Below are 57,748 nucleotides of genomic sequence, written 5' to 3' on the forward strand. Positions count from 1 at the left end.
ACCTAAGTTCATTTAATCCTCACGGGAGGTGTGGGCAGTGGTGTCTTCCAGTGATGGTCACAACAGTAATCAGAACGCAGCTTCCTAACGAAATGGTGGAGTTGATTCCAGCACCCCTGGAATGCTGGGAAGGCCCCGCAAAATGCAGGGGAAGCGGTGATGTTCCAGCTGCAGGCACAGCTCTGAGCTCTCCCGGCAGCTTTCTCTTGCAAACTCCCTGGAGCATTCCCCCTGCAGGGCTCCCTCTCCAAGCCCAGCCACCGCACTCTGAGAGCCCAACCCACATAGAGAAGCACGTTCCGGCCCTCGGGTTGACAGCCGTCTGGGAGCTCTAACCCAAATGAGCCTTGGAGGAGTCTCGCCCAGCTCCTATCTGACTGCCACAGCAGGAGAGGTGCCGAGAGAAAACCGCCCAGCTGAGCACAGCCACATCAGAGCCATGAGAGAGGATACATTATTTTATTTATTTGAAAGGCAGAGTTAAGAGAGAGACAGAATGCTTCCATCTGCTGGTTCACTCCCCAAACAACCAGGGTTGCACTAGGCCAAAGCCAGGAGCCAGGAGCTTCTTCCAGGTCTCCCATGTGGGTGCAGGGGCCCAAGGACTTGAGCCATCTTCTACTGCTTTCCCAGCTGCATTAGCAGAGAGCTGGTTTGGAAGTGGAGCAGCCAGGACTCAAACTGGTGCTCATATGGGATGCTGGAGACACAGGCCATGGCTTAACCCACTGTACCGCAGTGTCAGCCACAGGATACATTATCTGTATTTTTGTAAAAAAGATTTATTTATTTGAAAGAGTTATGGGGGTTAGGGAGAGATACAGATACAGAGAGAGATCTTCCATTCACTAATTCACTCCCTAGATGATCACAATGGCTGGGCTGGGCCAGGGCAAGCCAGGAACCAGGAGCTTCTTCCAGATCTCCCAAGTGGGTGGCCGGAGCCCAAGCACTTGGGCCATCCTCCGCTGCTTTTCTCAGGCCATCAGCAGGGAGCTGGATCGGAAGTGGAGCAGCTGGGACTCAAACTGGGATGCCAGCGATGCGGTCAGTGGCTTTACCCACTATGCCACAGCGCCAGCCCCCGGATACAGTATTTGAAGCCACAAGCCTTTGCAGTGGTCTCATAGCAGCTCAGGGTAACTGGGTCAGGAGGTGGACGTATTAGTTTTCATCCTCACTTGCTGATGGGAAACGGCGTCTCAGAGCAGGTTAGAAAGTTCCCAGCTTCATCACGCTGGTGGGTGCTGGGGTCGGGATGTGAACCCAAGGCTGACTGCAGAGTTGCCAGCTGTACTTTCTTCCCTGGGTGCATTCCCAGTCTGGAAGACACACGGCTGAGGCTGACGTGGGGTGTGCCGTTCACTTCCAGGAGCGCACTCGGGAGGGAGGGAGCCCACCCACGTCCGGCAGGTGGTCTTGCCCCCTCTGCAGCCTCAGCCAGCACCGGCCTCTGCTGTGCCTCACACTCAAATCTGCATGAACTTCGTGCCCTCTGCTGTGTCAGCCTCTCAACTCTCATCTGGAACTCTGACCTGCACCCACCAAAGGCTGGGTAACTTCTTCCTTCAGTGTGTGGGCAAGATGGCACCTCCTCCAGGAAACCCGCCCGGACTTCCCTGCCACACACCCGACAGGGTGACCTGTCCCAGTCTGCTTCCTCCCCCCCGACAGGTCTGGCACCCAGTAAATTCGTGGGTGCTTAATGAATGATGGTTGGGGGCTGGTGTTGTGGTGTAGAGGGGTAAGCTGCTCCTTGGGGTGCCCACATCTTGGATCAGAGTGCCTGGTTCAACTCACGGCTCCTCCACTTCTGATCTGGCTCCCTGCTAATGCAGCCTGGGAGGCAGCAGGGGATGGTCAAGTCGCTGGGCCCTTGCCACCCATGTGGGAGATCCAGATGGCGTTCTAGGCTTTGGCCTGGCCCAGCTTTGGCTGTTGTAGGCCAGAGGAGTGACGAGGCAGATGGACGATCTCTGTCTCTTTGTCACTCGGCCTTTCAAGTAGACGGAAATAAACAAACTTAGAAACAAAAAAAGGGGCCGCGCTGGCCTGAAGCCCCAGCATCCCATATGGGCACTGGTTCTAGTCCCAGCTGCTCCTCTTCCAATCCAGCTCTCTGCTTATGGTCTGGGAAAGCAGCAGAATTTGACCCAAGTGCTTGGGCTTCTGCACCCGCCTGGGAGACCTGGACCAAGAAACTCCTGGCTCCTGGCTTCGGATCAGCGCAGCTCTGGCCATTGTGGCCATCTGGGGAGTGAACCAGCAGATGGAAGACCTCTCTCTCTCTCTCTCTCTCTCTCTCTCTCTCTCAGCCTCTCTGTAAGTCTGTCCTTCAAATAAATAAAATAAATCTTTAAAAAAAAATTCTGGTGCCATAGGGGGTTGATCGTTGCGCCAAGAAGGCTCCCCAGAGGCACTGACGCTGCAGCTGGACTTCATGGAATTGGTGGGAGTTTCCTAGCTCTTGGCCAGGGTCAGAAACGCATCAGAATCACCTGTGCCGGCCCCACCAGGCACCCTGAGTCAGGCCTTGCAGGGCAGGGCTCAGCCACCTACAGGTGCCAGGGGTTCACAGGTGATTCTCATTTGCAAATCACAGCATGGAACAGAGAAAAACAAGAAAAATATTCAGTGCCGGCGACATCAGGGCCCAAGAAAAGAATGTGTTGGGGAAGGAGCCCTAGGCAGGATGACATTGTCATGATAACAGCCCACTGCCACCACCACCATCATCATCGTCATGGGGGCATCACCACCAGTGTCAGCCCCAGTTCTCAGTTCTCTGTGTGAAGCAAGAAGCCTAAAACTGCAGTGGGCTTGTGTCTGCAGCCGAGCCCCCAGCCTCTCTCCTTGTGTCCCCCCATACACCAGCTTCACCATACCACTAATTCCCAAAACCCGTGCGCTGTGGCTTACTTACTTATTTAAGAGGCAGAGAGAGAGGTACAATGCCAGCACCACACCAGAGCCAGCAACACCACGGCGCACCCACATGTCAGTCCCCTTGGGCATTATTCCTGCTGTGCACAGAGAGGCACAGAGCTGCCAGGGGGCTGTGTCTAAAGACAAGGCAGATGTTGCAGGCAGGTCTAGTGGGTGCCTTGGAAACTGTCAAGTGCACACAAGAGTAGGAAAAACCAGCATGACCAGCACCCCACTGTCTCAGCTGTGGGACACTCCACAGAGACACTGCTCCCCAAATCCGAGGGTGCATCAGAATCGCCAGGAGACACGGAAGACTGCATGGATGTCATCCACATTCTGGAATTACTCAGGTTTTGCCACAAAGAAAAATCTGGTGGCAGGACAGCGCTGGCATCAACAGGCTCACAAGGCAGATTTGTGATGTCTGGCCACGGGGACACGCTGTCCCGGGCAGGGGCGGGGGGGGGGGCACCTTGCCTCATTGGTAGTCCTCTGTGAGCGTGTTAAGATGCCCGCATCCCAGGGGTAGTGCGTGGGCTCTAGTCCCGGCTGCTCTCTCTCGTCCAGCTTCCTGCTAGTGCGGATTCCGGGAGGCAGCAGGCAATTGGGCTCACATGAGAGATCGCAACTGGGTTCCTGGCTGGCTCCCAGTCTGGGCCTGGCCCACCCCCTGCTGCAGGCATCTGGGGGGTGAAGCGGCCTTTGGGAACACGGTCTGTCTGTCTGCCTCTCTCTCTGTGTCTCTTATAAATAGAAGTGGTAATTTTTAAAAACCCAGATGGGTGACCACACAGTACATCACCGGTAGGTTCCAAGAGAAATAAACATTCGCTCACCCTAATAGGCAGAAGAGAAGAGAGAAGGACAAAGACACACACACACACACACAGGTGTCCATCAGCAGGTAAATGAAACTTCGCGTTTTCATGCAGTGGAATATTACTTAGCAATACAAAGGACACGACTACCCAGAGGCACCCCTTCACCTTCCCACCAGCCTGAATCTCAAAGAACTTACGCTGCCAGACACACATGGGAAATTCTACCCTGAGCACAGGAAATTCTCAGGGGCTGCAGGGCGCAGGGGTCTCCGGGTGGGGGGGCCGACGGGGCACGGCGTGGGGGATGGGGGGCGGGCAGGCGGACCCCGACTGGACACTCGAGCAGGGATCCGGGCGTGCCGCGTCGGGCCGTGAGCTGCGCGGGTCAGCGACCCGGGGCGAGGTCCTGGAGCACGCAGCCGCTTCCACACTGAGCTCGGGGGCGCACAGCCCGCCTGGGCCCGGGAGCCCCCTCCCTGCCCGAGGTCCAGCCCGCGCCGCCTCCCGGAGGGGGCGGAGGAGCCGGGCGCCCCGCCCTCCCCGGCCTCGGCCCGAGCCCGCCCCGCCCAGACCCGCCCCTGCTTATCGGGCCCGGGGGCCGCGGCCGGGGAGGCGGCCGGCGCGCTGGGGCCGCGGGATGTCGCACGGAGCCGGGCTCGTCCGCACCACGTGCAGCAGCGGCAGCGCGCTCGGACCCCGGGCCGGCGCGGGCCATCTGGGCGCCGGGCCCTCGGACCGGCTGCTGGACGAGGGCTACCCGCGCACGCACACGGCCCTGCTCAAAGTGGCGCAGATGGTGAGCGAGGCGGGGGTCCCCGGAGGGGCCGGGGAGGGCGCGGCCGGGACCCCCCACACCCCACCCTCCCCAGCGTCTCCCTCCCGCCGGCTTCGACGGAGACCCCCTTCCCAGGGGGCGGCCGCGGGGCCCGACGCGCCTGCTGGCCCGAACCGCCGGCCAAAGTTCCCTTTCGTCGTCTTCCTCTTCTCGCGGCCGCCTCGAACCCGAGCCGGGGGCGGAGGAGTCGCTCCGCGGCGGCGCTGAGACGGCGAAACCGGCCGCCCCCGGTCCCCGGTGCGCGGAGCTTCCCGTCCCGGGCGCGGGGACTCCCCCGGGAGGTTTGCGTCCCGCCCCGCCGCGGGCCGGCGGTCGCGGTCACCTGTGCTGTCGGACCCCAGGAGCGGGCCCGGGGCTGGAGGTGCCCCTGGAGGCTGGGGACAGCCAGCCGGCAGGATTGGGGGCGCCCGTGCCCTGGTTCGGGGAGGGGGTTCCCCTGGAGCAGGGCAGGATGTGAATGTGACCCACAGCGGCGCGCAGGGCCCCCCCCCCCCCCCCCCGCCAGCCTGGACGGATGGTGCCCGGCCTGGCCTCTTGCTGCCCCCTCCCATTTTACTCTCCTTAAGCAGTTTTTCGTCTTCGACACCTTTTCCATTTGCACAGTGTGTTTTGAAACTGGGCTGGGCCAGGCTGTTAGTTTCCATCCACTGTAATGTTTGCCACAAGGACGGAGGAAGAAGGAGTGGTCTTTCTGCAGAGGGGCGAGGGCTGAGCCGTGTGGGGAGGGCGCAGGGTCGCAGGCAGGCCCGCGAGCGGCCCAGGGGGACTGGCCCCAGGGGCCGCCTGGTGTCCACAGTGTGAGTCCAGACGCAGAGTGGAGGCAGGAGGGGCTCTCGTGTTGTGCTTGGGTCAGAGCAGAAGGGCAGGGGGGCTGCATGGACCACCAGCTAGGACCGTCTGGGGAGGAGCTGAGCCTTGGTTGGCCCTGGCTTAGGAGACCAGGGAGGGGAGCAGCAGGGATGGGCGGGTGAGACAGGCGGCACCAGGGCACAGGAAGTGCTGAGTTGCGTGCGCAGAGGCCGGGATCCGGGGCCTCCGTCTGCTTTCCATGAGTCTGGTGGCCCAAGGTACTGCTGCACATCCATTTCTGACCTGAAACCCTCCACCAGCCGCCCCCCACCCCCCCACCCCCCAAGCTGTGACCGGTCGGTGGCCCTGGTGCCAGGTTGCAGGACACAATGGCAGGGCCTCAGAAGGCAGAGAACAAAGGCCCCAAGAATCCCTTTATCTGACTGCTGCCTCCCTGCGTGTGCCAGGGGAACCGGCCACCTGCCCTGGAGGGTGCCAGGCTGGTTGGCGGGGACCCCCTGGGGTGGAGCGGCCCTCACCGGGGTGGGGGGACACTTTCTTGGCTGGGCACCTGCCTGGGCATTTGCTGTTCCCTGGTCTTTGCCGAGAAGTGCCGTGGGGGAAGGCAGAAGCAGCTGGAAGAGCGCCATCCTCTGGACGCCCCCAGCATCTCTCACCTTGACCATGCCGATCCTTGTGTCCTTGGCTCCCCAGGGAGTGTTTAGCCAACAGACCTGTCCAAAGAAATTCTGAGGCTCTTCCTCCCTCCACCTAGGTCTGTTCTGCTGCGTCTTCCGCTACTAGAAAAAAAATAGGAAGAAAGTCGTGTCTCAGGGGCACTGGCTTGTGACTTGTCCTTTTTCCAGGTGTAATTCTTTTTAAGTTAAAATTTTTTTTTTGTTTGTATTTATCTGCAAGGCGCTGGTTCACTCTCCAGAAGCCCTCAACAGCCAGGACTGGGCCTGGAACTCAGCCTGGGTCTCCCACGTGGGTGGGTGCAGGGGCCCAGCTACCTGAGCCGCCCCCTGCTACTTCCCAGAGCAGGCATTAGCAGGAAGCTGGGAGTGGGAGCAGAGCCGGGGCTGGAACCAGGGCGCTCCGATATGGGATGCGGGCATCATAGGTGGTGTAAAACGCCGACGCTCCCCTGCCCCCACCAATGGAGCGTTGATTCTCACAGTCCTGTGGCAAAGATGGCTTCGTTTCTTTGGTCTTTTTTAAGATTTTTTTTTTTTTTTATTTGAGAGGTAGAGATACAGACAATGAGAAGGAGAGACAGAGAGAAAGGTCCTCCTGGTTCACTCCCCAGACAGCCATGATGGCCAGAGCTGAGCTGATCCGAAGCCAGGAGCTTCTTCCGGGTTTCCCACATGGGTGCAGGGGCCCAAGGACTTGGGCCATCTTCTGCTGCTTTCCCAGGCCACAGCAGAGAGCTGGATTGGAAGTGGAGCAGCCAGGACTCACATCAGTGTTCCTGTGTTGGAAGCTGGCGTCACAGGTGGCCCTTAACCCACTGCGCCATGGCGTCAGCCCCAGGAACCTTTTTATTATAGCTGTATTTTTGGAGCCTGTCAGTTGTTCTTGATAATGACTTAGGAATTGCATACCATGTCACCTGTGGGTCGTTAAGAGCCCCGTGGAGCAGCATGGTGGACAGAGAGGAAGCTGGCTGGAAGGGGGTGAGGTCACCCATCTCCCTGAAGGCCTTGTTTCCCCTTAACTCTGAACTCTGGGCCCGTTGTGTTTTGTTAATAGATCCAGGGGCGTCAAAGCCGCAGTGAGCGACGCCTCACACCCACGAAGACAGCCATAGTAGAAAAGACAGAAACTAGCGAGAAGCTGGGAGGAGGAGACTCTGGGGCCGGGGTGCCCTGCCGATGGCCGTGTAAAACAGGTCGGCCACTTGGGGGATGTGCAGGTCCCCTGAGGTTCCTAGCTCTGCCCGAGACGGGTGACAGCGTTCAAGTACGTTCACGTGAAGGCTCACGCGGCTGCCCGGCCCCACTGGTCTGACACGTCCGGGACAGGCAGCATTGCAGGCGTGGTGGCCGGCTGCTGGTGCATGGTCCGGGAGGAGCCACTTCAAGTAGGCAGTTGGTGTGGCCTGCGAATTATGTATTGGCCATTACAAGGAAAGAGATGTAAGGAAGGGCAGGATGGGCCCATGCAGCCACCGGGGTGGGGCGCCAAGGCTACCCCGCAGGCATTCATGCCCCTCTTGCCCCTGCCGCGGCCACTGGCGGGGGAAGGAGTGTCCACACAGCCTCCCAGAGGCCGGGCTGAAGGGCCAGGGTCCTGGTGTTGTCACCTGGCGTGCGGGGGCCGGAAGGGGCAGCTGTGGCAGGAGGGGGACCCCAGGACGGGGCGTGTGGCCTCCCCGGTGCTTGTCGTCCGTCCGTGCCATCCATCCATCAGTGAGTGCGCGGACCCCGAGGGCCGTGCCAAGGCTCTTGCTCTCCCAAAGCCATGGCTCAGCCAAAGGGCAGACAGGCAGCAGCGCTGGCTGCCAGGAGGGCCGGGGTTCTGCAGCCTCACCACGAGGACACAGGTCAGAGGGGAAGCAGAGGCCGCTGCTGAGTTGCAGCGTGACAGATGAGTGTGTGTGGTGCTGTGGACAAGGCAGCCCCTGCCCTCGTCATAGGGGAGACACCCGCTCATCGGATGGCTGTGAACCTGTGATCAGAAGCCAGACGGGTGTGGCCTTGCTGGGAGGCCAGGAAGGGCCCTTCTGAGGATGGCCACTTGATGTCCCCGGACGCAGCCTGCTGAGTCTGGAGGAGGGGGCAGAGTGGGTGAGTCTGGGTGAGTGTGCAGGGTGAGGACATGACCCCTGTCGTAGGGGAACCAAGGAAGCATGGTGGAGTGTCAACCCAGCAGCGCGGTATTGACAACCAGAGGCTATACTGCCCCCTAGGGGTCATCTGGGAACTTGGTGGAAACCGTGGGTGGTGTTGGGGATGAGGGTCGGGCTGTAGGTGCGCTTGGTTCGTTTCAGGACAAGGCTTCATCTGCTGGTAGGAAGCCTTGTCTGAAATGAGACTGAAGGCACCCATGCAGGCTGGAGGCACTGGGTGTCGGGGGGGGGGGGGGCGGTACACTGTGCTTCCTGGCAGCAAGGTGGTCCTACAGACCATGCAGGCCTCCGGGGGCCATTCTGGACTTCCCTTTGGGAATTCACAGCCCAGGCACCAAATGGATTAGACTGTGGAGCAGCCAGGACTTGAACCGGTGCTCTGGCAGGAGATGCCAGCATCGCAGGCAGTGGCTTAAGCCTCTGCATCACAAGGATGGCCCACTGGGTTTTCTTTCTGGTAGCAAAAGAAATACTTCTTCCACGTTGAAACTTTGGGGGACACAAACGAGAAAATAAACTCCACTATTTCTTCTCCCCAGGGGCAATGCTTAGAGTAACACGTTATATAGTATTTTAGAGGAGACTTCTAATTTAGGTGTTTTAAAAACAAAATGATGCTGCACGCATTCCGTGGGTGTTCTCCTGCACAAGTACTTTCTCACGCCAGTGTTCCTCTGTGGCGTGGCCTCTAGTGGCGTGGCCGTGGCTGGTGGAGGCGCCGTGGGTTCTGTGGCCGGCTGCCCTCATTGTGGCTCTGGGAGTTATCAGTTCTGCCCGTGTGCACACAAGGCTGGAATGAGCCTCCTGGCAGAGCTGTCCCTGATCCGTCCACGGGAGAAATGGCCTTGGCCCTGCAGAGAGAGGAACGGAAGCCTTGCCCTTCCCTAGGGGGCAGGCGCCTAGTGGCCGTCCAGCAACGAGTGGATGTCCCCTGATGGTCCAGGGATTGCAAGGCACCGACTTCTGCGTTGTCATGGTGTTTTTGGCATCCGATGGTTGGGAGAAGGAATGACGGCAAAGATGGGCTGGAAGATCAGTCGTGCACTCAGATGTGGGCACAGCATCTGCGGGCGCTGGACGGTTGGTGGCACCACGCACGGGGAGGCCCTCATCCAGCCAGGCTGCCCAGCAGAAAGACTTTGTGGCACTTGGAAGAGTCGCCCCCAGAGCACCCCAGATCACCACCTGCTGCCGTATGGCCAGCACTGGCCAGAAGTACCCCAGCTGGCAGGGTCCCTGGGCTGCACGGTCAGGGCGGAGGGTGTGGGGTGCAGAGTGACTCTGGGGAATGGGCCCGGGCCCCCCTGCGAGACACCCCTGGGCCTCTCTGGGGACGCACCCTCGATGGGGCTGCACATTTACCGAAACGCTTGTCTCCCATGGCCTCCTCCCTTCTCCCCTCCTCCCTGCCCTGGTGCTTCCTGTACGGCTCAGGACATCCATCTGTTTCCTCCCTGCGCCTGCCCCATCACCCAGCTGCCGCCTGGGCGTCCCCTCCCACCCACTGCCTGCCGTCTGCCTGGCCCTCTTTGGGCCTGCTGGTTTGCTGTCTCGCTGCTCCCTCCCTGGCCTCCCAGCCTGGTTCAGCAGGCACCTGGGTCAGCCCAGCACCTCATAGCACCGCCTCCCGCCCCAACACCCTGCCTCCCGCAGCAGACAGGCACCTGGCATAGGTTTAAATCTACGAGGCAGCGTCATGGCTCTCCCACAGCCCGGGGACTTCTCCCTCCTGCGGCTTCCGTGGGCGCCTGGAGAAGTTCATGGAAAATGGAATTAAAAGATAAGTTTATTTTGGTGTAAAAATTAAAAATTTTTTTTTATCTTTTTGTACTTATTTACGAGGCTGATGTTGTATACAGTGGGTGAAGCCATGCTTGTCAGTCCAGCATCCCACGTGGGAGTCGTCCCTGGAGCTGGTGCTGTGGCGGAGCGGGGAGAGCCGTCCCACATCAGCGAGGCTGTTGGAGTCCAGGCTGCTCCAGGCTCATAACCCATCATCTAGACAAGGATTCCAATCCAGCTCCCTGCTGATGGGCCTGGGAAAGCAGCGCACGATGGCCTGAGAGCTGGAGCCCCTACCATCCATGTGGGAGACTTGGATGGAGCTCCAGGCTCCTGGCTTCTGCCTGGCCCAGCCCCAGTCATTGTGGCCATTTGGGGACTGGACCAGCAGATGGACGATCTGTGTCTCTTCGCCTTTCCCTGTCTCTCTGTAACTGTAAGCCTCAGGGAGCAGCTGTGCTCTGTGTACCGCCTCCCCTCCGTCCCCAGACGGGAGCATCCGTACTCTGCCCGTCTGGACCTCTGTTGCTCGACTCCGCGTCCTGGAGGTGACTCCGCATTCTCTCCGAAAGCGTCCTCACTCTGCTGCCAGCCGCGTTGTGCTGTGCAGGGTTTCCCTGTCTTCTGTTCTCTGCGGTGGTGGGGCCACAGTCCTCTTCTAGATGATGGGTTATGAGCCTGGCAGAAGGAGAGAGTCCTCAAAGTAGGGATCCTGGACCAGGGGTGGCACACTCTCCGGCATTTTGCATCCAGCCTGACACAGGTTCTCGAACACCACCCTGTGGTCCTCTCCCAGGGGGTCCCAGGGGTCTTTGTGTGCATTGTCATTGAGGAGGACTCTAGCTAGTGTTCGGAGTTCTGCAGCCGTAGGACCACAGGAACTTTGAGAGTGGGAATCATAGAGCCTGCTTTATGGTGCTGTCAGTTAGGCCACCTGCCATGCCAGCATCCCACACTGAAGCGCTGGTTAGAGCCCCAGCTGCTCTGCTTCCAGTCTAGCTCCCTGCTCGTGCACCTGGGAAAGCAGCGGAGGCTGGCTCAAAGGCTTGGGCCCCTGCACCCACATGGGAGACCTAGATGGAGGTCTAGGTTCCTGGCTTTGGCCTGGCCCAGCACTGGCCATTGTGGCCATCTGGGGAGTAAGCCAGCAGATGGAAGACCTCTCTCTCTCTCTCTCTCTCTCTCTCTCTCTCTCTCTCTCTCTGACTCTGTCTTTCAAATAAATAAATCTTTGGAGGAAAAAAAAACAGGATCGGGAAAACCTAGAGAACAAGAAGCCCTGTTCGTCCAGCATTTTCTTAGCCCCTTCCTGGGGAGTGAAGGCAGCTTCGCAAGGTACAGAGCTGGCAGGGAGCCTGGAGCAGCCGGGGCACGCGGTGAGCAGAGCCAGCCAGGCAGGGCTGCTCCCTGTGAACAAGCTGCCCCAGGAGGTGTCCCGGAAGAGGACTGAGGCGAGCCCGGCACTCCGAGGGCGCCCTGAGGTCTGATGCTTTGTCTCTCAGTTCCATGTGCTTTTGCTGTCCGTATTTATAGGTAAGGCTACCTGGGACGGAGCTCTGTGTCCCCCTACCCCGGGCCCTGTGGTGGTCGGCCTCCCACCACGTCCGTCACACCGTTTTCTACTTACGTGTGTGTGGTACTTTCCCGGAAGCGTGTGAGAGGGGGCTGCAGGCCCACGCCCCTTTATTCTCGGATACTTCAGTGTGTGTTTCCTAAGCTGCAGGGCCTCGGGGCTTCTCCTACGTGGCTGCAGTACGGGGACCAGCGTCAGGAAGTGACACACATCGCTGACAACCCCACCCAGCCCCTTTCTGTGGCCTGGGGCCTACCCTCCATCTCGTGGTGCTTCTGTTGTCTGGTCACCAGGATCCTTGGGGCCAGAAGAGCTGCTCCTGCTCCATCCTTCGCGACTTTGACCTTGGTGCTCGTGGAGGGCCCAGGACAGAGCACTGGACATTAGAGTCAGCATGAGGGCCCCACTGATTCTCAGCTTTGTGGTAGCGAGAGTGATTTGTTTCACTTAATTGAAAGGCAGAGCAAGGGAGTGGGGAAGAGGCACCTCCCGTCTGCTGGGTCACTCTCCGAATGCCTGTGGTGGCTGAGCCGAAGCCTGGAGCCGAGACTGCAGTCCAGGTCTCCCATGTGAGTGGCAGAGCTAAGTAACTGAGACATCACGGGTGCCTCTTGGGGTCTGCGTTAGCGGGAAGCTGGAGTCAGGAGCCGGGGCCAGGTTTTAAACCCAGGCACTTGATATGGGATGCAGGTACCTTAACTTGTTTGTTGTTGTTGTTGTTTGTGTGTGTGTATGTTTTAAGGATTTTATTTGTCTATTTTTTTTTTTTTTTTTTTTTTATTTTTTTTTAAACTTTTATTTAATGAATATAAATTTCCAAAGTACAGCTTATGGATTACAATGGCTTGCCCCCCATAACGTCCCTCCCACCCGCAACCCTTCCCTTTCCCACTCCCTTTCCCCTTCCATTCACATCAAGATTCATTTTCGATTCTCTTTATGTACAGAAGATCAGTTTAGCATACATTAAGTAAAGATTTCAACAGTTTACTCCCACACAGAAACATAAAGTGAAAAATACTATTTGAGTACTAGTTATAGCATTAAATCTCAATGTACAACCCACTAAGGACAAAGATCCTACATGAGGAGTAAGTACACAGTGACTCCTGTTGTTGACTTAACAAATTAACACTCTTGTTTATGGCATCAGTAATCACCCTAGGCTCTTGTCATGAGTTTCCAAGGCTATGGAAGCCCCCTGAGTTCACTGACTCTGATCATATTTAGACAAGGCCATGGTCAAAGTGGAAGTTCTCTCCTCCCTTCAGAGAAAGGTACCTCCTTCTTTGATGACCCGTTCTTTCCACTGGGATCTCACTCGTGGAGATCTTTCATTTTTTTTCCCCAGAGTGTCTTGGCTTTCCATGCCTGAAATACTCTCATGGGCTTTTCAGCTTGATCCGCATGCCTTAAGGGCTGATTCTGAGGCCAGAGTGCTGTTTAGGACATCTGCCATTCTATGGGTCTGCTGTGTATCTCACTTCCCATGTTGGATCATTCTCTCCATTTTTGATTCTATCAGCTAGTATTTGCAGACACTATTCTTGTTTATGTGATCCCTTTGGTTCTTAGTCCTATCATTATGATCAATTGTGCACAGAAATTGATCACTGGGACTAGTGAGATGGCATTGGTACATGCCACCTTGATGGGATTGAATTGGAATCTCCTGGTATGTTTCTAACTCTACCGTTTGAGGTAAGTCAGCTTGAGCATGTCCCGAATTGCACATCTCTTCTAATGAAGAACTGGATTAAGGATTCCTCTGGTTGCCTTTAGAAATCTCTTTTTTTTTTAATAATAGGTAAAATCCAACAATTTTATGTAGTACAAGCAAGTGGTATTTATCCCACGTAAGCAAGGCTGTCAGCATTTTAAAAAATCAATAAATTGGACATACTACACAAACTGCAAAAATGTTAAATGATTACATCAACTTTTGTAGAAGATATTTGGCATAAAAAAACTGAGCAAACAAGAAACAGAAGAGAAATTCCTCATCTAGATAAAGAATATCTACCAAAACCAGCTTTAATAGTGAAATTGGACAGTTTTCCCTTAAGTTGGGGAAAGGGGGAAGTGTCTTTTTCTCACCACTACTTTTCAATATTATGGTGGAATTACTAGACAGTGCAGTAACACAAAGAAAGGATACAAAATGCATACATATTGGGAAGGAAGACATAAAACTGCTAGCAAATGTCATTATTGCATGTATAGAAAATTCAAAAGTACATCATAAGTACCCCTGGAACAATGTTAGTGTAGCAAAGTGGCGAATTACATGTACAATTTGATTGTTGTTCCATGTATGGGTAAGAGCTAGGATTTGAAATTTGAAAACAAAATTAAGCATCATTTAAAATTGCATCAGGTTAAATAGCAAATCCCAATCGGTGTTTTTTAACTGGACAGTTCAGGCCATTAACGTTCAATGTGACTAATGAAAAGTGGTAACTTTGCCCTGCCATTTGCCAAAGATAAGTTCTAATATATGCTTTGAATTCCCTGTGATCTTTTGCTGTGAGGTTTCCTTCCTTTATCTTCTTTCATACTGATGACCGTGTTTCTGTGTTTCTGTGTGTAACACATCTTTAAGCATCTGTTGCAGGGCTGGACGAGTGGCGACAAATTCTTTCAATTTCTGTTTGTTATGAAACGTCTTTATTTCACCTTCATTCACAAATGATAGCTTTGCAGGATATAATATTCTGGGCTGGCAGTTTTTCTCTCTTAGTACCTGGGCTATATCTCGCCATTCCCTTCTAGCTTGTAGAGTTTCTGATGAGAAGTCAGCAGTGAGTCTGATTGGCGATCCTCTGAAAGTAATCTGACGTTTCTCTCTTGCACATTTTAGGATCTTTTCTTTATGTTTCACTGTGGAGAGTTTAATTACAACGTGTCGTGGTGAGGATCTCTTTTGGTCGTGTTTATTAGGGGTTCTGTGAGCTTCCTGTACTAGGATTTCTCTGTCCTTCTCCAAACCTGGGAAATTTTCTGCTAATATCTCACTAAAAAGGCCTTCTAATCCGTTCTCCCTCTCCATGCCTTCAGGAACTCCTAGAACCCGAATGTTGGGTTTTTTAATAGTATCCTGAAGATTCCTGACAATATGTTTTAGATTTCTAATTTCCTCCTCTTTTCTTTGATCTGACTGTATCCTTTCCTGTTCTCTCTCTTCTAAGTCCGATATTCTCTCTTCTGCTTCACCCATTCTGTTTGTAAGGCTCTCTATTGTGTTTTTCATTTGATCTATTGAATTCTTCACTTCAGTCACTATCACAGTTTCCTGTTGTACTAATTGTTTCGTTTCATTTTGATTCCTCCTTAATATTTCATTTTCATGAGAGAGATTTTCTATCTTGTCCATTAAGGCTTTATGTAGTTCAAGAATTTGTTTTTGAGAACTTCTTAATGTTCTTATCAATTTTTTGAGATCTGCTTCTTGCATTTCTTCTATGTCATCATCTTCATAATCTTGAATTGGGGTGTCTTTTTCATTTGAGGGCGTCATGGTGACTTCCTTGTTTTTATTACCTTGGTTTTTGCGTTTGTTATTTGGCATATTGGAGATATTTGGTTTCTTCACTGTGGTGCTTTTTCTTGTTATACTATGACTCTAGATTAAGTGGACTATCTGTTTTTGATGGAGCCTTAGGGCTTGAGATGGGTGTGGCCTGAGAGCTCTGTTTGGTGTCCCAAAGGTGACACTCCCAGGTTAGGAATGGTAAATCTCTCTCTCTCTCTCTTTCTTTTTTTGATTCAAAAGGGAAGTAATTCCGCACAGCTGAACGAAGTTGGAGGTAGTTAGCAGGCAAATGATATACCCACAGGAGCCAGAGATTGGAAGCTCTTTCCCAAGGACCACACAGGGAATCTGTTTGGCCCTCAGAGTGGGTTCAAATTCTCCTTCAGTCTCCCACTGGGTTGCCAAAGTTACGGAATTGTAGCGTCTCTGGAGAGTACTCAGGTGAATTCCGTGAGTTCTCTCCCCCACCGTCTCTTTTTTCACAGTCTCAGTTCAGTAGCACCACAAATTTACTAGGTCCTAATCTCCTGTTAATTAGCCCCGCCCAGAGTCAGGGTTTTCTGCTAGGCTCAGGGCCAGTGCAGACCTGAGGTCGCTCTGCTTATGACGTATGTCCAAGATGGCGCCTGCTCTTTGTCTTGCTCGCCCTTGAGAGGTGAGCAGAGAGAGAGAAACCCGTGTCCGTATCAGTCACTTTTTTTTTTTTTTTCTCTCTCTCTCTAGCCTGGTGAACTTTTCCCCCACTGGGGTCGTTCCCTCCAGTCTCTCTCCGCTTGCCTGCCGGTGTCTCGGGCTATTGAGGTTCGGCTCACCTTGCGTTCCAGCGCTGGTGTGTTGAGTCTGCCGCTGGTGTCCCGAACTGTGGGCTCCCACGCTCTCCACACAGGTCCGCTGTGAATCACGCGTTCTGGAAGAGTTTCTTCTGCTGTTTCCTCCCCTACTCTTCCTTGAACCTGCAGTATCTCCACTTTTATTAAACTATCTCTCCCTGGACTATCAGTGTGCTCCCTTCCTATTCCGCCATCTTGCCTCTGATACCGGATTTTATTTGTCTATTTAAATGGTAGAGTTACAGAGAGAGAGAAAGGTCTTCCACCCACTGGTTCACTCCCTAAATGGTCTCAATGGCCAGATCTGTGCCAATCCGAAGCCAGGAGCCAGGAGCTTCTTCCAGGTCTTCCACATGGGTGCAGGGGCCCAAGGACTTGGGCCATCTTCTACTGCTTTCCCAGGTCATAGCAGAGAGCTGGATTGGAAGCGGAACAGCCAGGACTCGAACTGGTGCCTGTATGCAATGCTGGCCTGCAGACGGAGGCTTAGCCCACTGTGCCACGGCGCCAGTCAGTAACTGGTGTTTTGACCACAAGGCCAAGTGCTCTCGCCAGAGCGACTTTTTTAAGCTGCACGTGTGAGAGGGAACGTGCAGTACTGTTTTTCTGTGCCTGGCTCATCTCCCTTAGTGTAATGGCTTCAATTCCAGCAGTGTTGCTGTGAAGGTCGGGATTTCATTGTCTCGTGGCTGAGGCGGATTCGCACTGCAGTGAACCCCGTCTCACATTCCCCTCTCGTGCGCTGAGTTCATTTCCTTTGGACGTGCGTCCAGACGTGGGCCAGCTGGGTCACACGGTGATCCGCTTCCAGGGTTCTGAGACCCTCCACACCCTTCTCCCTGACAGCTGTACCGGGTAACCTCCCACCGCCCGTGGGTCAGGTTCCCTTTTCTGCACAACCTCACCAGCAATTTAACTTTGCCGTCTTTTTGGAGCAAGATAATAATCTCAGTGTGGTTTTGATTTGCGTTCCCCCAATGGCTAATGGCACTGAGCAATTTTCCATATATCTGATGGCCACTTGTGTCCTTGTGAGAAACGTCTGTTCATATTTTGCTTGTCTCTCTCTCTCTTTTTTTATTTGACAGGCAGAGTGAGAGAGAGAGACAGAGAGAAAGGTCTTCCTTCCTTTGGTTCACCCCCCAAATGGCCACTGTGGCCAGCGCACCGCGCTGATCTGAAGCCAGGAGCCAGGTGCTTCCTCCTGGTCTCCCATGCGGGTGCAGGGCCCAAGCACTTGGGCCACTGCCTTCCCGGGCCACAGCAGAGAGCTGGACTGGAAGACGAGCAGCCGGGACTAGAACCCGGTGCCCATATGGGATGCGGCGCCGCTGGTGGAGGATTAACCAAGTGAGCCACGGCGCCGGCCTTGCTTGTCTCTTATCAGGATCGTTAGGCTTTTTCGTTGCTGAGTTCTTGGCTCTGCTCATATTCCGAATGTTCATCCTGTGTCCTGTGGGGAACCCCCAGACAGAGCGACCCCTAGAGCTTTGCTAAACCTGCAAGTTCTGTCCGGGCTGCTGCCGCCTCTGCTTCCCCTTTAATTGAGTTGACAGCTCAATTAAACAGAGTCCTCACAGCGGGCAGACAGACAGGCGGCGGGAGGGATGAGAGCCGTGTCTGGGCTCAGCAGGGCTCGGGGCAGGGCAGCTCCTTTACGGCTAATGTAGGGCAGCCCCGGGAGCCCCTGAGCAGTGGCGTTTCTGTCTGGGGTGGGAGGCCACAGGAGCACCGTGCCAGAAGCGCTCAACGCTTGGATTTCCATTTGCGGCTCAAGTGCTCACCTTTGGTGTGGCCCCAGGCTGGGCCCTGGGCCGGCCCCAGGCTCCATTTCAAGTCGCTTGGCCAGCGGGTTCCCCATGCCTGTCCTGCCCCGGCCCTGTGCCAGCTGCGGCCCGTCCCGGGGCTGGAGGGGTGGGCACTGAGTCTTCCTCTCCGAAATCTGCTCTTTCGAAGCGTGTTTCGCACACGCTGCTGTCCTCTGTGCCGTCCGGGGGGTGAGCCACGCAGCCCGTCTGAGGATCCGTGAGAAAACCAAAAGCCACTGCGGCCGGCTCCCGAGCTGGCGTCTGGCTCCTGCTCTGAAAATTGTCCTAGACACTCCTGGTCCTGGTTCACCGGCCCCAGCGGCTCGGTCGATTTTTCTCCCTGGTGCTGGCACCTGTTCTGGAAGTTAGAGAGAGAGAGAGAGAGAGAGAGAGAGAGAGAGAGAGAGATGGAACTCTCGGCCATGGTTCAGGCCGAATCCAGGAGCTTAGAATTCAGTCTGGGTCTCCCATGTGAGTGGCAGGGACCCAACCACGTGAGCCATCGTTTGCTGCTGCCCAGGTGTCCATTAGCAGGAAGGTGGAACTTTGGGAGCTGGGCTGGGATTTGAACCCGGCCCTGCAGCGTGGGATGCGGGCATCTTAACTGGTGTCTCCACTGCTAGGCCAACTGCCTGCCGCTTGCCTCAGGCTGCAGTGCTGTGTGATACAGGCTCGCGTGAGGACGGCAGAGGCTACTCTGAAGGCTGCCGCTCGTCAGCAGCAAGGGGCAAAATGTGAGTCGTGGCACCGGCGCCGTGGCACAGCAGGTGAAGCTGGCACCTGCAACATCGGCATCCCGTATGGGCACCAGTTTGAACCCCGGCTGCTCCACTTCCCATCCTGCTCCCTTCTGTTGTACCTGGGAAAGCAGTGGAGGATGGCCCAAGTGCCTGGGCCCTGCACCCATGTGGAGACCTGGAAGAAGCTCCTGGCTTCAGATTGGCTCAACTCCAGCCGTTGTGGCCATTTGGGGAGTGAACCAGAGGATGGAAGACCTTGCTCTCTGTCTCTGTAACCCTGCCTTTCAAATAAACGGTCTAAATCTTTAAGTAAATTAAAGCAGCATTTATTAAAAAAAAAAAAAAAAAAGGCAGTGCAGTGAGGGTAGAGTGGGGGTGCTGAGCGTGAAGACGGTGGACAGATAACGGGGTCCTCTGGTTTGGGGCCAGACCACCCGGGGCAGGGAGCTGCAGGCAGAGGCCTGGTGCAGAGGAAGGGGAGGCCCAGGCAGAGGTGGGCAGGGTGTTCCGGAGCGGGGGACAGCCTGTGCGGGGGCCCAGAGGCCAGAGAGAGCGTCTGGGATCTCAGGCAGCTGCCACGTGTGCGTCAGGCAGTGATGGAGTTCGGAAGGGCTGTTAGCCACGCCAGGAAGTGGGCAGCAGCTCTGGTGGGCTTTGCCAACTTCCCCACCGTTGTGAATTTCAGTTCCTCACCACTGTCAGTTTCTGTTTCACCGAGACTCCTGGAGGGAGTCGTGCTGCAGCGAGGGTGTTTATTTGCCTGATTCTTCTGGCGTCTTCTGTGGCAGGATTTTATAGAGCTACCTTTTTTTTTTTTTTTTTTTTTGGACATCTTATGTTATTATGCAAGTATGCTGAGAGCAACATTAATACAATTAAGCCTATAAGTTATGGACAACCAGAGTTCACCCACGGGCCCACCATTCCGTATGTTCTACCAGGGTAGTGATTGGTTCTTGCTTGGGTGTACATGAAGCTAATAGAGCTATAATCCTACTGTTTACAGTCATGGATTCTGCTTCATTGCTGTGACGTGGCTGTATGCAACTGTATATAATGGAGAAATCATCTAAGTGCATATTCTTTAACTCACATCACCATTCCCTTAAACATTCTTTAAAATATTAATTTATTTGAGAGGCAGAGTTACAGTCAGGGACAGAGGATTTGCATGCTTTGGTTTACTTCCTAAATGGCTGCAGGGACCAGAGCTGAGCCGATCCGAAGGCAGGAGCTTCAAGTTTTAGTGCTGCATCTTCCAGGTCTCCCACGTGGGTGCAGGGGCCCAAACACTTAGGCCACCTTCCACTGCTTTCCCAGGCCACTAGCAGGGAGATGGATTGGGGTGGAGCAGCCGGAACTGGAACCAGCACCCATATGGGATGCTGGTGCCGCAGGCAGAGGCTTAACCTACCACGCCACAATGCCAGCCCCTTAAACATTTTTTTAATTTATTTTCATTTTCATTCTTTTAAAAGGTTTATTTATTTGAAGTCAGAGTTAGAGATCTTCCATCTGCTGGTTCACTCCCCAAATCGCTGCAAGGCTAGGCTGGAGCCAGGAGCTTCTTCTGGGTCTCCCATGTGGGTGCAGGGGCCCAAGCACTCCAGCTAGCTTCTGCTGCTTTCCCAGGTGCATTAGCAGAGAGCTGGATCAGAAGCAGAGCAGCCAGGACTCGAACCAGCGCCTGTTTGGGATGCTGGCATCTCAGGTACTGGCACTGGCCCCACCACTCATGTTTTCACCTCATACCATTGCCGCTGACAAATAGCAGCCAAGGAATAGCTTCTGCCCTCCTCACAGGTACCTACATCAAATACACCAGCAGTAAAACTTGAAGAACGTGGGTGGGTGTTTGGAATAGCAGTTAAGATACCAAGTGAGATGCCTGCATTTTTGCCACAAGGCTGGCCCCTTATCTTAGTTTTGAAAGGCATGGGGCCAGCGCCGTGGCATAGCGAGTAAAACCGCTGCCTGCAGTGCCAGCATCCCATATGGGCACCAGTTCAAGTCCCGGCTGCTCCACTTCCGATCCAGCTCTCTGCTATGGCCTGGGATAGCAGTAGAAGATGGCTCAAGTCCTTGGACTCTCTCTCTCTCTCTCTCTCTGCCTCTCCTTCTCTTGCTGTGTAACTCTGACTTTCAAGTAAATAAATAAATCTTAAAAGAAAAAAAAGAAAGAATCAGACATAGAGACAAAGAGGTCTTCCATCTGCTGGTTCACTCCTAAAATGGCTACATCATCCGGGGCTGGGCTGGACCAAAGCCAGGAGCTTCTTCTGGGTCTCCCACATAGGTGCAGGGGCCCAAGGACTTGGGCCATCTTCTACTGCTTTCCCAGGTGCATTAGGAGGGAGCTGGATCAGAAGTGGAACAGTCGGGACTCGAACCACCGCCCATACGGGAAGCTGGTGCCGCAGATGGCAGCTTAACCCGCTGTGCCACAGCACCGGCCCCAGCCATTCACTTGTTAACACGGCTTTTAGCTGCTGATAGTGATGTGACACTGAGCAAATGCGGGGGCTAGGAAACGCAGGGCAGCCTGGATCCGGTTCTAAAGGCCTGGCCTCCGTGGGGACAAGTCTGAATTAACCACGCGGAGCGCATCTCCTGCGGTAAACCTCTTGCACATCTCTGCGTGTTTCCAGGGGGCTCCCCCAAGCGAGCAGCCTCAGGTTTCTGGGTTCAGAACGCAGTCGCAGCCTGCTCTTGGCTGTGACAGCTTGCACCTCTCTGTTGCTCTTGGGAACATCTGGGCACTGCAGATCCCCCTTTGGGGCAAGTCTCTGGTCTTGCCTTGCTCTTTGATTTTTCTTGTGAAGCCGCTCCTGCTTTTAGGAAAAGGTGAATTACAGATGACTGAAGTCATAAATACAGAATTGCGAAGACCATCTGCCCCCACCGATGTCCGCTGTGCGTCGGAATCCACCTGCGCCTCGGAGAGAGGTGAAGACGCCTGAAGCCAGCCGCGGGAGGACAGGGAGGCTGGTGACCGGGGCTTCTGTTGACTCCTCCCAGAAACCTCAGCTAAGGAAGAGGAAGTGGTAACCCGAGCATGTCGGGCCGCGGGCTGCCCACTGTGGCCCATGGTGCAGGTGCTCTCTGGGCCCCCAGAGTTGTGCTGTGCATTTAGCTGCCTCGGACAGGGCTGGTACCACGTGCCAGGGGCTGCCCCCGGCGCGGGTCGGTTATCTCGGAGGGGACTCCGTCACTCCCGCCATCCAGGTGGAGGGAGGTCACACAGCTAGGGAGAGGCCGTGGGAATCCCACCCATACGTGTGTGTGATGCCCAAAACCAAGCCCTTAACTTGCTGTCTTCTGCCTCCTTTGTGCAGAGACCAAGCTTCATCACGGTCCAGCCTGGGGGGCCCGGGGCACGCACAGCCCTGTGGCCGGGGGCTCGGGGCTGGTTCAGAATGTGGATTCTACTGGAATCAGAAACTACTGGATCCGAAACCAGCCAAGGGGTCCAGGGATGTGCATTTGACATGACCTCTGGCCAGAGCAAGCATGGCAGGTGCAGATGTTCCCACGGCCACCCAGAGCACATGCCAGCCCCGGGCTTCCCTCCCTCGCCTGGGGCATTGCGCAGGCCGGCAGGGAGCAGTGTCGCTTCCCACTGTCCGTGTTCTCTCAGAATTCACTCATCACTCCTTTTTGCCATGGGAGGCATTTCCCAGCACAGACCTGTGTTGTTTCGTCCGTCTGTCCGCGGAGGACAGCTGGGGCCAGCTCCGTGCCACACACACCTGCGTGTGCACACATGATGTCTCGTCTCAGGAGTGCATCCCTGAGCGTTGGAGAGGCTTTGTGGGGTTTTGTTGACGTGGAAAAGCAGCTGCGGGACTCTCTTGCACAGTGGTGAGCACAGCTTTGTGTTTGCTTGGTCTTAGCCGTTCCAGCAGGAGAGGACGTGAGAAGATGGGCGGGAAAATGGAACGCAGAGATAGCACACACTTTCCATGTGTGTGTGTGTGTGTGTGTGCGCGTGTGCGCGTGCTGTGGATTTTTCCTGTCGTCGCCCTGCAGGCCGCGGCGTGGATTGTCTCACGCCTCTGCTTGCATCCATGCAGCCTTCTTGGTGGAAAGCTATGCAGTATTTTTTGCCCATTTGCAGAACAGGCCTGTGTGGCTTCGTGTCGGATTGTGCGTGTCCTGTAGACCTGGATGGAAGCATTTGTCAGAAATGTGATTTGCAAGTTTTTCTGCTGCTCGGAAACCTGTCTTTTTCTTCGCCATCTCTTGCAGGATACAAGTTACAGATTTTGATGAAATCAGTTATCCTTTTTTGTTTGTTTGTTTGTTTTTTGCTTTTGTAAATTATGTTTGGGGTTCTTATCGTAAAGATGTTATACCAAGTTTTCTAAACGTTTCATAGCTTAAATTTGTATTTATTGATTCTCATTTTCTTTGAAGGCAGAGAGACAGCTAAAAACAGAAATACAGAGGTTTTTCCATCCACTGGTTCTCTCCCCAAACGCTCAGAACAGCCAGGGCTGGGCCAGGCTGAAGCCGGGAACCAGGACCCTCCAGGTCTCCCATAGAGGTGGCAGGGACCCAGGTACTTGAGCCGTCATCCGCTGCCTCCCAGGGCATTAGCAGGGAGCTGCATGAGAAGTGGAGGTGGGACTGTACCCAGCACTCTGATACGCGCTGTGCTTAGCCTGTTGTAATGCTGTAGCCTCCCTGAAAATTGATTTTTATCTAAGGAGTGAAGCGTATCCGGTTCTTGTTCGTACATGTGAATGTCAGCATGGTTGGTTGATGAGGATATATAATTTTTTAAAGATTTATTTATTTGAGAGGCAGAGAGAGATCTTCCATCTGCTGGTTTACTCCCTAGATGGCCGCAACAGTCAGAGCTGTGCTGATCTGAAGCCAGAAGCTTTCTCAGGGTCTCCCTCGCGAGTGCGGGGCCTCAAGGACTTGGGCCATCTTCTACAGCTTTCCCAGGCCACAGCAGAGAGTTGGATTAGAAGTAGAGCAGCCGGGTCTCAAACTGGCGCCGATATGGGATGCTGGTGCTTTAGGCCAGGGCCTTAACCCGCTGCGCCACAGTGCCAGCCCCATCTATATACTTTTAAATATATAGATCTGCTGGGATTTGACTGAGATTGCATTGAGTCTGTTTGCCACTTTGGGGAGAACAGGCTTGTTAATAAATTTGCAACTTCCAGTGGATGAGTGTGCACAACCTCTCCGACCTCTTGGTTTATCCAGGCCACCGTCCATTGCACCAGTGTTTTGTAGTTTTCAGCATACTGCAGACTTTTTTTTTTAAAGACTTATTTATTTATTTATTTATTTGAAAGGCAGAGGTACAGAGAGAGAGGGAGAGAGAGAGAGAGAGAGAGAGAGGTCTTCCATCCACTGGTTCACTCCCCAGATGGCTGCAAAGGCAGGAGCTGTGCCGATCCAAAGCCAGGAGCCGATACTCGGTATAGTACTTCCGGGTATAGTACTTCTGGGTCCCCCATGCAGGTACAGGGGCCCAAGGACTTGGGTCACCTACTGCTTTCCCAGGCCAGAGCAGAGAGCTGGGTCGGAAGTGGAGCAGCCAGGACTCCAACCGGCACCCATATGGGATGCCGGCACTGAAGGCAGTGGCTTTACCCACTATGCCACAGCGCCAGCCCCCTATACTACAAACTTAGATCTTACAGTCAATGAATGTTTCCTCTTTGTTTTTACTGCTATTATAAATCCTCCTATTTTGCTTTTCCTTTAATTTCGGTTGTGCATTGCTGGTATTTACAAATACAGCTGGTTTTTGTAAACTGGTCTTGGATCCTGTGACGTTGCTAGACTCAGTTATTCCAGTAGCTTTTCTGAAGACTCTTTGGGCTCCTCGACGTGGACGGTGGACGGTCATGGGTCTGCATGTAAGGTTTTGTTTCCCATCCGTATGCCTTGCCGTTATTTTTCTTGCCTAGGGTTGCAGCTTCCAACAGTATGCTGGGTAAAAGGCACGAGAGGGCCGTCTGTGTGTCTGGGAGGGGAGCACACAGCCTCCCCCTCCGCTGCCGGGTCAGCTGCGGTTGTTCCTGGGTGTGCTTCATCGGGCTAGAGGAGTTCCTTTCTCTCCATACTTGCTCAGAGTGTGTATCATGGGTAGATACTGCATTGTGTCCAAAGCTCGCCCTGTGGCAGCGGACAGGAGTTTGTGGTTTCTCTTCCCTGGCCTGGTGATAGGGTGCATACATTTGAAACAAACACTGACCCAGCCATGCGTTCCTGGAGGAAACCGGAGTTGTGCATTGCACTTCTTATCTGTCATAGCCTGCAACGTGCTGACGTCTGTTGTTTTTGATGGGCTGGAAGGAGCGTCTGGAATCTTGTTAATGACTCAACTCATATTCAGTTCTGCCTTTTTGTGTCTTTAAAGATTGTATTTATTTATTTGAGAAGTAGAATTACAGACAGAGAGAGGGAGAGACAGAGAGAGAGAGAGGTCTTCGTCCACTGGTTCACTCCCCAAATGGCCGCAACAGCCGGAGCTGGGCCGATCTGAAGCCAGGTGCTTCTTCCGGGTCTCCCACGTGGGTACAGGGGCCCAAGGACTTGGGCCGTCTTCCACTGCTTTCCCGGGCCACAGCAGAGAGCTGGATTGGAAATGGAGCAGCCGGGGCTTGAACCGGCGCCCGCGTGGGACGCTCACCTGTTGTGGAAAGCATGACGTCACCCAGCTTGGTTCAGAAGCAGGTTTGGGAGGAAGCTGCTGAGACTGAGCTCGGTGGAGGCTGCCTTGCCCGACTCTGGCGATGCCACTAGGTGCCGAGCCCCTGGGTGCCCAGGAGGGCTGCGTATTTGTGTTTGGTTACCTGACCCCAGCTTCCGGGTTAGCAGGTGCATTGTGGAGTAAGAACCTTTTGTTCACATCCCCAGGTGGCTCCCTGCTTCCCCCAAGGGCAGCCTGGCCAGGGCAGAGGCGGGACCTGCTGTGCGGGGACTGAAAGGCCTCTTTGTCTGGGCCCCAGACACAGGGAGCCCTCAGAGCGCCCCGCCCCGGGCAGGCTGGGTGCAGTGCGGGGAGTGGCAGGGCTCTGGCCTTACCGGGTTATTTTTAATAAGGGAAGGCCAAGGGGTGGGGAACCTTCTGCAGGGCAGCCTTTGTTTCCACCTGGTGGAGGAGGGGGCGGGCTGACCGTCTTCTGAGACGTCCTAGTGAGGCCTCTGGAGTCCGGAAGACCGAGGCAGAGGGGGCACGGGTGCCTCTGTGAGAGAGGGTGCTTCCCCAGGGCAGATGGGGGGGGTGGTTAGAAGGGGGCGGGCCTGGCACTTCCTGCACTCAGAGCCTTATGAAGCTTTGCAGACAGAGCTGCCCGGCACCGAGGAGTCGGAGGTGGCTGAGCTGGCCCAGTGCACTTCCTGGTGGTCCCCACCAGCTGTCCGAGTGCCCTCCCCGCTGGGTCACCACCAACCCCGGGTCCCTGCCGGGGTTCTGGGACCCGATGGTACCCAGGCCTCCGAGCAGTACTCCTGGCACGTTGCTGGCGCCTAAGCAGTCTCCTCCTCCCCCTCCCTCCACTCCAGTCCACCTTCTTCTATGTCAGTTCTGAAGCTGGGCTCTGCCTGGTGCCCTGCTCCGCCCGGTTGCCGTCACTGGCACCCCTCTGCCCACTGGTGCACCTGCTTCCTCAGCCCGGTGGCTGACGCCCTCTCCTGCCGCCAGCCCGGCTTCCCCTCGTGCCCGTTCCCGGATGCCCCATGCATTCCCGGGTCGTGTTGCCCTGCGGGAAGCCTCTGTCTGCCTCGCTTGTGGGCTTGGATCCCTCTCTGTGTCGTCGTCACTGTCCTGGCTGCTGTGTCTGCATCTCTCCCTCCAGGGCAGGGCCCGGCTGATCTGCTGGGCTTAGCAGAATCCCCAGGGCTGCGAAGCTGTCTGCCCAGGGATTTGCAAACTCCGGTCTTTTTGTTCCTCCGGGCGAGCCTCTGACAGGAGTTTGAATACCTGGCGTTCGCTGGGTGTCGACTGGAGCGCTGCCAGGCTGCGCTGAGTGACTCGTGGTGGCTTTTAGCATTATCCCCGATCGAAAGGGGAGGTCTGCGAAGAGGCCCCGTGCCCTGTGGGGAGCTTTGCAGCTGCCCCTCCTCCTGGCGGAGGGCCAGCCTGTGGGCCACGCCCAGGCTTCCTTCCGCACGCTCGGCGTGCCACGACCACTCATTCTGAGCAAGGTGGCTTTTCACCCCGACACACGCCTGGTGTACTTGCTTTGTCACTTTTTATCCCGGACTAATTTTCTTCTGCCCTGCGCTGGCATCGCACACCGGGGGACACTGCAGGCCCTGGCCACTGGCAGGTGCCCAGGGCTTCGTGCCAGGCCTCTTGCCACAGCCTCTCCAAATATTTATCTCCCCAGGATGGTGGCCAGCACTTGGAGCAGCGTGACAGTCTCTTCTGTGTCCTGGTTACCTTAGGTTCTCTTGGGCAAGACGGGAAGCAGTGTAGTGTGGCGTTCCTGGCACCAAGCACAGGGCTGGCATGCGGCGGGTACTCCGTGAACAGTCAGTGCATAAATAACCCTCTCCATCTTTTCTGTTTAAAAGCCAGGGTTGCCTGACTGGGGAAAAGGGGAACCGTGGACGCAGATGGTCACAAAGGCTGGGACACGTGTGCCTCGTCTGTTTGGGGCCAGCAGCCAGTGGCAGAGTGGTTTGTCACACAGCCCACCTTGGGTCCAAGCGCACCACGCCCCCAGGAGCCTGCCGGTGCTGTGGCACTCTATAGAGGTCCATGTTTAATTTAAGGAAAATCGGGGCGAGCGTTTGGTACAGTGGCTTCAGTTGCCACCTGGAACACCCACGTCCCCTGTCGGAGTGCCTGATTCGAGTCCTCGTTCCACTTCCAATCCAGAGTCCTGCTAATGTGCTGGACTCCGTCTTGTAGGAGACCCGGATGGAGCTCCAGGCTCCTGCTTCAGCCTGGCCCAGCCCTGGCTGTTGTGGGCATCCGGGAAGTGAACCAGCAGATGGATGGGAAGAAGAGCAGCTGGGAAACGAACTGGCGGGGCCTGTATTGGAGCAGGCGCCACAGGCGGAGGCTTAGCCCACTACGCCACAGTGCTGGTCCCTGGCCTTTTTCATTTGCCAAAGTGAACCCCCAGGCCCAGCAGTGTCCACCCCGCCATGCCTCTGGCCTGCACGTGGTTCAGAATGGGCATCCAGGGGCCGGCATTGTGGTATAGCGGGTAAAGCCACCACCTGTGATGCCAGCATCCCAGCTGAGCACCAGTTCTTGTCCCAGCTGCTCCACGTCTGATCCAGCTCCCTGCTAATGCACCTGGGAAAGCAGTGGAGGATGGCCCAAGTGCGTGGGCCCCTGCACCCATGTGGGAGACCCGGCTGAAGCTCCTGGCTGCTAGCTTCAGCCTGGCCCAGCCCTGGCCGTTGTGGGCATCTGGGAAGTGAACCAGCAGATGGAAGATCTCTGTCTCTGTCTCTGTCTCTCCCTTTCTCTCTGATTTTCATACATAATAAAATCTTAAAAAAAAAAATGAGCATCCACTCGGTGATGGAGCTCATGGGTAGGGAGGCCTGCTCTCCTTCCTTCCTTTTTTTTTTTTTTTTTTTTTTTTTCTTGACAGGCAGAGTTAGACAGTGAAAGAGAGAGACAGAGAGAAAGGTCTTCCTTCCGTTGGTTCACCACCTCCCCCCAAATGGTTGCTATGGCCGGCACGCTGTGCTGATGCGAAGCCAGGAGCCAGGTGCTTCCTCCTGGTCTCCCACATGGGTGCAGGGCCCAAGGACTGGAAGAGGAGCAACCGGGACAGAACCTGGCACCCCAACCGGGACTAGAACCCAGGGTGCTGGTGCCACAGGTGGAGAATTAGCCAAATGAGCCGCGGCGCCAACCTCCTTCCTTCCTTTTTTTAAAAAATTTTTGCATCTGTCCAAAAGGCAGAGAGACAGAGAGAGACATCTCCCATCTGATAACTAACTTCTTAAATGCCCACAATGGCCAGGACTGGGCCACAGCCAGGAACCCAATCCAGGTTTCCCATGTGGGTGGCAGGGATCCAACTACTTGAGCCATCATCACCAGCTGCCTCCCAGGAGGCCGGAATCAGGAGTCAGAGCCGGAATCGAACCCAGGCACCCCAGTGTGGGACGCGGGCCAGGCTCCACCCCCTGGAGGTGGCTTCTCCACGTCGGCTGCCACAGGGGTTCCCTGGCGCCGTGTTTGGTGAGTTCTCAGAGGCAGGGCCCGCCTTCCCCCCCGAGCGCGATCCAAGAACATCTCTACCGAGGGGCCGTTTGCACCCAGAGTCCCGGGTGCAGGCCACAGAGGTGTGTCTCACCTGTGCCTGTCACTCTCCTGGACAGAGCTCAGCTTCCCGGTGCAGAGACTCCAGAGGTGAAAGCCACAGCCGTGCACGTGTGGCTTTCGAACAGGCCAGCAAGGCCGTGCTGTTGTGTGCACATCACGCCAGCACCGAGTGGTGTGGAACAGCCGCTCGCTCGGCGGTTCTGCAGGTCTGGAGTTTGCGCAGGGTGCAGTGGGGCTGGCTGGTCTCTCTGCACGGTCCCGGGGCTTCAGGGGCAACTCTCTCGTGTTGTTGGGGAAGCTGGCTGGGGCCTTGGCTGGGGCTATGGGTCAGAGCACGTGACCTCTTGCAAGGGTTTAAGCCCTGTCATGACAAGGTGGCAGGACCCCAGGGCAAGCGGAAGGCATCGGGGTCTCGGTCTGTGACCCGGCCGTGCAGTCCTGCTGTGTCACTTCCGCCGACCCTGGGGGGCCTCCACGGCTGCCCAGGCTTGGGGGAGAGGAAGCAGGTCCTGCCTCTTCCTGGGCAGAGACGAGGGCTGCGAGAGCATGCAAAGCGTCACAGCGGCTTCGTTTAGAAAACAGACCCGGCCACGGGGCGTCCTCCGGGGTGGGGCGTCCTTCTTGGACCCCACACCGCTGCGTTCCCAGGGAAGGCTTTGCGGTCAGAGCTTGACCGTTCTGCCCAAAGCCTCAAGCTTAGCAAACGACACGAACGAGGCAGGAAGCAGCTACGCAGGGTCAGGCAGACTCTGCAGCCGGAGGCATAGAGCTCTGTGCCTCAGTTTCCCTATCTGTGCAACGGGGAGACAGACGCACCCACCTCCTGGCACGTGGGGAGCCCCTGATGAGCATGAGCCATGCATGGGAAGGATTATCTGCCGGGATAATCCTTGTGGAAAAAGTGCACATCCCAGCCAGCCGGTCACTCGCTTTCGCAGCGAGCCTCTGGGAAGCCGTAGGCCCTGATCCCAGGAAGACCCTGGCTGCACGGGTCCCAGCTGTCTGGTTTTATCCGGTTCTCTGGCTCTTAGAATCTTAACTTAAAAGAGAGAGAGCACGCCAGCATTTAATTATTTTCTGTATTTCCCCCACGTCTAAGTGCACATGCGGCGCTTCCTCAATGTGGAGATCCCACCCTGTGTGACTGCCCACTCTGTCACTTCTGGGGAGGCGGGGAGAGCCCCGCTCGGTCTCGCCTGCATTCAGATGTGGGGGCAGGAGCACAGAGGAGAACTGAGGAAGCACACGGTGCTGCCATGAATCTAGGTGCAGAAACACAAATGGGAAAATGAGAACCTCTTTCATTTTTTCTAAAGATTTATTTATTTGAAAGGGTGACAGACAGAGAGGGAGAGACAGAGCGAGGCCTTCCATCTACTCATTCGTTCCCCAGATGGCCACCGTGGCCAGGGCTTGGCTACGCCGGAGCCAGGAGCTTCATCTGGGTCTCTCCCACGTGGGTGGCAGGGGCCCAAACACTTGGGCCATCTTTGGCTGCTTTTCCAGGTCATCAGCCCAGAACTGGTTGGGAAGTGGAGCAGCCAGGACGTGAACCGGTGCGCATATGGGATACTGGCACTGCAGGTGCAGCTTTACCCATTAGACCACAACGCTGTCCCCTCTTTATTTTTTTTAAAGATTGATTTATTTATTCGAAAGGCAGTTAGAGACCGGCGCTGTAGCTCACTAGGCTAATCCTCCACCTGTGGCGCCGGCACCCCAAGTTCTAGTCCCGGTTGGGATGCCGGTTCTAGTCCCGGTTGCTTCTCTTCCAGTCCAGCTCTCTGCTGTGGCCCGGAAGTGCAGTGGAGGATGGCCCTAGTGCTTAGGCCCTGCACCCACATGGGAGACCAGGAGGAGGAAGCACCTGGCTCCTGGCTTCAGATCGGCATAGCTCTGACCGTAGTGGCCATTTGGGGGGTGAATCAACAGAAGGAAGACCTTTCTCTCTGTCTCTCTCACTGTCTCACTTTGCCTGTCCAAAAAACAAAAAAGAAAGAAAGATAGAAAGGCAGGCAGTTAGAGAGAGGGAGAGACACATAACCTTCCATCCATCCACTGGTTCACTCCTCATATGGCTGCAGCGGCGAGGCTGGGCCAGGCTGAAGCCGGGAGCCAGGAGCTTCATCCAAGTATCCCATGTGGGTGCAGGGGCCCAAACCTGGGCCATCTTCTGTTGCTTCCAAAGGCCACATTAGCAGGGGCCTGGACTGGACGTAGAGCAGCCCAGACTTTAACCGGCACCATTATGGGCTGGCACTGTCACAGGCGGCAGGGCTTAACCCGATGTGCCACAATGCCAGCTCCTAGAACCACTCTTAATTAAGTTGGGTATATAGGCTTTTAGAGATTTACTTATAGGGGCCGGCGCTGTGGCGCAGTGGGTTAAAGCCCCAGCCTGCAGCGCCGGCATCCCTTATGGGCGCCAGTTCGAGTCCTGGCTGCTCCTCTTCTGATCCAGCTCTCAGCTATGGCCTGGGAAAGCAATAGAAGATGGCCCAGGTCCTTGGGCCCCTGTACCTGTGTGGGAAACCTGGAAGAAGCTCCTGGCTCCTGCCTTCGGATCAGCTCAGCTCTGGCCATTGCGGCCAACTGGGGAGTGAACCAGCGGGTGGAAGACCCCTCTCTCTCTCTCTCTCTCTCTCTCTCTCTCTCTCTGCCTCTGCTTTTCTCTGTGTAACTCTTTCAAACAAATAAATCTTAAAAAAAAAAACTTACATACTGAAAATATGATCACTTTCAAAATGACAGAAAACATTGTTCTAAAAAATCTTAATAACTCTGGAGGATATTCACAACGGAGTAATGAATATTTGAAAAGTTTCAAGAAAGAGTCATAATGTGAAAACACCCACGTGTGTGCAGAGAGGAAAAAGGGAAGCAAGCCCAGCATGGTGACAGGTTACCTCTGGCAGGGGCAGGCGTTCTGCTCTGTTCCGGATAATCCCGGGGCATGCGCACGGTCTCCGCAGAGCACCCAGAGCCCGGTCAGAGCCCCGTGTGGGGCACAGGAGTGCCCCGACTCAGCCCCTGCTTCCGCCCCAGCTCCAGCTTCCTGCCATTGCAGAGACGGGGAGGCCCAGGTGACGGTCAGATAACTGAGCCACATGGGAGCCCTGGGTCGAGTGCTCAGCTCCCAGCTGTGGCACTGGCCTGGTCCAGGCCACTGGGGACATTTGGGGAATGAACCAGTGGACGGGAGCCTCTCTGTCTTTCAAAACAAACAGGGGCCCAGTGAGGTAGTGCAGTGGGTTAAGCCACCATCGGCAGTGCCGGCATCCCATATGAGCGATCCGAAGCCAGGAGCTTCTTCTGGGTCTCCCACGTGGGTGCAGGGGCCCTTGGGCCATCTTCCACTGCTTTCTCAGGCCATAGCAGAGAGCTGGATGGGAAGTGGAGCAGCCGGGACCCAAACCGGCACCCATACAGGATGCCGGCACTGGAGGCGGCGACTTTACCCACTACACCACAGTGCCAGCCCCCAGTATGTAAGTTTTTAAAATACCCCGAAAAGCACGGAAGGAAAAAACCCACCACGATGCCATCATTCCACAGTAGTCCTAGTGAACACTTGACCGGGGTGTTTTCCCTTGAATATGTTGTCCGATGCCTTACCTGGGTGATGCAGTTACAACTTCCGCCTGGTTCGTTTTCCTTCCCCGGATGAACAGTTTCATTAATGGCTTCGTAGTATTTTGCCATAAAGATGAACTATAACTATTTAATCAACTTCTATGCATGCTTAGAGTTTTTATAATTTCTTCACTTTCATAACATTTGGCTATGACATTTTTTTTAAAGATTTATTTATGTGAAAAGCAGAGTTAGAGAAATCAATATGCATTGAAATGAGTGCGCGTATTATTCTGCTGTTTATCACATCCTTACTTGGTGTCATGCCCTGCGCGCCCTCGGCTCTGCCCGCAGAACCTCTGTCGTCTGCATTCTGTGAACCAGGAACCTCAGCCATGGGCGACCGCAGGCTGCACCAGGCTGGGGAGCTGGCGGGCAGAGAGCGCTTTGTGGGAGTCTGGAAGGGTCGCACCTGTGGCTATTTAAACCCACCTGTGGCTATTTAAACTTTAATTAAAATTAAGAGTTCAGCTTTTTAAAATGCACTCAGTAACCACCGGTGAGCCAGGTGCGTTGGAATGCCAGGCGGAAGGGGTGTGGCCAGTGGGAAAGTAGGAGCCAATGGGAAAGTTGGAGAGGAAGCCTGTGGTCACTCCAGGTGCACGCCCTCCCCGCCTCTCGCATCTGCTTAGACCTGGATGGGACCGGTGGCTCGTGGCTGGGGCAGGAGAGACTTTGGGCTGCACCTTGCATGCTAAGGGGAGCTGTGCCTGTGTCCTGCACCACAGAGCCCTGTCAGCGGAGGTGGCCCAGGTGGGTGCCAGCTCCCCCGAGCACCTGCCAGGCCTTGAGCTCTCCCCGTGCTGCCTCACCTTGGTGAGCCAGGTAGGGGTGCCTCCCAGGAGTTCTGCATCACTGGGGTTCCAGCAAGCAGGAGTGGGGCACCTGTGAGACTCTGGTAGGAGAGGTAGTGTAGCTGTGGCATGGGGCATGGGGCAAGCTTCCCACCTGGCAGGGCCCTGGTGGCCTGGGGCTGCGCGGTGCGGAGCCAGTCGGGTAGGGGGAGACTTCCCCTTTCCTACTCCCCGGGGGCCCCTGTGAGGCTTCAGGCCCTGGGGTGTCTCTGCCCCCTGCCCAGGTGATCCGCCCACCTGGGTGCTTTCCTGGCCGCGCCCCGTCTGCCCCATCTCAGCTGCCCCTTCTGTTGGTTGCCGAGACAGAGACAGGCTGTGTGGAGCCCACCTTGCCCCTGAGGGCTGGGGGAAGCTGCAGAGCGCAGCTGCCCGCCTGTGGGCCCCCAGTCAGGGTTGACTTGGCCATACCGGCACTGGCGCTTTCGGTGAGCACAGGGCCCCCATGGCCTTGTCTGGCTGCGGTCAGGGTGTGGACTGTTGGTTGCACTTTCCATGCCTTTAGCAGAGGAAACCAAAACTCCATGTGCTGGGGTGTGGAGCCCCGCACACCCGCTGCCCAGATTGCTTATTGCGTGGAATTACTGCTTTATGGCTTTACAAGCAAAGCTATAATAATTGCCTAACTTCCCCTCGTGCCGTTATGACTACAAATCTCAATCCTTCTCCCTCTCCCTCATCCTGGTGGTCATTAAGGATCTCTCCCTATCTGCTGATTTCCTCCCCAAATGCCCACCACCCCCAGCCAAAGCCAGAAGCTGGAACTCAATCCGGGACCCCCGTGTGGGTGGCTGGAACCCAGTTATTCCCAGGGTCTCTGTTAGCGGGAAGCTAGACTCGAGTACAGAGCTGAGACTCGCACCCAGCACCCTGATTCGGGATATGGGTGTCTTAACGGCTGCACCAAATGCCCATCCCTTGAAATTTTTTGCTGCGACGTCTCACAGACCAAAGTGCAGAGAACAGCACAGCGAGCCTGTACTCATCGCCCGTGTGCACGTCACCCATGTGCATGTCACCCGTGTGCACGTCACCCGTGTGCACATCGCCAGCTCAGGCACGCACCTTGCTGAGCTGTGCCGTAGTACTAGCACGTTCAATCTGAGAAGCAGTGATACACAGAGAGCGAGCAAGCGCACGCTCCTATCTGCTGGTTCACTCTCCAGATGCCCCCAACATCCGGGAGTGGGCCAGGCCAGTGCTGGGAGTGGGGAACTCAGTCCAGTTCTGCCACGTGGGGTGGCAAGAACCTAAGTGCTTGAAGCGTCTGCACTACCTCCCGGGGTCTGCGTGCGGTCGCAGGAAGCTGGAGTCTGGACATCAGCCAGGAAGAGAACCAGTCACTGCAGCACAGGACACAGGTGTGTTAACCTCCAGGTCTTTGCAGGACTATTTGTATTAGTGAAAACCGGGGTGTTCTAAATGCCCATGGGTAGAAGACTGTCTCAGTAGTGGCAGCCAGGGGCAGTCTTGTCGCCCACAGGAGACGTTTTGGTCAGAGCAGGTGGAGGCTGGCGTCTAGTGGGTGGAGGACAGCACCCCACCGTAAGGGATTATCCAAGCCCAAACCATCTGTGGGGAGGGAGCCGAGAAACCCTGGGTTAGGGAAAGTCTCAGCCGTACTGCGGGGCACGAGGCAGCCAATTAGGAGAGGATTGGTCTTTCAATGCAGCATTAAAGATCGGTGAAAGTGTGTCACTTACAATTTGCCTTTTGAAAACTTAGTATGTGATCCGGGTAACATAAGTGACTTTTTAAAAACCACCGAATCTCACTTCCCCTCGGCGAAGGTGGCCTGTTGCCAGCTTCTGGTGCGCTTTTTCAGACCTGCTCCCGCAGGGACACTGGGCGCTCTGCTGGCCTCATGGGGACCCCGGCTTATCTCCTGCAGGGTCCTCCCTCCCTTGTGCTGCCGTGGGGTTAACTGATGGAAGCAAAGCTGTGTACTGGGAGAGGGGAGGTGGGCGGGCGAGCAGGAGGCTCGGGAAGTCAGCCCCAGGGGCGTTAATGCCATGACAGGAAGACGTGGTGGTGGTGGTGGTGACAGCGATGCAGCGGGGGCTCTAACAGGGGTTCAGCCCAGCCAGAAACCTCGCTTGTCCCTCCTGCCCTTGGGCACTCGTGGGTCCTGCGTGGACATCAGCGGCCACCGACTCTCCACTGCTCTGCCGTCTCCAGGGCTGCTCCTGCACAGCCTCTTAGGGTTGGGTGAGAGGCCTTGGCCATCGGCTTCCGGCAGTCACTTCTCCAGCGCCCCCTGTCTCTCTCACCCGGCGTCATTCCAGGGTCCCCACCGGAAGGCGGGCAGTACCCAGCGCCCCCAAAACAAAAGGCATATGCTGCCATCTTGAGCCAGAGCCAGGCTGCTCTGGGGGCCAGGCATGGCAGGGCCGAGGGACCGTCCCCTGGGCCCAGGCTGCAGGTGGCGGGCACCCAGGTCCCCTCAACCATCAGGCGTCCCCTCTGCCCAGCTCAGGACCGGGCAGCCTCCGGAAACTGCCTCTCGAGTCATCTCCAGAAATGTTTCCTCTCCCGACTTCTTATGCTTCCTGAGGGCCTGGGCCAGCTGTGGGCACCTGGCTGGCGCCCCTCCCGTGGGGGCCACGCTGGTTTTGTTGCCTGGTTTGCTTTTTCTTGCCATCGAGGGAGAAGTATAAAAGTTACTTTAAGTTAGGTGCAAAATTGCTTCTCCACCAGGGATCATGTTATCAACTATTTGCATTTTAAGATAGACCTTGAATAAAAATGCCCCACTGCACGAGGGCGCCAGCGTAACATGGGAGACCCACTCCGTGCCCCTGGAAATGGGACTGACGGGCCGCTGAGGCCTGGCCACCGTGAGGGAAGGCCTCCTCGACGCTTTAGAACAACCTCAGCACTTTGTCACCGTAGCTGGCTGGCCGAGAGGAACTGAGAAATGAAAACGCTCCAGTCGCCCTTTCGCAAAGGGAAGCAGGCAGACGTGGGGGTGGCCTCGCGTCCGATCCACGCCTCGCTCACCCCCGAGCAGCGGAGTGCTCCTCGTGCCCGGCTGACCCCGAGTTCATTTCCAGCCGTTGCACCTGTCACTAAGGTCTCGGTCGGGTGCGGGCGTGAGGGTTTACGCAGAGTTTCCCAGCCTTGCCTGCTGTCCCCGGAGCTCGGTCCATTTGTGGTTTAATTCTCCTGTCCTACAGCAGGGCTTTGCAACAGCGGCACAATCGTTTGGGCTCCGGTGATTCTTTACCACGGCAGCCGTCCTGTGCCTTGCGGTGTGTCCCGCGGCGTCCTTAGCCTCAGCCCACGGATACCCGGCTCTAAATCCCCAGTTGCTGTGCCCCAAAATGAATCTAGACGTTGCCAAAGGTCCCACAGGACACAGAACCACACACACGTGCACACCCTCAGGGTTACTGTTCCAGCTGCAGGAAAATGCATATTGTGGAAAACCTGTGTGTAGACTGAAAGGAGTTTTTGCAACAAAGCAAACAACAAATTGTGTGTCCGTGTGGGTGTGTGGGTGTGTGTGTATACATAGATACATATGTATATACAAATGACATTGTATACATTGTATACACATACGTATTTATATACAAATGTGTGTGTATACTTCTTGAGAGACAGAACTCCATCTACTGGTTCACTCCCCGGATAGCCCCAGCAATCAGGGCCGAAGCCAGGAACTGGGAGTGCGATCCAGGTCTCCTACCGGGTAGCAAGGACACGACTACTTGAGCTATGACTGCTGCCTCCCACGGTCTACACTGGCAGGAAGTGGGCTCAGGAGCCAGAGCCAAGTATCAAACCCAGCTTCTCTGATGTGGGCTGCACTAGGGCCACACGCCCACCCCCATGCTCGTTTGTAAATGCTGTCTGTCCGGGAGCTTTCGGGAGTATCCTCGTGGAGAAAGACGCAGTGGACAGTTAAGTCTGCCCTAGGTTACTTGTGCTTCGTGTGACTGAACACCTGTGTGTCACCGGCTCAGTCCCTGTGGGGGGTGGAAAGGTTTGCTCCCCGCGTGGCCTTCCTTCTGCTCTCCGCTGTGTTTATGTGCTGCTGGGAACGTTTGCCTGGCCTGTTGTTTCTTTTTTTTGACAGGCAGAGTTAGACAGTGAGAGAGAGACAGAGAGAAAGGTCTTCCTTCCGTTGGTTCACCCCTCCAAGTGGCCGCTGCTGCTGGTGCATTGCGGCCGGTGCGCTGTGCTGATCCGAAGGCAGGTGCTTCTCCTGGTCTCCCATGGGGTGCAGGGCCCAAGCACTTGGGCCATCCTCCACTGCACTCCCGGGCCATAGCAGAGAGCTGGACTGAAGAGGAGCAACAGGGACAGAATCTGGCACCCCGACCGGGACTAGAACCTGGAGTGCTGGCGCTGCAGGCAGAGGATTAGCCTAGTGAAACGCGGCGCCGGCCCTGGCCTGTTATTTCAACAGTAAGGCCTTAATCCTGCACATTAACTCATCTGTTTTTTTTTTTTTTTTTTTTTTTTTTTTTTAAGATTTATTCTTTGCTTATTTGAAAGACAGAGTTACAAAGAGAGGTAGAGACAGAGAAGTCTTCCATCCGCTGGTTCACTCCCCGGATGGCTGCAGCAGTTGGAGCTGCACTGATCCGAAGCCAGGAGCTTCTTCCAGGTCTCCCACGTGGGAGCAGGGGCCCAAGGACTTGGGCCATCTTCTACTGCTTTCCCAGGCCATAGCAGAGAGCTGGATGGGAAGAGGAGCAGCCAGGACTAGAACCAGTGCCCATATGGGATGCCGGTGCTTCAGGCATTAACCCGCTGCGTCACAGCGCCGGCCCCAACTCATCTATTCTTGTGGCAGCTTTGTTTGCTAAAGGCTCTCTCCGCAAGCCCACCAGTAGGCAAGCACCACCTCTTCATTTTCATTTTATTTGAAAGGCAAATAAACAGATGGAGATCTCCCCTCTGCTTGTTCACTCCCCAAACTCCTGCAGCAGCCAGTGCTGGGCTGGCCGCAAGCCAGGAGCCTGGAACTCCATCTGGGTCTCCCACATTGGTGGCAGAAACCCCAGGACTTGCACCATTATCTGCTGCCTCCCAGGGTGCACATTAGCTGGGAGCTGAATCGGAGATGGAGCCAGGACTCGAACCAGGCTCTCCAGTGTGGAATGAATGTGGTTCAACCCACTGTGGGCCGCGAGACCCAGCATCCCTTGGGCTCCAGCCTTCGCTCCGTGGAGGGCCGGCAGATAAAGGGACCGGCTCCGTGGCTCCGCGTTGTCGCTTTCCTGCACTCCTGCCTCCCACCCCAAGGAGACGGTGCCGCGGAACCGACCTCACGGGACGCGGTTGGCGGCTGTAGCCACGTGGATTGTAAAGGCTCTTGTTCCACACGGAATCGCCCTCTTCCGCCTTCCAGCCGGTGTGTGCAGAAGTAACCCGAATCGCAGCCGTCTGTCCATTCCAGCCGGCCGGGGCCACTCTGCTGGTTTCCCGTCGCTCGTTCCCGGGGTGCCCGTCCGGAGCGAGCCTGGCGCTGATGTCCGCGTGTTTGTGTCTCAGGTCACGCTGCTGATCGCCTTCCTGTGCGTGTGGAGCTCCCCGGGGACCCACTACAGCGCCTACAGCTTCTTTGAAGTGGTCACCATCTGCGACTTGATCATGATCCTCGCCTTTTACCTGGTCCACCTCTTCCGTTTCTACCGCGTGCTCACCTGTATCAGCTGGCCCCTGTCGGTAAGAGAGCAACCTGGCCCCGGCACGCAGGAGCGGGATGGCAGCTGGGGCGTGGAGACCCCACCCCCCACCCCGGGGTCCTTTGTGGCTGCGCATTCTGCTCCTGTAACCCTCCGCAGCTGCCCCAGCCTTGCGTCTCTGCCTGATGCCCCTCCTGGCTTCTGAAATGCACTTTGTAGCTGCGCGAAGAATGTGATGATTTTTCACTAGTGACAGGATGAGCTGCGTGTGCATGTGTGTGTGTGTGTGCGTGCGTGTGCGCGTGTATGTGTGCACACTTCTCGGGAGGAGCTGATGGGGCTGATGGGAATATTCACTGGGGGACTCGAGGAATGAGATTTTTCCGCCGAAACTGCCTGGCAGGTGCTAAGGAGGCAAGATGCAAGTGGCCAGCTCTTTTCTTGATTACCTATTTTTTTAAAAAATTAAACTTTTTTTTTTTTTTTGAAAGGCAGAGTGATTGAAAGAGAGAGAGAGAGAGAGGCCCCAGCCTTGAAGCCAAGAGCCCAGAACTCCATCCAGGTCCCCCACGTGGGCGGGAGGGACCCAAGCACTTGAGCCATCATCCGCTGCCTCCCAGGATGTGTGCATGAGCAGGGAGCTGGATTAGGAGTGCAGGAGCAGGGCCGGCGCTGTGGCGTAGCCGGTAAAGCCACTGCCTGCAGCGCCGGCATCCCATATGGGCGCCAGTTTAAGTCCCAGCTGCTCCTCTTCCAATCCAGCTCTCTGCTATGGCCTGGGAAAGCAGCAGAAGATGGCCCAAGTGCTTGGGCCCCTGCACCTGCATGGGAGACTGGAAGAAGCTCCTGGCTTCTGGCTTCAGATCAGCCCAGCCCCGGCTATTGCAGCCATTTGGGGAGTGAACCAGCGGATGGAAGGCTTCTCTCTCTGTGTCTGCCTTTCTCCGTCTATAACTCCGCCTTTCAAATAACAAGTGAAGGAGCTGGGACTTGAACCAAGCAGCGATGTAGGTTGTGCCTGGGGCGCACCTGCCCTGTGAGACATGATTCTCCCCTTAAAGCTCTCACTGCTGCTTCGGCATGCCTTGCCAAGCACCCGTTTAAACTGTCCGTCGGGTCAGTGTTAGTGTATTTGTAGAATCATGCAGCCATCCCCACAGTCATCTCAGAAAGAAACCCCATCATCCCGCTCTCCCCTCCAGCCCCCCGCAGCCGCTCGTCTCCTGTCTCAAAGGTTTCCTCCTGTGGGCGGACTCGGGTGTGGTCGTCTGCAGCCAGCTTCTCGCTGGGGCAGTGTCCTCGTGCAGCGCGCACCAGTACTTCCTGTGCGCCGTCTGGATGTACTGCCCTGTTTCTCATCTGGTGTCGACGGGTGTTCAGGTTTTTCTCACCTTTGGATGCTACGAACAGTGCATCCCTCCCCTCCCCCTCCCCTCCCCCTCCCCCTCCCCCGCTATGAATATTCACGTACGGTGTTTTGAACATGTTTTCATTTTTTCGGAGTGGAATTGCTGAGTCATTTTTGTGTGTTTGAGGAAGCTCTGGACCACGTGCCAAGGCAGCCGCACCATTTTAACTCTGACCTGTGTATGGGGATCCCAGGTTCTTCATGTCCTTGCTGATAGTTGATATTATCTGACCTTTTGTCTTAAGTCTGCTGGATTTATATGAAAGGCAGAGTGGCAGAGAGGGAGGGAGAGACAGAGAGGTCTTCCATCCGCTGGTTCACTCCCCAGATGGCCCCACAGCCAGGCTGAAGCCAGGAGCTCAGAACACAGTCCGAGTGTCCCACGTGGGTGGCAGGGGCCCAGGTACCGGGGCCGTCACCTGCTGCCTCCTAGGAAACTGGATGAGAAGCACAGGGGAGCTCAACCCAGGCTCTTGAACGTGGGACGTCGGCAGCGCCCGCCCCTCCTGACTTGATCCTAGGTTGTGTGTGTGAAGCTGTAGCTCATGTGGGCTGGACTTGCTTTTCTTTGATGACTAAGAATATTAATCGTCTTTTCATGCTTTTTTTTTTTTTAAATCAAATTATTTGAGAGACAGAGGGAGCTGCTGTTTGCTGGCCCCCTCCCCATGTTTCTTCAGGGCCGAGTCTCCGCCCAACCTGGAGCCAGCAGCTGGGGATGGAACCCAGGTGACTGGTGCCTCCCGAGAGCTGCATGGCTGCATTGGTGGGCCCCTGCAGCTGGGACTGAAACCCGGGCACGGCGATAAGTGTCTCCACCGCTGTGCCAAATGCTTGCTCTGCCCACTTTCTAATTAGGCTGTTTTTCAAAAGTTTTTTTGAATTGTAAAAGATTTTTTTAATATATCCTGGCACGAGTCCCTTGTCAGATACATGGGACTGTTGTTGGTTTTTCACTCTCTTAATGGTGTCCTTCAAGTTCTTAATTTTGATAAATCCAGTGGATGTGTTTTTTCTCTTGCTGCTCATGCTGCTAGTAGCATGTGTAAGAAACCATTGCGGCCGGCGCCGCGGCTCACTAGGCTAATCCTCCACCTTGCAGCGCCGGCACACCGGGTTCTAGTCCCGGTCGGGCCACCGGATTCTGTCCCGGTTGCCCCTCTTCCAGGCCAGCTCTCTGCTGTGGCCAGGGAGTGCAGTGGAGGATGGCCCAAGTGCTTGGGCCCTGCACCCCATGGGAGACCAGGAGAAGTACCTGGCTCCTGCCATCGGATCAGCGCAGTGTGCCAGTCGTAGCGCGCCGGCCACGGCGGCCATTGGAGGGTGAACCAACGGCAAAGGAAGACCTTTCTGTCTCTCTCTCTCTCACACTGTCCACTTTGCCTGTAAAAAAAAAAAAAAAGAAACCATTGCTAGGGTGGGCTTTTGGACAGCAGTTAAGACACCACTTGTGGGGGCCAGCACTGTGGCACAGCCAGTCAAGGTGCTGCCTTTGATGCCGCCATCCTATGAGGCGCTGGTTCGAGTCCCAGCTACTCCACTGCTGATCCAGCTCCCTGCTAATGAGCCAAGGAAAGCAGTGGAAGACGGGCCAAGGGGTTGGGCCGCTGCACCCATGTGGGAGACCCGGAATGAAGCTGCTAGCTCCTGCCTTTGTCCGGGCCTCACTCACTTTTTTAAAAAAATTCATATTCTTTCTTTCTTTATTTGAGAGGCAGAGTTACAGAGAGAGAGGGAAAGATCTTCCAGCTGGTTCACTCCCCAAAGGGCTGCAATGGCTGGGACTGGGCCAGGCCGAAGCCAGGAGTCAGGAGCTTCTTCCGGGTCTCCCACGTGGGTGCAGGGGCCAAGTACTTGGGCCATCTTCCACTGCTTTCCCAGGCACATCAGCAGGGAGCTGGGTCGGAAGTGGAGCAGCCGGGACCCAAACTGGCGCCCACAGGGGATGCTGGTGTCGCAGGCAGCAGCTTTACCCACCGTGCCGCAGCCCCGGCCCCACACACTATGTTATTTTGAGAGAAATTTCTTGTTTTATGTGCCTGTGTCCTGAGGCCTCTTTCAAGGTGATGGCACGTGCCCACTTCCTCTGGACGGCCCGGTGCTGACACTGAGCAAGCCACGTGAAGGATAGAGCTCCGGGGCGAGCAGAGAGGTGGTCTGATGGTGGCGGCTGGAGGCCAGGCTCCGCCGCACTGCCTGCTGCCTGCTCCCCGGTGCCATCTAGCTGGGAGTCTCTCGCGTCGATGTCCTCTGTCCGGTGCTGCCCTTCCTCCATGGGTGAGACTCCTGGGTGGGGAACCTGCAGTCACTAACCCACTCCTTGGTCGGAATCTGTCCCCACAGATTCTCCCACGCGGGTGCAGGGGCCCAAGCACCTGGGCCATCTTCTACTGCTTTCCCAGGCCATAGGTAGAGAGCTGGACTGGAAGAGGAGCAGCCAGGACTGGACCCAGCACCCATATGGGATGCCAGCAGCTTAGCCAGCCCCTGGAGGAGTGCTTACTAAGTTTTCACTGAAGACACCTGAGAAATGGATACTCTGTGTTAGGTGTGGAGTAGCTCTGGTTTCTGGCCTTTCGTACCCCCAGAAAAGAGAGACTGAAAAAGAGACGGAGACCGACCTCGACAGAGACAGGTTGCTTTACTGAAGCGAAGAGGGGCTGTGCCAGTCTCTTCTTGCAGAGAGACTGCTCACCTGCGCACAGAGGGCTGGGTTTCTCTGGCTGAAGAGGGAATCGGCCACTGCCGGGGGGAGGTAGAGGGCTCGGGGGTGGCGGGAAGTAGGGAGTAGGGGGCTTTTATGAAGAAGCCGCTGGATCTTCACTCTTCTCTGTTTCACAAGCTGCCCTGTGCGGCTCATCTGTTTTGCCAGCAGCTTTGCAAGGAGTCTGAGGGGGAGGTCGAACTTGGCTCCTGCACCTGAGGGTCTCACCAGAGAGGGAGGAAATGGGGGGGGGGGCATCTTGTGCGCTTTATCGCCCTTTACTCGATGCAGGTGTGTGCTGATTGGCTGTAAGCCCGTGCTCTCTGACCTGGTGTTTAAGAGGGGAGGAGGATGCGGCTGGAGCCTTCCTGCTGCCGTGTTGCTGTCTGACTCCTGGGCAGTGGCTGGAGCAGACCTGGGCGGCCCATCGGCCAAGGTGGGAAGGAGAGGTGGCGTCAGTCCTGCCAGGAGATGTGTTGGCAGAGACCGGCCAGGGCCATGTTCCTGGAGAGGAGGCACACACCAGGAGGAGTGGCCCTGGGCCCGTCACAGAGGCACACTGCACCCCATGTGGGCTCTGGCCGGAGCAGACTTGCGGAGCTCCCCCGTGAGGCCGTCCGCAGAGTGGGCAGCCGCACAGACCCAGCACCCCGGGAGCCCGGGACCTGCTCTTAAGCAGGGGAGAAAGCCACGCCTCTCTCAGGGGCTGCGTGTCTCAGAGCAGGAGCTGCACTGACCCTGCAGCCTGGGGTGGCAAGAAGCATGTTGGCTTGGTGGTGGCTTTAGCCACGGGTCACCGGTCTACCAAAGGCTCTCAGGACTGGAACTTGCTGCTGGCACGAGAAGCTTCCTTTTCCCTGTCCACTGCCCGGCCTCGTGTCTCCCCCGCTTGGCCACACTGGTTGCTGAAGGCTGTGCTGGGTCTCCTGCAGAAACGTAGAGCAGAGGAGGAGGGGTCCCTCCGTCCCCTTGCCCGCGTCTCTCCTGGTGCCCGGTGGCTGAGATGCAGGAGCACAGCCCCCGCCCACTTGGCTCTGTTCCGTCCCCTTGCCTGCGTCTCTCCTGGTGCCCGGTGGCTGAGACGCAGGGGCGGAGGCCCCGCCCACCTCGCCCTGTTCTCTCCCCAGGAGCTCCTGCACTATGTGATCGGCACCCTGCTCCTCCTCATCGCCTCCATCGTGGCCGCCTCGCAGAAGAACAACCAGGGCCGGCTGGTGGCCGGAGCGGTAAGGATGTTCCTGGGACCTCAGGGGCCGCCTCTCCCACGGGCGCCTTGGCTCCCCGCTGAGCGCACAGCAGGGGCTGCTTTCTGGGGTCTTTGCAGACTTGCCACCTACCCTGCTGTAGCAGGCACCCGCCTGCAGGGAGCCCTCAACCTGGGCTTGCCCGCAGGGCCCCGGAAGGTGGACCGTCCGGGCTGTGGCTCCCGCGGCCCTGGCCTCTCTGCCCTAGGGGGAAGTGGGCTGTTGGTCCTGGAGCCAGGCTGAGCATTCGCTCCTAGCTGCTCAGGATGCAACAGAAAAAAAAATGCAGGGGCCCCTTTTGGGCCCGGGGGGAAGGAGCTGTGAACAAGTAGTGTTCTGATTGTTCTGGTCCGACCTTCACTGTTATTAATGATATGCAGGCCATAAGGTAACGCGCCGGCACATTTCAGAGGTACGAATTGGTCCGTGTGCTAGCCATGAACCCGGCTAGACTGACATAACCAGAATGCATGCATGCGTCTGTGTACATGCGTGCTAATGCGTGTTATGTGCTAGGCTTTAGAGATGCGGAGAGCCCCGCCCTGATTTCTTTCCTCTTTGAGAGGCGGAGAGATCTTCCATCCTTCCATCCACGGGTTCGTTCCCCAAACGCCTGCAGCAGCGGGGACTGAGCTGGGAACCACATGTGGCTCTCCCACGTGGGCGGCAGGGGGTCTGCACCAGCAGGGACCTGGAGTGGGGGCTGGCGTGGGGCCTGACAGCTCGGGAGTCTGATGTGGGGCGCAGGTGTCCTGACCAGTGGCTCAGCCGCTAGGCCGGGCCCCCACATCTGGTTTCTGGTTTCACTCGCTGTTTACGGGTCAGCGCCTGCGGGCCAGTACTGATTTGCTTCACTGGCGAGCGGGCAAGATTTTTAAACTTGAGTTTTGGTAGCACACTGGCTACATTCTGCAGACTCTGTCCCGGAGTGGATCAGCTCCCGAAATCCCCCCAAGGGCCAAGTCAGTCCTGCCCAAGCCAGCACAGGCCAGAACGCACCCCGTGTGGCTGCAGGGGGCGGCCGAGCCCCTGCACACCACAGCCGGCTCTCCCATCCCCCACCCCGGGGCTGTCACCAGGAGGGTGGGGTGCCACCCGCACGTTGGCAGCTGCCCAGCCACAGTGCGGGCGGGGCGGGAGACACAGGGGAAGGTCCCACCCCCTGTGTTTCAGGGGGAGAATCCCACTGGGGCTGGTAGCTCGGGCTGCTCAGAGCCACGTTCACCCTGGGATCCCAGTAGCTACCATTGATCCCGCACTGTCCTCGTACCCACACCAAACCTGGGCCTTGGGGAACTCCAGAGGAATGAAGAGACAGGCCCTGCTCAGGGAGTGTGAGGACGGGGCCCCTGCAACAGTTAGCGGCGCCACCTTGTCGCCCGGCGTAGCGTTCCGTGGTGACACGGCCACGAACGGTTCAGTGCCGCAGTGCACACAGCTGGAGGGCGGGATGGCGCACAACGTGCCAGTCCTGCAGAGCGGGCACCGCGAGGCAGGCGGGGCTCCGACGGGCTGCTCCTGTGTCGCCAGAACTGGTACCAAAGGCGGCGAGTAGCAGGGCGTGGGGGAAGGGTGGGTGTGGACTGCAGAGGCCCCGGCGATGGCCTGAGCCGAGCAGGCTTGCTGCCGCTCTCCCCTCCTCTGGCCGCCAGCTGGTTGTGAGCCACCCACTGGTGCTGGCCCTGGTGAGCCCACACTGCCAGGAAAGCGACTGCTGGCCACAGCGTGCCCAGGCCCCCTCTTCCTCCTCGACACCTGAGCTCGGCCGGCCGTCGTTCCTTGTACCCGAGCTCTGAGACGGGAAGAGAACCCTGCTCAGCTGAGTTCTGCCCCGTGCCAGTTGCACACGGGCAGGCATGAGGTCGGCGTGAAGGCGCAGCTTCTGGCTCTCGTGTGCCGCCCAAGGCAGGCCAGAGCAGAGCGCCTTGCTACCACACCACTGAAACCTATTTAACATGAAGAAAAAAGTCGAACTATTACTTATTTTGACTTTATTTGAAAGGCAAATAGGAGGGAGAGAAAGAGAGAAGGGACCCATCTGCTGGGTCACGCCCCGAATGTCCACAACAGCCTGGGCTGGGCCAGGCCGGAGCCAGGAGCTTTTTCTGGGTCTCCCACATGGGTGGCAGGGACCCCAGTACTTGAGCCATCCCCTGCTGCCTCCCAGGGGCACATTAGCAGGAGGCTGGGTCAGAAGCAGAGCTGGGACTGGGAGGAGGCGCTCTGATACACGATTCCCACCTTTTTCTCTGTTAGTCTGGGGTGACCAGCGTTGGACTGGCCCCAACTTGGCTGTAAACTGAACCGCAAACCCGGGCACTGGTGTCACCTTAAATGACATGGGCCGGGGGTCGAGGCCCAGTGGCCTGGCTGCCCACCTGCCCCGTGCCCACGCAGGGCACCTGCCTCCCGCAGCATCCTCTCGGCCCCAGAGGCAGCACGAGGCGGGCAGCTCAGACGGTGGCCGCGCCCCTTTCTGGGTGCCAACAGACAAGGCTGCCTGTGCACCTCCTCCTCTTTCCACTGCAGGTCTTCGGGTTCATGGCCACCTTCCTCTGCATGGCCAGCGTGTGGCTGTCCTACAAGATCTCGTGTGTGACGTCATCCACAGGTGAGCGCCGCGTGTCTACGCACCAGACATCTTGGGGGCCTGGAGTGTACACGGCGGGGCCACCGTGAGCCTCTGCGCTGCTCCCGTCCCCCCGTGCCAGGGGGCGCCCCAGCATTATGGCCTCTGAAGGCTTTCCAAGTTTTCTCATACTAAGGTCGCTAAGGACAAGGATGAGATGTAGAGCTTCTAGAAAACATGGCTAAGGGGGCCGGCGCTGTGGCGTAGCAGGTAAAGCTGTCGCCTGCAGCGCCGGCATCCCATATAGGCACCAGTTCGAGACCCGGCTGCTCCACTTCCTATCCAGCTGTCTGCTGTGGCCTGGGAAAGCAGTGGGAGATGGCCCAGGTCCTTGGGCACCCTTGTGGGAGACCTGGAAGAAGCTCCTGGCTTCAGATGGGCTCTGGCCGTGGCGGCCATCTGGGAAGTGAACCAGCAGATGGAAGACCTCCTCTCTCTCCTTCCGTAACTCTGCCTTTCAAATAAATAAATCTTCCAAACACACACACACACAGAGCTAAGATTTTTTGATAAAAACCCTCTGCCCTTACCCTACCCAGAAATAGCACCTGGGTATCTGCCTCCTAGTAGTTCCTCTTTGAGAAAGATACTTTTTTTGTTGTTAATGACATTTATTTGGAAGGCAGAGCAACAGAGAGAGGGAGTGGGTGAGGGGAGATCCTCCATCTGCTGGTTCACTCCCTACAGGGCTGCAACAGCCAAGGCTGGGCCAGGCCAAAGCAGGAGCCAAGAACTCTGTCCCTGCCTCCCACATGGACTTGGGCCGTCTCCCCCCGCTTTCCCAGGTGCGCTGGCAGGGAAGCAGGAATCCACACCAGCTCTCGGGCATGCCTGTGTAACCCAATACAGGGCGATGCTGGGCCCCACCCGCTGCTTTAGGATGTGTTCTTGCAATTTGCTGGCTTCCTCCTGCTCAGCCCTCCAGCGCCATTAGGAATCCTCCATCATTCTTCTTTCTCAATCACTGAAGATTTTCATTGTGTGTATCTGAGAGGCAGAGAGAGAGGGACAGAAATCCCCCATCCACTGGGTCACTGTCCAAGTGTCCACAGTAGCCCAGGCCGGGCCGGAACTGAAACCCAGGCACACCAGTGCAAGGTGTAGATGTCCCAAGCAACAACTTCACTATGCCTCAGCATTTTTTATTTTTATTTTTTTTGCTATTTATCTGAGAAGCAGAGAGATGGTGACATTTCACTGGTTTACTCCCCAAATACCTGCAGTAGCCAGGGCTGGGCTGGGCTGAAGCCAGTAGCCAGGAACAGTTTTGGGTCTCCCGGTGGGTGACAGGGGCCCAATTACTTGAGCCATCCCCTGCTGCCTCCCAGGGTCTGTGTTACTGGGAAGCTGGCGTCAGGAGCTGGAATCGGGACTTGAACCCAGGTACTGTGATGTGGGACACAGGTGTCTTTAACCCTGAGACCAAACACCCGCCCTGCATTGTTTTAAAATTTTCATTTATGTGAAAGGGGGAAAGGAGGAGAAATCTTCCATCTCTGGTTCATGCCCCCAGATCCCTGTACCATTCATGGCTAGGCCAGGTCAAAGCCGGGAGCCAGGAACTCATCAGTCCCCGACGTGGGTGGCAGGGGCCCAAGTACCTGGGCCATTTGCTGCCGCCCTGCTGGGCACCTTAGCAGAGAGCTGGATGGCAAGCGTGGAGTAGCCGGGACTCAGGTCAGGCACCAGATAATGGGATGGGAGGGGGGGGGCCCAAGCAGTATCTTGACCCACTGCGCCATGGCTGCCCCACAAATGTATTTTAAAAGAACACAGCAAGGCCGGCGCCGCGGCTCACTAGGCTAATCCTCCGCCTTGCGGTGCCGGCACACCGGGTTCTAGTCCCGGTCGGGGCGCCGGATTCTGTCCCGGTTGCCCCTCTTCCAGGCCAGCTCTCTGCTGTGGCCAGGGAGTGCAGTGGAGGATGGCCCAGGTGCTTGGGCCCTGCACCCCATGGGAGACCAGGAAAAGCACCTGGCTCCTGGCTCCTGCCATCGGATCAGCGCCGGCCGCAGCGCACCAGCCGCGGCGTCCATTGGAGGGTGAACCAACGGCAAAGAAAGACCTTTCTCTCTGTCTCTCTCTCTCACTGTCCACTCTGCCTGTCAAAAAAAAAAAAAAAACAAAAACACAGCAAGCCCAGTGAAGGCTGGCGCTGGCCGGGGGCACGAGGTGCCCTGAGTGGAACCTGGGGTGTCGGCTCGGCCTTGGGGCGCCCTCCTGACGCTACCGTTTCCTTCCCAAGATGCAGCCGTGTGAGGAGGCCGCGGCCCCCGCGGGCTCTGCAGGACGTGGGCCAGCGGGGAGGAGGCCCGGCGACCCCAGGCAGGGTGCAGACAGTTCCTGTGCCAGCGGGGAGGGGCCCGCGCCTTCGTCCTGCTTCCCTGGACGCCGTGTCCCCGAGCCTCTGAGAGCATTCCGGCCCTGCTGAGGGGAAGGCCGAGCAGCCTCCGGGGACCTCCGCCGCCCCTGCCGACGACCCCGCTGCTGAGCGGGAGTCCTGGCTGCGCCCACCCGGCGCGTGAAGTGAGGCACACACACCCTGCACGGGAGACCCCGCGACTCCACTCCCTGTCTGCCCTTGTGAACCGTGTGAGTGAGAATGTGTGTTTTTTAAATAAAATACTGACTTGGCCGCCAGCAGAGGACTTCTCACGGAACCGGAAGAAGTCTGCGAGACCAAGCCTTGCCGTGGCACCTGCTGTGTTTGGTGCACACGCGAATGCCGTGTTCTGTGTGTTCACCTTGCTAACCTCTCTGCGGGAAAGATGGTAACAGGGCCAGGCTGCAGGTGAACATACTCAGGGTTTTGTAAAATATTTGAAAGGTGCAGAGAGAGCTTCCGTCTGCTGGTTCAATTTCCAAACGTCCACAACGGCCAGGCCACAGCCGGGAGGCTGGAACCCTATCTGGGTTTCCCATGTGGGAGGCAGGGGTCCAAGGATTTGAGCCACCACCTGTTGCCCCCCCCAGAAGCCAGGGACAGAGCTCCTGGCTCCTGGCTTTGGCCTGGCCCGGCCCAGCCCTGTGGGGAGTGAACCAGCAGATGAGATCTCCCCTTCCAAATAAATCAATCATTACATGGATCTTTCTCGAAGAGGAACGACGGGAGGGCAGACGCCCGGGTGCTGGTTCTCAGTAGGGTGAGGGCGGAAGCACAGCGGCCCGGACTTGAACCAGGGGCTCCTGTATGGGCGCGTGGAGCTGAGCCATGAGCAGCGTCCTAACCCAGGCGCAGGGTTCTGCTCATATTCACGCCCTGCTGCTGCAGTTCCCAACTCACTCCCTTAGGAAGGGGACTAAGGGTGTGTCCACTGTGACAGTCCATCTTGCCTGGCCTTGGGCTGGGAGGGGGAGGGGCAGAGACACCTGGCCCAGCAGCTCTGGGGTCGCGACAGGGAGGGGAGACTGTGGCGCACCCTTTGCGGACATGAGGAAATCGGGGCTGCCCCCATCTCGGGGGGGGGGGGCAGGGCAAGCCAGGGGGGAACCGGGCCTCCCTCCACGCCTGGTGGTGCCAGCAGCCCTGGTGCGCCCACGGCCGGCCGGCCCTGGGCTGGTTCCTCCTGGGAGGACAGGGGAGGGAGGGGACAGGCAGACGGAGCAGCAGGAGCCAGAATCCGCTCAGTGAGAACCCCACACACAGCGAGGCAGTGACCTCCGGGCCCAGGAGTACAGGGTGGGAAGAAGCGGGCACAGCTGCAGGCCACAGGGGCCCCCAGCAAACCCCCAGACCCTTACACACACCCAGACCCTTACACACACCCCCGGGTGCTGGGAGTGAATGTTGAAGCAGACCAAGGGTGGTGGGAAGGAGGTCAGGTGAGGAGGTTACGACCGGGACTGGTCCCCAGCCCTGCCACCTACCGACAGGGTCCCAGAGCCTTGTTCCCCAGTTGGGTCGTGGCAGAGCACAGGCCTGTGTCCCTCCTGGAATCCAGCACGCGGCGACGTGCTCAGACAACAGCCTGATTACCCCCGACCTGAGCTCCACCTGTTTCACTTTGAAAGGTGGAGATAGGGACAGACGGGTCTCCCTTGTCCTGGCTCACTCCCCAGAGGCCCGCGAAGCAGCTGGAGCTGGGGACTCGGTCCAGGTCTCCCCCACGGGTGGCAGAGCCTCAACCACTGGGGCCGTCATCTGCTGCCTCCCAGGGAGCTGGACTTGAACTCGGGCACCGCCCCCGCCCCCAGGCTTGCTCCCCGCCTGGTACCAGGTTCACCTTGCACCTGCAATTCACATGGACTTCCACAAGGAGGGGCTGAGCCGCTGGACCCCGGCTTGGGGGTTCAGGGCAGCCACAGATGCCTACAGGACACTGGGTGAGTGGCTCAAGGGGCTCCGGGCTGTGTTGTGACAGCCAGGCCCTCCCAGAGGCCACCTCCCTGCGCCCCTGCCCGGTGAAGGGGACCCTGGCTTTTCACCTCCAAGGGATGCCAGTGGCTTTCAGACCCTCTGCTCCCTCAGCTCCTGAAGCTCCACTGTGGCTCCCTGGTCACCCAGGGACGTCCTAGGAGCAGGGCCAGCGCCTGAGAGGTCTTAGGCCCAGGTCAGGGGCCCACAGGGGTCCAGCCAGGTGGGCCTCACACCGGAGCTGCTTAGAAGCGCAGGATGCAGGAGATCCAACAGGGTCTGCCTGCGTGGGAGCCGGGTCCCATGTCCAGAAGGAGCCGAGTGACGGGGTTGGTTAGGTGTGTCTGCGGGGTCCCCCGCCTGTCCCTGGGCCCACTGCTACATCAGAAGCACCTCCCCTGCCTCTGGTTTTGGGGGTCCCTGCCCCACTGTGCCCTGTGGGACCCAGAGGCAGAGCAGACGTGCAGGGAGCAGCCCTGGCCGTCGATGCTGGGAGCCTGTGATGACGGCAGACCAGGGAGGCCCTGGGCCCAGGGGCAGGTCCCGTACAGCCGCACCCCAGCCCCGGGGGACGCAGGGCCCTGAGAGGCCAGCTGCCAAGGGGCTCCCTCCTCCCAGTTCACAAAGCTCACGGTGCTCCTGCTGCAGCCCCTGATGCCAAGGGGCCGCTTGGGGCTGTCTGGGTGCCGCAGTGGGGTCCCTGGGTCCCTCTCAGAACAACAGGGACAGCCTTCAGGAAGGCATGACCTTGTGCAAAGTCAGCCGGACACAAAGGGCCAAACCTGGACAGACCCACTCGCCGGAGGCCCCTAAGGAAGTGGCGTGGTGGCTGCCCGGGCTCAGGACCGCTCAGTGGGAAGATGAGACGCTCTGGGGGTGGCGGGGGCGCAGAGGGTGGCAGGGTGTGCATGCACTTTGCTGCCGCTGAACTCTACCCCTAAAACCAGACGGAAGCTTAAAAACAGGGCGGGGACCAGTGCAGGACCCCAGTGGCTGAAAAAGCAAAAGTCACACCCAAGCCGAAGCAGCAAAGCGCGGCCCAGCAGAGCCGCACGCTGTCCCCAAACAGCTCAGCATGTTGGGCCTGGAGAACTCAAAACCAGCTGGTGCCCTTGTGTAGCCTCAACTCCATACCCAGCGCCAGCGGCCAGAGCAAAGATGGGAGGGGAGGCAGGGGCCTGCCCTAAGGACCAGGAGCCATCCTTGGCCCCCTACGGCCAGGCAAGGCTCCTGGTGCTGGCACCTGTGACCGCAAGGAGCCCTGGGAGACGGGCTCAGCCAGGGCAGCTCTGGAGAGGAAGGGCTGGGAGGTAGGGGGCAGGGCTCCCACCCACCCCCTGGGTCTGCGGATCCCGGAGCAGAACCGCCCCCTCCCAGGCCTCCTTTCTAGCTGGAAAGGCAGGCTTTGGTTGGCATGGAAACTGCGGGTGGGGGGGTCCTCCCCAGCACCCCCCACCCCACCCCCCCAGTTGCTGGTGGGTGCTGCTGCATCCTGTGAACTCCCAGGGGTGCTCTGGGCTCGCTGACACCTGACTGTAAGGTTGTGCGAACACCTTGCAACGCCCTCTCCCCGGCCATGGCGGCAGACACAGGACTCAGGACGGGGAGATGGCCCCCGGGCAGCCCAGGAGGAACACTTGGCTCCCGCTCCCTCAGCTAAAGGCTAGGCCAGGAGCGCAAGGCCGAGTGCTACGTCCTGCCACCTGGTCTGAGTCCAGGCTCCTCCGCTTCCGATCCAGTTCCCTGCCCGTGCGCACGGGGAAGCGGTGGGTGACAGCTCAGGTAGTTGGGCCCCCGTCGCTCTGTGGGAGACCCAGATGGGGCTCCTGGCTCCCAGCTCCAGCCTGGCCCAGCCTGGCCCAGCCCTGGCTGTCGGCAGGCATGTGCAGAGTGAACCAGCAGATGGAAGGCCTCTGTCTCTCTGTATTCCAAATAAAATGAAAAAAATAAAGAATTTCTTAGATGCTGCCACACTCTCCCAGCAAGCCAGAGCACAGGAGGGAACCATTCCCTCCTCGCCTTTACCGCCTTTACCGGGGCATGTCCATTGCCCCATTATGGGCTGCCTCCCTCCTACCGAGACCTGCCTCCCTCCTACCGATATTCGCACTGGTTTCCCTGCGCTGCAGGGGGAGTTTCTAGTGTGACCGGGATTGAAAACGGGGATTCCTCTATTTAACCAAAAGTCGGGGGAACCACCACACAGACACCAGGTGGGTGGGAAGACCACCACCCAGAGGGGCCGCCCCGCTAGAGAAAGGGGTCCCCGGGCACCTACGGGGATTGGGGTGTGTGTGTGTGTGCACTACCCAGAGGGACCACCCCGTTAGAGAAAGGGGTCCCCAGGTGCCTACGGGGATTGGGGTGTGTGTATGTGTGTGTGCGCTGGGGAGGTGTCTGTATGTGTCCATGTGTGTGTGTCTTGGGGAAGGGACGCTGTGTGTCTGTGTGTATGTTGGGGAGGGGTTGCTGTCTGTGTCCGTGTGTGTGTGTGTCTGTGTGTATGTTGGGGAGGGGTTGCTGTCTGTGTGTGTGTGTGCTGGGGAGGGGACGCTGTCCGTGTCTGTGTGCTGGGGAGGGGACGCTGTCCATGTCTGCGTGTGCTGGGGAGGGGACGCTGTCCGCAGACGTGTGGAGAGCGGCCGTGATCGATGACCCCCTCCTACCCAGGCCGCCTACAGCCGTGCAGAACCAGGAGCCGCCATCGTGGCAGGAAGTGTGCCGCCCCTCGGCCTGGCTCCAGCCTCCCTGGATCCCGGTGCCACCCCGACCCCGTGTACGGCAAACCCCGCAGCCCGAGGCTTTCAGGCCGAACACCTCCCGCCCTGGGACGCTGCCAAGAGAGAGCCATTGCAGCGCGGGGCCGGCCGCAGCCCGAGCGCCCGGGAGGGGCCCCGCGCCGGCTCGCAGGTCCCGGCCGAGCTGGCAGGAGGAAGTCAGGGCCGCGGCTGCGAGGGGCTGCCAGCTGCTTCCTCCCGAAAGCTGGGGGCAGCGGGTGGGGCGGAGGTCCTCCCTGGGGAGCCTCAGGGTCCCTCAGCAAACGGCTCCTGGGACCGAACCCCGCCCCGCCGCGCAGGTGCCTCCAGGGCGCCCTGTCCTGGCGGCGCCCGCCCTCTGCCGGCCAGAGTAGGCAGCCCTCGTCCCTGCGGGGGAGGGGGAGGGGGGGGCTGAACCCAGGGTTCGATCAGAAGCGCCACAGGCAGGCCTCACTTGGACCCGAAGCGCGCGTATTAGCCACAACCCTCACTCCGTAACACCCTTCCGCTCTCTGACCACTGGCCCACGCACGGCCTCGTTCCCCACTTCTGGTGAGTGGTTTACAAGTGGCCAGCAGAAGCAGGAATCCTGACCACAGCCATTCACCTGCAACTACATGTATGCTTCTCCGCCCCACCTCACCCCCCCCCCCCGCCTCCCTCCCCAAAGGTGACCCGGGCACTCAGCACACCCTACTCTCCTTCCACACTCTGCTGTACGTAGTTCCGCAGTTCCGTTCTATCGCATAGCTGGGAAAATGCATGGCTTATCACTAAATGAAAAGGACAACACACTCCTGATGTTCTGGGCCCTTAACCTCTTCCCATCATGCAACCCTGCACATCCCTCTCAGCCCTACTGCTCTCTCGGCCCAGTGGCCACTGGGGTGCCAGCCCTGCGACGGCTGAGCGTTGCACACCTGTGCAGCTGTGCCCCCAGGCTCCATCTGCAGCTCTCAGCCCTCGACACAGGAGCGTTCCTGGGGATGCACCAGATGCCAGCTCATGCCCTGTGCATGCTGGCTTGTGGGGTGCAGGAATCCTTGCATACAGCCATCCCCTGACCTGGGCCATCCTCCACTGCTTTCCCAGGCCACAGCAGAGGGCTAGATAAGAAGTGGAGCAGCCGGGACTCGAACCGACACCCATACGGGATGTCGGCACTGGCACTGCAGGCAGCGGCCCCAAGGAGGTGGGGGTGTCCTTCACTCCACCATTAAAATTGTCCAGCAATTACATCATTTAAACCCGAGATGCATTTCCTACCCAATGGAAACCCTGAGTAATGAGTGCCCCCCACCCCCCCATGCTGGTAAACAGCTCAGGGCAAAGCCTGCAGAGGTGCTTCTATTGTCTGACCCCAACAGGCTGCAGAGGTCAAGGGTCAGCGGGCTGGGCCAGACTAGCAAGGGGACAAAGCACAGGAGCCGATGCAAAACCTGGGGTGGATTCCACAGCTCCTGCGGAATCGAGTCGCTGCATTACAGCAGAAGGCTGAGAATCGGGTGCGGGCTGGGGCCCCCGGATTTACGCCTGCACAGGTGAAGCCCCCAGTGCTCCTGAGCTTACTGGACGCTGGCTGCAGTTTTGTGAGCTGCTTTGGTGACGCACAACAAAGCCTGCCTCGATCACAACTGACAGACAGCTTCCTGGGGGGCAGGGGGAGTACATGGTCTTCTCGCAGGAGGTTGTGGAGACAGGGGCACTGTGCACACCCCTGTCTGGCTACTGGACGCTGGGACCTTTACTGGGACTAGGGAAGCTTGAAGAACTGAGCACCCGTTTCCAGAGTGCCTGGTGTCACACCCGTGCAGGGGTGTGCTGCCGCCGTCACACCTGGGGCTCGGGGACAGCCTAGGACAGTGCCCGCCCGTGCTCTACAGCAGACACCCTGCTCGCCCTGAATCTCCAGGGATGCTGGACACAAGCGGGGAAAGGCCTTCCCTGCCGTTCAAGCATGGCCGATAAAAAACAGAAGGGCCGGACCAAGGACAAAGTCCAAGTGCTCTCTGCCTTGCAAGTGACTACGGTGGGGCTCAGCGATGGCTTCGCAACCCAGTAAGGATGAACTTCGTAGTGGTCACCGTGTACCCAAAATATGGGTCCATGGCAAGGCTGGCCACTGGGATATCAGCTAGTGGACAGAGTAACAGCCCCCAGCCTTCGGATCCTCACCAGACATGCGTCCACGCTTACGCGAGGGCCCCAGCAGCAACCCCGGAAACGACGCAGGCCACAGTGAAAGCCGCTGTCCTCCAGTCCTCAGAGACTCCAGGGGTCCCGGACTCACTGCACAGCTGAGCAAAGAAAACTCAGGTTCTTCTGAGTCTGCGCTTTTGAACTTGAACATTTCTCCTGCTACGGAGAGCCACCTGCTGGCTTTGCTGAGCCTTGTCAAGAACTCTGAGGGCAGGTGTCACGGCACAGGTTAGCTGCCAAGTGGGACAGCCGCATCTCATACTGGAGCGCTGACTGGAGCCCCAGCTCCTGTTTCCGATCCAGCTCCCTGCTAATGCGCCTGGGAGGGCTCAAGTACTCGAGTCCCCGCCACTCACATAGGAGACCTGGATACAGTCCTGGCCCCTGGCTTCCACATGAAGCCCCAGCTGTTGCAGCCATGTGGGGAGTGACCCGGCAGATGGAAGAGCTGTCTCCCTGTCACTCGGCCTTCCACGTGAATAAACAAGTCTAAACAACCAGCCTCGGGCCGGCGCCGCGGCTCACTAGGCTAATCCTCCGCCTTGCAGCGCCGGCACACTGGGTTCTAGTCCCGGTCGGGGCGCCAGATTCTGTCCCGGTTGCCCCTCTTCCAGGCCAGCTCTCTGCTGTGGCCCGGGAGTGCAGTGGAGGATGGCCCAAGTGCTTGGGCCCTGCACCCCATGGGAGACCAGGAGAAGCACCTGGCTCCTGCCATCAGATCAGCGTGGGGCGCTGGCCGCGACGGCCATTGGAAGGTGAACCAACGGCAAAAGGAAGACCTTTCTGTCTCTCTCACTGTCCACTCTGCCTGTCAAAAAAAAAAAAAAAAAAAACAAAAAAAAACAAACAACGCCTCCATGCCAGTCCATTTTGTGCCATCATAACAACCCCACAGACTTGGTAATTAATGAACTCACATCTCACGGTTCTGAAAGCTGGGGAGTCCAACATCAAAGTTCTGACGCTGATGAAAGCCTTCTTGCTCATCATCCCATGACAGAAGGCAGAAGGGCAAGACAGCGCGGGAGCGGTGTCCGTCAAGTTTAAAAGGAACCCACTCGCGCAGTAGCCCACCGCACTCGGGCCTCGCCACCTTGTCACCTGTCAAAGACCCGTCTCTCAACACTAAGAAACAGGGTGCAAAGGTGCGGCCTCTTTGCCTCCACACTGTGTCTGCCGCCTCCGCTTCCTGGACTTTTGGGGTCCAGTTGGTTCTGCTCAGCCCTGCAGGTGGACACGTGCCGTTGGAGGAATCCTGCTTGCAGCCAGAGATTCTGCACACGGGCCCCTACCGGGAGCTGGCCTCCCCCACGAGAGCGCTGTGTCGGCACGGCTGGGAAGAGCAGCTCCACTAGACCCCCGCCTCCGAAGTCAGCTGACAAGGACGGTTTCCCAACCTGCCCGGGCCCTTGCTGGCCAGGTGTCACGCGATTCGTCACCTCTTGACCTTGCCTGTCCTTCCTGTTTCCAGCCACTTAAAAATGGTCTGTGACAAGGCACAGGCTGATGGCAGTCTCCCCCAGCCTCAGCCCCAGTCTCCCCCAGCCCGTCTCCCCCGGCCCCAGTCTCCCC

The 57,748-nt window shown here is 57.3% G+C and overlaps 1 protein-coding gene across 11 annotated transcripts; it reads left to right on the forward strand.

Moving 5' to 3' along the window:
* The first annotated feature begins 4,357 nt into the window (after positions 1 to 4,357).
* Positions 4,358 to 49,507, forward strand: CMTM7 (CKLF like MARVEL transmembrane domain containing 7). Of its 11 annotated transcripts, none has more exons than XM_089331240.1 (6): positions 33,005 to 33,145; positions 34,410 to 34,604; positions 38,749 to 38,922; positions 44,122 to 44,220; positions 46,768 to 46,849; positions 47,555 to 47,721. In XM_089331240.1, the coding sequence occupies exons 3-6, from the start codon at positions 38,848 to 38,850 to the stop codon at positions 47,704 to 47,706; spliced, it is 408 nt and encodes a 135-aa protein (XP_089187366.1). In that variant the 5' UTR covers positions 33,005 to 33,145; positions 34,410 to 34,604; positions 38,749 to 38,847; the 3' UTR covers positions 47,707 to 47,721. The 11 variants fall into 11 exon arrangements, with proteins under 11 accessions (XP_051674492.1, XP_089187361.1, XP_089187367.1 ...); XM_089331239.1 differs by having other exon boundaries at positions 33,077 to 33,217; XM_051818532.3 differs by lacking the exons at positions 33,005 to 33,145; positions 34,410 to 34,604; positions 47,555 to 47,721 and adding exons at positions 4,358 to 4,545; positions 49,113 to 49,507.
* Positions 49,508 to 57,748: the final 8,241 nt, after the last annotated feature.

This window comes from Oryctolagus cuniculus, chromosome 4 (genome assembly GCF_051225735.1).
Source record: "Oryctolagus cuniculus isolate XC-2025 breed Fujian yellow rabbit chromosome 4, ASM5122573v1, whole genome shotgun sequence".
Taxonomy (NCBI): domain Eukaryota; kingdom Metazoa; phylum Chordata; class Mammalia; order Lagomorpha; family Leporidae; genus Oryctolagus; species Oryctolagus cuniculus.

Bases quoted from the DNA above. Each gene is read 5' to 3' on its own strand.
- CMTM7 (XM_089331231.1), top strand. From the start codon at position 32,954: ATGGGAAAGTTGGAGAGGAAGCCTGTGGTCACTCCAGGTGCACGCCCT. The intron at 38,923-44,121 runs GTAAGAGAGCAA...TTCTCTCCCCAG, and splicing joins GTATCAGCTGGCCCCTGTCG to GAGCTCCTGCACTATGTGAT. The intron at 46,850-47,554 runs GTGAGCGCCGCG...CACTCCCTACAG, and splicing joins GTGTGTGACGTCATCCACAG to GGCTGCAACAGCCAAGGCTG.